Here is a 60,948-nt window from a genome sequence, read left to right as displayed (position 1 = left end):
ATTTCCGTGGAGAAAAATGGCAATTGCTTCTGAAAATCATTTTCCCTCATACCAAACACACCTCTAAAATCTCTAAACTGAAAACTGCTTTCGCAGATGCCCTCTTTCCTGATTCTATTGTTTACTACATTTTTGCTCTATTGAGGCATTTTAACTCTTTTAAGTTTCCCAACTTCAACGAACCAAAAAGAAGGATAAATTAAAGGGAGAACTTCCACATAAAGTTCAACCAACCATATAATTGTTCACTGTACAAACCTGGAAAAAAGAAACAGTACACACTATAGTCACTAGTCATCACTTCCTAGTAGGAACAAGTAGCAGAGTTTTTTGTCTCTGCAATGGCACAGCATATTTTTGAGTCATGTCAAGCATCAATGGATCACCAATATTTGGAAGAGACCACTCAAAGTGATAAACCAAACAAAGCCAAAATCAAATGCACTTGTTTTGTAGCAAAGGGCAATCCAGGGCACATTCTCCTTCTAGCACCAAATGGCAAGAATTCAAAATCTTGGCCTTTAAAGTCAACATTTGAGTTTAAAAATCTCTCTGGCTTGAATGAAAATGGATCCTCCCGAAGCTTTAGGTCATGTCCAATTGCCCAAAGATTCACAAAAACTAGAGAGTTTTATGGAATTGTGTAGTTCATGAATTGGCATGTTTCACTTGCATAGTGAGGTAAAAATGCTATTGGTGGATGCAGCCTTAAGACTTCTTTAATGCAAGCATTTAGATAAGGGAGTTGAAAGATCGTCGATTCTTTAATGGGGTTTGAGTTTATCCCATTTTGAAGTTCAGAAAAGAGTTTCTTCATGACATCTTTGTTCCTCAGAAGCTCAGCCAATGCCCACTCAATTGTGGATGTCAAAGTCCCTGTCCCTGCTGGAAATATTTCCTACAAAACATTGGAAACATTTTAAAGAAAGAGTCAACTATGCCAATCACGTAACTTAGTTCAAAAACTGATAATATCCCCCTTATGCTGTCAACAAACTGATCATATTAATAAAAGGAGTAGTAGGGTTGCATATCAGACGGTACACAACTTGGTTTTGGAGGATATGCCACTTTAGGTCAAAAAAATTTGCATGACAGAGAGTATACCACTGTAGTGAGATAGAAGTTCTCTTAATCAACTACTCATTATGATAATGAACATTCCACTTAAAAACTAAAAAATGACTCTTCAGGCAGTTATAGTAATTGACCGTACACTCATGCTCTTATGAGAAAAAGGAACTGGAAGTCTGTTGTTACTGGTCTGATCTTTTATTTCCTGGGTGTGTCAAGAATGGTAATATCGGACCTATTGGTACGATAGGCAATATATGCTCGGTGTAAAAACAATACTACTGCAACTTAGTTGTTTCCAGGTTAGTACTATATCGATGTGCTTTGAAGAGTTACAATTATTATTAAGTCAACTTAATAATGGTCTCAAAAGATTATAAACTATTTGTGAACGAAACTTAAACTCTTTATTCTTCCATAATTTCTACTAAGGCACTTTGGTCTGAACATGTGAGTTGAATAAGGATGGATTGCAGACTAAGCGGTCAATAATCTCCTCCAAACTTCAAAGGGACTAATTGCTACTCCTTCCGTCCCGTAATAAGTGTCACCTTAGCCAAAAACACGCATATTAAGAAACTAATAATGCGATGTGAAGTTTACTAAATTGCCCCTATATAATAAAGACATATTGCTTTTTTCTTTTAATTAGAGCATTCACAAGTAGTAATCCTTTTGTCATTGAAAATCTAACAATACCAAGTTACTATGTGGGTCACATTAACTTGTCATTTTTGCTTAAGGGTTGAGTTGGGAAAAACTAGTCAATTTATGTCTTGATTTCCTAAGGTGACACTTATTATGGAACAAATTTTTTTGACTAAGGTGACACTTATTATGAGACGGAGGGAGTATATATGTGCATACAATTTTGACACTTGTCACTTGATAGTAAACTGGAACGTACAATCTGTTTCAATAACAAGTTTCCAGTAACATACATAATGAGTTCAATTTCTCCACTATAAGTATATAAAGTTTTCATACTTTCAGATTAAATTGAACTACAATAATAGACTAATAGTAACGCTTCAGGATTTTTTTATTTTATTTTTTAAACAAAAAAAGAAATCTGCCGTATGGTGGGGTTACCTTAGCATATCACCAAAATTATAGTTAGAGGGGGCATTAAATGACCCAACCTCACTTACAAAGCCTTGGGATCTTAAAGTCCCTAATAAAACTATACAGGAAGTCCAGCGAGACTAATGCAAAACTGGAATTCATCCTCTTACGCAAAAATTGTTCTTCCTTTGTTTATGCCTTAGAGAGACCATTTGAATCTGATCCAAACGATAAGGTCCAGCAGCTGCGGAGGGTAATCTCAAACTACATACGGTCATCAAGTCACCATTGGTAATACTCCATTTAGCAAGTGCATCCGCGACTTGATTAGCTTCACGATAGCAATGTTGAACCTCGCATTGTATGTTCCTTGTCATATCCTGAATGTGATTTATAATATCTTTCATCTTCCAAGGAATGTTAATATTATCTTTGATCATTTCCACCACAATTTGAGAATCACATTCTAGAATAATGTTGTTATAACCATGCCTCTTAGCCCAATCCATTCCGTATAGTGTTGCTTTTGCTTCAGCGATATTGCTAGAATTGTAACCAAAAGAAACAGCAAAGGCCATAATCATTTTGCCCCGGTAATCTCTGCATATACCTCCAGTTCCAGCTTCACCAGAAGAGTTTCTACTGCCATCTGTATTAATCTTTATCCAGTTATCAGGAGGTTTAATCCATTTAACCATAATGCACTCAATCCTTGGAGTAAGTAACGTAATTTGATGACACATTTCATGCCATTTAGTCCTCCATTGCAGGTTGCACTTTGCCTTTGTAATCACCCAATTCAAATGGTACCTTATCTGGTAATGTATCCTTTTCACAGAACTTTTCTTTTCTTCATATATCACTGAACACCTAGCTTTCCAAATCTCCCAACAAATAACCACAGTTGTGATCTGCATTATAGTTTGGTGAATGAAATTGTCATTGCTATTCTGGTTCCCAATACTAATGGTGTTGATATGTTCAGTAAGAAACTCAGGTAATTGTAAGTGATCGATATCCCACATACCATCAAGGATACCATCTTTAACAAGAAGAGAGTCGTTGGGATCCTGTCTATGAACAATTTGAGCAACAACTCCCATTTCACTCCAATTATCCCACCAGAGATTACTATTCCCCTTATTAATCTTCCAAAGAAGTTGATCCTCAACAACATCTCTAATTTTAATAAGATGTTTCCAGGCTAAAGATTGGGAGGCATGATAAGGAGTATCCACAAGATGAGAAACACAATAGCCATTAAAAAAGAGGACCATAAAGAATTACAAGTTCTAAACCTCCACCATCTCTTCATAGTCAAACTTTTGCTAACATCAATAATTCTTCTAAAGCCCAGACCACCCTCCTCCTTAGGATAAAACATATTATCCCAAGAACTCCAGTGATATTTATTACTACCATCCTTAGTCTCCCAAAAAAAATTACACATATAACTTTCTAATTGTAACAGAACATCTTTGGGAGGTTCTAGAGCAGATAACAAATAAATAGGTTGAGATTGTAACACATGCTTAATCAAAGTAGCCCTACTCCCTACAGAAAGAAGTTTACCTTGCCAACCAGTAGTTCTCTTAACTAGTTTAGAAACCATATCACTGAAAAGGGAAATTGTTTGCCTACCAATATACAAAGGGCAACCAAGATAAGTAATGGGGAAGCTAGAGTGCCTGTAACCTGTTACCTGTTTGATCCTCTGGATGACTAAAGTGGAAGCTTTGGAGTCCACCAGAAAGCAACTTTTGTTAATGTTAATCTTTTGACCTGAGCATTTCTGGTAGTTTTGAAGTTGATGCATAACAAGCTTCAATAATTTCTTGCCTCCAGTTGAAAATATAATCACGTCATCTGAATAAGTTAAGTGAGTAATTTGTGGACCATTATGAGGCATACTAAATCCCCTGTATTGGTTAATGTGAGGTAGTTGGTTAAGCATAATAGATAATACCTCAACTCCAAGAATAAAAAGAGAAGTAGATAATGGATCTCCTTGTTTGAGACCCCTAGTAGAATGGAAAAACCTTTTCTAACGCCATTAATAAGAACAAAATACCAAACATTGGAAATAGATCTTTTAACCAAATCAATCCATTTTCCAGAAAAAACAAACCTTTTCAAAACATTAATTAAAATTTCAATTATCCCTATCATAAGCTTTAGCCATATCTAGCTTGATGATAGTGTTACCACCAGAATTCTTCTTTTTAATACCATGAATAATTTCCTATGCTAAGAGTACATTTTCAGTGATAGGTCTTCCCTTGAGAAAACCAGATTGATTTTCAGAAAAAATTTAGGAAGCAAAGTATTTAATCTTGAACTCATAATTTTGGAAATAATTTTATTGGAACGATTACTAAGGCTAATAGGCCTCATATCATTGAAAGAACTAGGATTTTCAACCTTGGGCAGGAGAATAAGACAAGAACTAGTGTAAAATCTAGTCAAACCTGTACCACCAAAGAATTGCTGAATGAACTCAATCAGATCTGATTTGATGATATTCCAGCAACTTTGGTAAAAGGCCCCTCCAAAACTATCAGGTCTAGGAGAACTATCAGGGTTAAGATAAAAAACTGCTGTCTTTATTTCTTCTTCATCCAGTATAGCATCAAGCATAATATTGTCTTCCTGGGTAACCCTCTGGTTAATGCAATCTAAGTGTTGTAGTTCAAGATCATGGTCCTCTTTGAATATATCAGAGAAATATTTCACTGCTTCATTAGCAATGTCTTCTTCACCAGAAAATCCAAAGACCACTTTCAAGTTGAATTCTTTGTATATAAGCTCTTTTTCTCTTTTCATTAATAACGGCATAAAAATATTTGGTATTTGAGTCTCCGTCATCAAGCCATCTAATATTAGCCTTTTGTTTGGGAATAGATTGTTCACATTTAAGCCATCTAGTATGCTCAGCCTGAGCTTTGTGAAATTGAGGTCTCAAATCTTCATCATCATTGCCAATATAGTCAGATTCCAGATCTTGCATCTTGTGCTCCCATTCTTTGACCTTTTCAAAAGCATTACCTATTTGTTCTCTAGACCACTGACTGAGTCTGCCATTTACATTTTTCATTCTGAGTTGGAGCCTTCTCATACAGTTTCCATCTACTTCAATATTCCACGTATCTTGAACACATCTTTAAAACCTGGTTGGTCAATCCAAAAATTTAAAAATTTGAAATACCTGATTTTATGATATTGAGCATTAGCACACTTTACAAGCATATGTGTATGATATGATCCTGTGCTTGCTAAATGTTCTATAACAATGAGAGGAAATTTGTCTGTCCAATGATGATTGACGAGTATCCTATCCAGCCTCTTCCAGATTCTGGAGTTTTTTTCCCTTGTGTTGCACCATGTGAATCTCAAGTCTTTGTAACCAGCATCCACCATCCAACATTCCTCCATACAAGAGATAAAGTCCCAACTTTTTTTCATTCTATGAGGATTACCTCCTTTCTTTTCATCAGGGCTCATTATAGGACTAAAGTCCCCACCTATACACCAAGGCTCGCCTATGGAATTACTACATTGTTTGATATTTTCCCAAAGAGGAATTCGTAGATGTTGTTTAGATTTAGCATACACAGCAGAGAACCATAGTACTTCACCATCAGATTTATTTGTAAGCTTCATAGTGACATGTTGTTCATTATCTTCAGCGATATCAACATTAAAATCAGAACACCAAAAAATCCAAATCTTCCCATTACAATTGGCATAACCACCCTCAAAACCAGGACCTCTTCTATAATTGTCAATTTGATTGGCATTAAAAAAAGGTTCTTGGATGGTAATAATCTGGATATTATGAATTCTAGATAGAAATTTCAATCTTTCAAACGCCCCTCTGGACTTAACTCCCCTAATATTCCAATGTATGGGCAGATTATGCATCATTTCTTAACATAGTAGAGAATATATTGGCAAAATAGCTAGATCCTGATGGAATAGGTAACATATTGCAGAAACTTAAAGTCCTTAGAGGGGAATTGAGAAAACTTAATGATCAAGAGTTTAAATTTATCTCTCAGAAGATCACCCATACCAGAATGGAATTGTTATGCACTCAAGACCAAATCAATAGACAATGCAATGATACCCTGCTGGCTAAAGAGAAACAGTATCTACAAGATCTTGAAAGGTGGTCTCTCATTGAAAAGAGTGTGCTACAATAGAAAGCAAGAGCACATTGGATAAGGTTGTGGGATGGTAACAACAAGTACTTTTTAGCTATGATCAAAGATAGGACACTTAAAAAATAGCTGCTAGAGTTAACCTCTCTGTCTGGCACCAAATTGACTACACCAGCATCCACTAAGAAGGAGGTTACAAATTTTTATAAGTCTCTTATGGGTACTGCTACTCATTCCTTATCTGCAGTAAATTTAACTATAATGAGGAAGGGCCCAGTCTTGTCACATGCTAAGGGGATTGATTTGTGTAACAAAGTTACTAAAGAAGAAATATTTGAGGCTCTACAGTCCATAAATGATGACAAAGCTCCAGGAGTAGATGGATACAATGTTGTCTTCTTCAAAAAATCTTGAAATATAATTAAGATTGAATGTTGTTGCTGCCATCAAAGATTTTTTTTATACTGGTCATATGCATAGAGCTATTAATTTCACCCTCATCACTCTTGTCCAAAAAACTCCCAACCCACCAAACATCAAGGAATATAGGCCCACTGCCTGTTGTTCTATTCTTTATAAAATCATTACTAAGATTCTGATAGCAAGATTGCAGAGGTTCATTGCCGTCATTATAAATGAAGCACAATCAGGTTTTATCCCTGGAAGAAAGATAGCTGACAATATCATCTTGGCCAATGAATTGGTGTTATATCCCGCATTTTTCGCATTCGGATAATTTAAGGTAATTGCGGAAGGTTAAGAGCAAGACTGTAATTTTGATCTTGTTTAGCGCATAAGTTGCTTATGAAAATTTTGAAGTGGGAATATTAAGAAAGGTCAAGGGCATAAAGGGAAATTCGCAATATGACTCGTGGAAATATGAAGGAAGACGAAGGGTAAAGTTTGGAATTTGGAAAGAGATTGATTTTTCATGAAGTGTAAAATAAAACAAACAAACAAAAAGTGGGCTTGAGTCATTTGGGCCATGTTGGCCGTCCAAATGATAGTGGGCTTATGCCCACATGAAAGTTCAATGAACAAGATTTAAAGATGACTAAGTCATCTTATTTCTCACATTATCTCCTAGAAATTTCAAGAACCTTGAAGAACAAAAGAGAGGGAGAAACCTAAGGGCCATTCGACCAAGCTCAACACCAAGAAAAAAAATTTCTTCAAAAATCATTTTCTACTAATTGAAGGGTCCTTAGCAAGGTAGGGTGGTCATTGGAGCAAGAAAAACACAAATTCTTGAAAGTTACAATCTTGGCCAAGAAGGAGGGAAAGAAGAAAAGGTAAGAATTTATCATCCTTTATATGTTTTGGATGTTTGTGTATGATGTGGTGTATGAAAATGGATGGAATTTATGAAAATATGGATGATTAATTGTAGCCATGCCAAAGTAGTAGTTGGCCGTGTAGTGTGTGGTGTATGTGAGGCCGTGTGTATATGTTGTATTGTGAAAGGATAGTGAGCAAATTTTATCTTGTATGTTGGTTGTTGTTGTAGTGAAATCTATGGTGAGAAATGGAAGTTTAATAATTTTAGTTTAGGTTGTAATTGTTGGAAACTTGTTTTAGAAGTTATATGAATTGAATATAATGTTTGTGAATGTATGGAAGATAAGGTTGTTAGTCTGATGTTGTTAGTGTGTAAATTGTTAGGTTGTTGTGATTAAATTTTAAAGAAGGTATTAGATTGATATTGTTCTTGTTGAATTGGAAGGCGTTGGGTGAAGTAGTATGTCGGTTAGGTCATTTGAATGTTATGCAAATTGAATTGAATGTAAATGAAATGTCATTGAATTGTAAGACAAGGTTGCTAATGTTAGAATGAGTCTTGGATTGATTGTTGACGTTGTTGGCAAGATTGTTGGTATTATTGTTGATAGTTTGGCCGGGTTGCATTCCCGGATTGTTGTTGGTTAAGAATTGGCCAAGATAGATTCTTGGGGGCGATGTATTTACAGGGGAAATGCTGCCGAAATTTCGGTGGACAAAGTGTTAGTTTAGGATAAGAATCCTAGATATCTATAACTAATGTTTGAATTCATTAACATTGTTATAGATTTTGGAAGCCCAAGAGTTAAGTTGGATTGACCAAGGAAGCGTGCAAGGTATGTAAGGCTCGCCTCTTTTCTACCAAAGGCATGATCCCCACGTCATAATGTCTTAAATTTTTTTATATCTTCCTTACTTGCAAAAGCTAGAAGTCTATGACTCCAAGTTATAAGTCTTTTTCCTAATAGTTCATAATTGGTTTTCTTTCAAAATGTCCATATTCTCCAAAAATCAAGTTTTAAGAGATTGAAAGCTTTTATGACTTAAATGATGAATATGATTTCATAATGACAACGATGGCATCAAATATGAGAAAATGTGTATGACAGATATGTTGACGATATGTTCCTACCATGAATATGACAATATGAAAATGTTAAGTTATTTCTTGATTTCTCAACTCTATTGTGGACAAAGACTATTTTAAAGATTTCAAGTATATGAAACGATGCCTTATGATCCTGTCCTATGTTTTCTCATGATGCCACTCTTCATTGATAGTCTCGCCTTATGATATTAGTTCCTTCAAGGTGAGACACGACGTCCATGGCTATTCCATAATAAAATCAGAGGCTACCGACTTACGTCACTCCGATACGGACATGACTTTCTTTGGGCTCTCATGCATGCTGTTTATATGTTATAAGTATATATATATGTATATGGGGAATATGGGAAAAAGGCAGAGCGCTATAGACGCTATCCACCTGGTCAGTTGGCACTGTATGACATGATATCGTCCCGGACGCGGGCCATATGTGGGGGAGCCGACGTATTTCGGCGCTATGATATGATATGATATGATATAATGATACGTTTACTTTCTATATATGGACATGAGATGTTTTTCAAAGGAAAGATAAGCATGCATGGCATCCGGCCTAAAAGGGCTTTCATATGTACAGGTTACTCCCTTATCTCACTATATGTTCTATGATCCCATGAAATTGTTATTCATTCTTTATGTTTCTTATTATGATGTATTCTATGCCTTACATACTCAGTACATTGCTCGTACTGACCCCTCTTCTTCGGGGGTTGCGTTTCATGCCGCGCAGGTACACCCAGATGAGCTGAAGCTAGCATAGAAGATGTTGCAGCGGAGTTGGTAGGCTCCACTTGTCCTGGAGTGCTGTCGAGTAAGAGTATATGTGCTATGACGTTTTGTTCGATGTTAGAGACTTTGCAGACAGAGTCGTGGGTATAGAGTGTCGGTTCTGTCAGCGGCTCCGTCCGCCGATGTGTCAGTTTGTATTGAGATATAAGTTTTACACAGTTACAGATTTTATTTGATTTGAAAGCAACAAAAAGAATATTTCAGTAAGCTTCATTATGTATTTTTGATTTAGAGGTTCAACAAAAAATATTTATGTATGTAATAGGAGTCGGAGGGTTCGCTCGGCCCTAAGTAAGGGTCGGGTGCCCATCACACCCTAGTAAGATCGGGGTGTGACAAAGTGGTACCGGAGCAGGTCGGTCTAAGGGTTGTCTGCAATGTCATGTCCAGTAGAGTCCTGTTTATGGGTGTGAAGCCGGCCACATTTATAAACAGGAGGCTGTGGGGCATCTAGGGAATTGTTGACCTTCTTTCTGTCTTAGATCGTGCGATAGAGCCAAGTCATAGGAAATAAGATTTCTTAAACTAAACGTCGATTTCCGCAGGCGCCTAGTAGCGACGGAAGAAGGCGAGTGACGATATGGCAAGTCACAGAGGTAAGTCTGGATATTTATTTTGTTATTTGGAACTGGAAGTTCTGGATGGCTGGAATATGTCATATAGCCGTGTGTTCTGTGAGATATTGTAGATATTTGCTACACACAGATCTTTAATGGTAGAAATGGCAAAGCAGATTCTGCTAGAATGGATACGCTTAACAGGAAGAAGCGTGGAAAGGGAATACTGTAAATAGACAATAAGTGAGATGCGTTGTTTCAGAAAGGTTATGGATTTGGCACGGCGACGAAGGTGCGATCATTACCATCGAGAATCTGGAAGCCCAGGACGGACAGTAGTCATACACACAGGTGGAAGGCGGATATTGGGAATTGGAAAGGGTAAAATGGTAATTGCAAAAGAAAGGACGTATTACGAAAATGTTTCAGAATCTGTAAGACCTTGACTGGCTCCAGAACATGTAATAAAGGTCATGTGAGGAAGCGGACGCGAAAATATCGGCATTAAGGCACCGAATTCTAGTGAAGCTTTTGGGTTAAGCGTGCTCAGGTGGGAGCAATTCTATGATGGGTGACCCCCTAGGAAGTTGGCAAGAAATTCTATAGACTGAGACATAAGAGATAAATGGAAAGCTAGGGTAGTCTAAGGAAAACTAGCATATACGGGATGGTTGGAGACCATAGGAAGATGCGTAGGACGAGGCAAACTAGATCGGTGAAGAGACAGAAAGTGCATCACAGCCCTAGAATTAGGATAGGCTTGAACAGCGTTTGGGAGTACTTTGTGGGCTAGTTGATAATATATATATATATATATATATATATATATATATATATGTACGCGTAGGGTATTCCACGCATGATTGTATCGGAGGATATGTGAGTCCCAACAACCGAAGCTACGGTATGAAAGGGCATCAACCGAGTAAGGGTACCGAAGTTCGAAGGATGGCAAAAATAAACGGTGCAAGTGTTGCCAGGTAAACTGCTATTATTTTTAATATAGGTAAAGATTGGAAATTCTAGTATAACAACATTTGGAAAATAAAGAGTGAGTAGATGGAAAACAAAGAGATCATAGTATCATAGGGAGGATAAAAATTGTAAGGACTCTGTGCTTAGAACAAAAGTAGCAGGACGCTTGAGAGAAATGGACGCACAGCTACAACACAAACACGTAGTTAAGAAGGACTTACGAGCAAGTGAGCTAAGCAAGTGAAAGAACGAATAGTGGATGGAAAGGTATGGAAATATGGACAACAAGGTGACATAGCAGAAAGTAAAAGAAAAACCTAGGATAAGAAGTTCCCGATATGTGAGGTATAGGGTTGGAAGGAAGATGAGAAATAAGGTATGGACGAAGACTTCATAAAAGGACTGTTGGCATATAAGGAACTCCTTAAAGGGGGGGGGGGGGGGGGGGAGAACATATTATAGGCTTCAAGTCCAAAGGAAGGAAACTTGTTAGCCTGGGGCCAGAAGTTAAGGCATATCGGCCTATCAAGAGAATACATAAAAGAAGTAAAAATGAGTTGGTGCAGTGGATTAGGAAACTTGCGACATGGAATGAAGACTCGTGTAAAGGCCCAGAAGAATAAGGTAAAGAATAAAGGAAGGGGGATGAAGAAAAGGACAACTATAGAAGGGACCCTCCCGAAGTGTTATGATACCCCATAAGGACAGTTGAACATTCGAGGACGAATATTCTAAAAGGGGGGAGGATGTTATATCCCGCATTTTTCGCATTCGGATAATTTAAGGTAATTGCGGAAGGTTAAGAGCAAGACTGTAATTTTGATCTTGTTTAGCGCATAAGTTGCTTATGAAAATTTTGAAGTGGGAATATTAAGAAAGGTCAAGGGCATAAAGGGAAATTCGCAATATGACTCGTGGAAATATGAAGGAAGATGAAGGGTAAAGTTTGGAATTTGGAAAGAGATCGATTTTTCATGAAGTGTAAAATAAAACAAACAAAACAAAAGTGGGCTTGAGTCATTTGGGCCATGTTGGCCGTCCAAATGATAGTGGGCTTAGGCCCACATGAAAGTTCAATGAACAATATTTAAAGATGACTAAGTCATCTTATTTCTCACATTATCTCCTAGAAATTTCAAGAACCTTGAAGAACAAAAGAGAGGGACAAACCTAAGGGCCATTCGGCCAAGCTCAACAACAAGAAAAACATTTCTTCAAAAATCATTTTCTACTAATTGAAGGGTCCTTAGCAAGGTAGGGTGGTCATTGGAGCAAGAAAAACACAAATTCTTGAAAGTTACAATCTTGGCCAAGAAGGAGGGAAAGAAGAAAAGGCAAGAATTTATCATCCTTTATATGTTTTGGATGTTTGTGTATGATGTGGTGTGTGAAAATGGATGGAATTTATGAAAATATGGATGATTAATTGTAGCCATGCAAAAGTAGTAGTTGGCCGTGTAGTGTGTGGTGTATGTGAGGCCGTGTGTATATGTTGTATTGTGAAAGGATAGTGAGCAAATTTTATCTTGTATGTTGGTTGTTGTTGTAGTGAAATCTATGGTGAGAAATGGAAGTTTAATAATTTTAGTTTAGGTTGTAATTGTTGGAAACTTGTTTTAGAAGTTATATGAATTGAATATAATGTTTGTGAATGTATGGAAGATAAGGTTGTTAGTATGATGTTGTTAGTGTGTAAATTGTTAGGTTGTTGTGATTAAATTTGAAAGAAGGTATTAGATTGATATTGTTCTTGTTGAATTGGAAGGCATTGGGTGAAGTAGTATGTCGGTTAGGTCATTTGAATGTTATGCAAATTGAATTGAATGTAAATGAAATGTCATTGAATTGTAAGACAAGGTTGCTAATGTTAGAATGAGTCTTGGATTAATTGTTGACGTTGTTGGCAAGATTGTTGGTATTATTGTTGATAGTTTGGCCGGGTTGCATTCCCGGATTGTTGTTGGTTAAGAATTGGCCAAGATAGATTCTTGGGGGCGATGTATTTACAGGGGAAATGCTGCCGAAATTTCGGTAGACAAAGTGTTAGTTTAGGATAAGAATCCTAAATATCTATAACTAATGTTTGAATTCATTAACATTGTTATAGATTTTGGAAGCCCAAGAGTTAAGTTGGATTGACCAAGGAAGCGTGCAAGGTATGTAAGGCTCGCCTCTTTTCTTCCAAAGGCATGATCCCCACGTCATAATGTCTTAAATGTTTTTATATCTTCCTTACTTGCAAAAGCTAGAAGTCTATGACTCTAAGTTATAAGTCTTTTTCCTAATAGTTCATAATTGGTTTTCTTTAAAAATGTCCATATTCTCCAAAAACCAAGTTTTAAGAGATTAAAAGCTTTTATGACTTAAATGATGAATATGATTTCATAATGACAACGATGGCATCAAATATGAGAAAATGTGTATGACAGATATGTTGACGATATGTTCCTACCATGAATATGACAATATGAAAATGTTAAGTTATTTCTTTATTTCTCAACTCTATTGTGGACAATGACTATTTTAAAGATTTCAAGTATATGAAACGATGGGAAAAAGGCAGAGCGCTATAGACGCTATCCACCTGGTCAGTGGGCACTGTATGACATGATATCGTCCCGGACGCGGGCCATATGTGGGGGAGCCGACATATTTAGGCGCGATGATATGATATGATATGATATGATATGATATGATGATACGTTTACTTTCTATATATGGACATGAGATGTTTTTCAAAGGAAAAATAAGCATGCATGGCATCCGGCCTAAAAGGGCTTTCATATGTACAGGTTACTCCCTTATCTCACTATATGTTCTATGATCCCATGAAATTGTTATTCATTCTTTATGTTTCTTATTATGATGTATTCTATGCCTTACATACTCAGTACATTGCTCGTACTGACCCCTCTTCTTCGGGGGCTGCGTTTCATGCCGCGCAGGTACACCCAGATGAGCTGAAGCTAGCATAGAAGATGTTCCAGCGGAGTTGGTAGGCTCCACTTGTCCTGGAGTGCTGCCGAGTCAGAGTATATGTGCTATGACGTTTTGTTAGATGTTAGAGACTTTGCAGACAGAGTCGTGGGTATAGAGTGTCGGTTCTGTCAGTGGCTCCGTCCGCCGATGTGTCAATTTGTATTGAGATATAAGTTTTACACAGTTACAGATTTTATTTGATTTGAAAGCAACAAAAAGAATATTTCAGTAAGCTTCATTATGTATACTTGATTTAGAGGTTCAACAAAAAAATATTTATGTATGTAATAGGAGTCGGAGGGTTCGCTCGGCCCTACGTAAGGGTCGGGTGCCCATCATACCCTAGTAAGATCGGGGTGTGACAATTGGTCAGAGCTTATAGTAGAAAACACATCTCAGTAAGGTGCATGATTAAAATTGACTTACACAAGGCGTATGACTCAATGGAATTGGGGTACTTGAAACAGGTACTAGAAGCTTTATATTTCCTTATCAAATTTATTTAATGGATCATGGAATGTATTTACACTGTTCGCTACTCTATCATGATAAATGGGGAACCAACTGAGCCATTTGATGCTACTAAAGGACTGAGATAGGGGGATCCTATCTCCCTCTTTTTATTAGAAATTGCCATGAAGTATCTGAGTAGGTGCTTGGGGGGAATTGAAGGAATGCAGGGACTTCATATTTCATCCTAAGTGTGCAAGAAATGCATTTACGCACTTATGTTTTGCTGATGATCTCTTGTTGTTTGCAAGAGGGGATCTAGATTCTGTTTCTGCTATTCTTGACAGATTCCAAAACTTTTCACAAGCATCAGTGTTGCAGGCAAATAAAGGCAAAAGCAGTATGTATTTTGGCGGTGTAATTGATACAGTGAAAACTGCAATCACTCAACAGTTTGGCTTTAGTATTGGGGAATTACCATTTAAATATCTAGGTATCTCCTTCAAGAAACTAACTACAAGCTAGTGGACCCTCCTTATTGATAAGATCGTAGCTAGAATCTCATCATGGACATAAAAAAAACTCTCTTATGTTGGACGAGTTCAATTAGTCCAGTCTGTATTGTTTGGTATTCAATCCTATTGATCTCAACTATTTGTGATTCCCTTAAAGGTCCTAAAATTTATTGATGCTTATTGTCGGAGTTACATATGGTCAGGCACTAATACTATCACAAAGAGAGCTCTAATATCCTGGGACAACATGTGCTTACGTATTTATGCTGATGGTCTCAATCTTATCAATGTAAAACTATGGAACAAAGCAGCAATTACAAAACTTATTGGGATTTGGCTCACAAGACAGACAAGTTATGAATCCGATGGATTCATAGTTATTACCTCAAGGCTGAACTACTATCCACTGCTCCTATCCCTAAACAAGCATCGTAGATCGTACAAAAGATAATAACCACAAGGAACATATTGGAGCAGTATCAATTGATGGGAGAATAGAACTTGACTATCAGGAGATTGTATTTGGCTCTTGTAGGAGACAAACCAAAAATGGAAGGGAAAACCTTATGTGTGTTAATGGTGCAAGACCTAAAGCAAAGTTCACTCTCTGGCTGCAAATACAAGACAAGCTGCTCACTACTGATAGGTGCCAAAAATGGGGACTAGATGTGGATATTAAGTGCAAAATTTGTTGTGTTAACTTAGAGGCTCGAGATCATATACTTGTACATTGTGATTACTCAATATGCCTATGGATAAAACTGCTTTCCTTGATTTAAGAAGATTATTGTGCTGCTCCTAATTAGAGAATCACTTGAAATGGATCCTCAACAAGATAAAGGGCGAGTCACAAGCCACTACAAAAAAAAGGGGTAATTTGCGGAGGCTGAAAGTTGCAATTTGCGGAGGTTTTAGTCTCCTCTAGCAACTAGCGGAGGCTAAAACCACCGCGAAATGCAACTTTCAACCTCCACAAATTACCCATTTTTTTGTAGTGAGCTGCTCAAACTCTCAAATTAGTCTACACTTAATATGTGCACGCTGTATGGAAGGAACAAAACCAGAGAACCTTTGAAGATAAGAGTAGGACGTGGAATGTAGTAGCAAAAGAGATAGCGTATGTATGTTGTGTGAGAGATCCTGTGGGAATTAGAACTAGACTACTGTAGATGATTTCCTAGACTACCTATAAATCTGCTGTAATCTTTAAGTTGTCCTTTGAGATAGAAACCTATGTTAGGGGTGTTATGGTTTCATAATTATTCGCGTTGGTGATTAATAAAAAAGGTAGTTACCCAAAAAAAAAAAAAAAACAAACTTGCCATACATATTTTTTAGGCTGAGTATCATGTGAATATACACATTTTGGTCGGGCAATATTGTTGTTTCCTCTTGCAGCTGTAGATGGAAATTAGAAATTACAGATTGGCTGGATTTAGTTCCATGTACACTATGAATCCTGTATTTATTAGGGAAAAAGCTTGAATATGCCTTCGAACAATCAGAAAAGGTCCATTCATGCCACTCATTACCATTTTGGGTCATATATGCCATTACTCACTAATATAACTCTACTACTATCAGATTTTGCCACGTGGCATTATCTAAACCCTTCATTTTACGAGTGATATGTGTGTGTGTGTGTGTGTGTGTGTGTGTGTGTGTGTGTGTGACATAATTGAGCCTTTTCCCATTCCTATATATATATCTCTATCTTTTCTAATTTTATGTAACAAGTTTACAAGGTGAAGTTTGTCACTTATACTAATAACATTATTATTTTACATGGAAAAACTATACTCTCTTACTTAATGGGATTATGAATCCAATTTTATTCTACACCTTCACAATTTTTACATACTTTTTGGCTCTTTAACATGATTTAAAAAACACATAGCATTTATTTAAGAAAAAATGGGATAGATAAAGATAGTACACTAACGAGGTGTAGATGGGTATGGAAAGTTACCCATCCGACCAAAAAAAATAAATGATTAGATTTTATGCAATAAAAAAAATAAAAGATTGGAGTTTTAAGGTTTGGGACTTGCTCCAAGTGTATATCGAGTTGTTCTGAAAATGATAAGTGTAAAGCATAGTGTTTGTAACATGCTAACATACGTAAGATGCGGCAATAAACTTAGTGCAAGCGATAAGGGAGCTTAAAATATTTAAAATATACAAAATAAAATGCCTCAGGACCTTAATGGTGTTTACACGAAAAATCGGTATAGTTGAATTTTTGTTCGTGATCAAAGAAATATGAATCAATGTAATCGAAATTATGAAACAACAAGTAATAATTAACAAGACAATCCAAAGTAAAGCTTAGCTAGATCTGTAGTCTGGGCCATAGAGAAGCTTTGAGCTAGAGTCTCCAGGCGATGAATCGCTATAACCTCAACGAATTAAGCAAGAAAGAGGGAATGCTAAGAATAATATGAATATTTTGTATTGTTGTGTAATGTTTCAGATACCCCATACAATGAAATGAAAAACTCTATTTATGCTTTAGCTGTGGGGTACAAGTTCCATTAATCATGCCCCCTTAATTACCAATATTAATGCTGCAATAAAAGGTAATCAAAAGGTGATAAAGGCTAATAAAGGCCGGAAGAATCTTGGGGGGTCTTCTGTATCGGTTGTGCATTGAATGATGTTTGAACGGTGAGTTGGCACCCTCCTCCAGAACTTCGTATGTTTTACCGGAGCCCCTCGCTTGCTGACTCGAATCTGACCTGTCACCGTCACCACGTGTCATCTTTTGATACGTCCAGTTAGTGTCTATGGATTTTGCCTTATACAAACAAAAGCCATTCGTCAAATAGCCCTTGTGTGGGATAAGACAAAATATTATCAATATTGCGATAGTATAGTTATGCGTTGCACAACACCTGGGGAAGTCTAGCTTATTCTGGCTCTATGGTTGTGCTCCGCACAACAGTTGAGAGAAATTACAGGTTTGTCTAGTGATGCTTGTGCGATATATGAGGTGCTTCTAGGACCCAAAAAGTTGCAGAATATAAGAACACATTATTCTAGAAAGATAAAATACATTGGTTCTTCAATGTTTTTGAGAGCTTCGAAAGAGAAAAAACACCTAGACTATCGCCATAACCCAATAATATTGGTGTGAACTCAACTCAATTAACATGAAATTTACAAGGATTAACATGATAAAATCACATATTTTCATCCAATCTTCAATAACTTAAGGAGGGAAGGAAACCTAAGGTTTCTTCAAGGAGGTAAACATCAACTCCCTCCTTTCCAGTTTCCATACGATAAGTGTCGGCTCAATGGGGAGGCAACTAAGGCAATCCCCAAAATTGAGGGCCCCAAAATTATTGTCTTATATAATATTATATATCATAAAAATGTTATTAATAAAAGATATTAATTTTTTTAAAACGTGATATAGGTTTTCAGATAAATAACTCAAATTTCATAAAAAACATGTATATATAAAAATGACTAATTGCGATATTGATATAAAAGTTTTAAAAAAAGTCTTCTGTAGTATTTTTTTATTTTTAGAATTGATTATTTTAATTTGAAGTACACAATCGTTAACGAAAAAAATTATTTTATTAATAAACTTAAGGCCTCTTCTCATGGTTTGGCTTTAGGCCACAAATTACGTTGAGCCGCCCCTGCATATGATCCAAGAACAAGTATAGAGCGTGTTAAACAGTTGCATTAGTTAATTAATATACGCACTGGACAAATCTTAAGAAGTTGAAAAGCTGGATTATCTTTATATTGAGATTGAAAAATGGCTATTTTCTCTCTTCTCTCTCTTCAACATAACGGCTTTCTAAACACCTGCGTTTGAGTCTCACGCTCCCGACCATGGAGCCATCGATGGGCGTCCCGCCGGCGCGTGGAGATGATATTATTGATGCCCCAACTGTGGCGACTTCGAACCCTCAAGCAATTGAAAAAGTAGGTATCTCTTATACCACTTCAGTAACCGATCCCTCCAACTCCTCTGTTAATCAAACCCACTGTGAACAACCTGCAATAGCAAGGAGAACAAACCATAATGGGATGCATACGGTGATCTTCAAATCTAGGGAATTTTATGGCAAGATGGCGTATCAATGTAGGAGAACACTAGTGGGCAGATTCATCAACACTTGACCCCAAATTGATGTTTTCCGCTCTAGATTCTCTGAAAAATTTTCTCTAAAAGGAAATGTCAAGATAGGTGTATTCGACAATTTCAATATGTTATTGAACTTCACTTGTGAGGAAGACTTCAGTACGATGCTATATAAGAGGATGATCGAGATTGATGATCTTCAAATGTGGCTCCAAAAATGGACTCCGAATTTTAAACCCGATGAAGATTTACCAACTGTCCTAGTCTGGGCTCTACTTCCAGGTTTATCGTTTCACTTGCATAACTGGCATTATATTAAACAAATTATAAGTGATGCTGGTATTCCTCTTGAACTGGACTTAGCTACTAAAAATCTTAATAGACCTAGCATGGCAAAGGTTAGAATTGAATTCGATATCCTAAAGCCTTTGATTCATAATGTTTGGATTGGGGATGAAGATGAGGACTCTCCTCTCAAAGGATTTGTCCAGAGAATTAAATATGAAAATGTTCCCAAATATTGCAAACATTGTCGGAGGTTGGGACACAATTTAGCAAATTGTAGGGTGCTTGAAAAGAGGATGCAGGAAGAAAAAAAGGAAGCTGAGAGGGAAAATGAACACAACAACAGACAAATGGACGCTGAACCTATGAAAAATGAACCCAAAAAACAAGTCTCCATTCCACAAAAGAATGAAAGAGGTAGAGATGCTAAGAAAAACCAGAATGTTCCCAAAACTAACACAAGGGGACAAAGTGAACCGCCAAATTTTTTTTACAAACCTACAAGATCTTTGTTTGGTAAAGACAAACCTATGCCTACTAATGAAAAAGTAGTCTCTAAGGAGAGGGATGTCAATGAAACCAATAATTTTGACAAAGAAGATCATGTTATCAGCATTGATGATACCAAGGAAAAAGAAAACAACGATATTGAGTATACCATGATCAACAATAATCTCAAAGATATGGATGATTTAAATGATCAGGGGATTACCGTGGAACATGTTGAGATTGTCCAGGACAGTAATATCAAGTCCAAATGTGTTAACCAAAATGAGACACCGAATGATGATGATAATGCTCAGATAATAGCTAATGAAGTTAATGACAATGAGCCTAAATCTCAGATGCAGGTATTTCTTATCAAAGATCATAATGAACTGCAGGTTGACATATTTGGTGATGATTGGCAAGAAGTCAAAGGAAGGAAAGGTAGCAAAAGCAAGAATACTCAAGCAAAATCCCATGAGAACAAACAAGAAAGCAAAACAAAAAACACATAAACCTTCAGAGCCTGTCATTCCTATGATTCAGAACAACTTTGAAGAATTGAGTAAGGAGAAAGAAACTGACAATCAGGACTTGGGAAAGGTGAAAGATCAAAATGATAAGGTTTAAGATCATGATAAGGAATCCAGTGATGAATGGGCAGATGGTAGCTCCTTAGAAGGAGAAGAGTCATAAGATTCATCAGATTAGGAAGTGGAAAATCGTATATTGACAGTAGTGGGATCCAGTGCCAAAAATCCCAATCTTCAAAAAAATCCCAAAGATATCAAGCAAGGAAACCAGTCTCATAAGAAAAGCTAATCAATCAGAGAAGCTCCTATCACAAGAGGCCAGAAGCTAAATTTACAAAAATCATCCTCTTCTGGTCTTAATGATTAATATTCTCAATTGGAACATTAGAGGAATGAAATCTCAAGCCTCCACTGAAAGGGTAAAACACATGATTTTACAACATAGAATTTCTTTGGTAGTTATTCAGGAACCTTTTATAAAAGAAATCAACATTGATAGATATAAAGTCATCCTTGGTATGCAGGGTTGTCATGTAAATTGTAGCAACAAGATCTGGGTGTTTTGGGATTCTTCTCTGAAATGTTCAGTTTGGACTAGCTATGATCAAATGGTCACCTGTAAGTTTATGGACAATGACATATAATGTTTTATTTCTATAGTTTATGCTAAATCCAAAACTGCTGGAAGAGAAGATTCATAGGCCTATATGAGGAATACTGCTCATATCATTAATGCTCCTTGGGCTGTTTGTGGAGATTTCAATAGCATTCTGTCTACTGAGGAAAAAATGGGAGGAATACCTCATGGACTCAACAAAAGCATTCCATTCATGGAATGCCTACAAGACTGTGGTCTTAATGATATTGGCTTCTCTGGAAGCAGGTTTACTTGGTGCAATGAAAGAAAAGAAGAAAATGTTATCTGGAAAAGATTAGACAGGATGGTGGTAAATGACAATTGGAATGACGTTTTCCCTATTTCTAATGTCATTCACATGCCTAGGATCAGCTCTGATCAGTGTCCTCTTCTAATTAATTGTGATACCAACCAAAATGAAATGATCAGATATTTCAGGTTCCTTAATTTTTGGACTGACCTTGATGACTTTCTAGATATTGTTAAAGAGAATTGGTGTACTCAAACTGATGGTAATATCTTCTGGGAAGTTCAACAAAAAATGAAAAACACTAGTAAAGCTCTGAGCATATGGTCCAGGAATACCATAAGTGATATATTTGTTCACTTGAAACATCTGGAAGAAAAGGTTATTCAGGAAGAAGAAAATTATCAGAGTATGGCTCCTGAGAATAATAGAATACGTCTTCATAAAACCAAAGTTGATATTATCCTATACCATAAACAAGTTGACTCCTTTTGGAGACAAAAGGCTGATTTGAAATGGCAAGTTGAAGGTGATGAAAACACTAGCTTCTTTCACTTAGTGGTTAGAGGAAAAAGAAGCATTCTTAATATGCATAGAATTCTGCATAATGGGGACTGGATTCAGGGTGATAATGAGATCGGCTTAGCTGTTGTTGATTTTTACCAGAATCTATTCTCTCAAGGAATTGATACTATTGATAGAAATATCTTAGATCACATTCCTAATTTGATCACTGAATCTGACAATGATTACTTGAATGCTATCCCAATTATTCAAGAAGTCAAAGAGGTAGTCTTTGACATCAATAGTTCCCCAGGCCCTGATGGTTTCAGTGGGCTTTTATTTCAAAAATCTTGGCAAATTGTTGGGGATGATAGGTTTAACATGGTTAAAGCAGTTATTGGAGGCAAACCGATGCCAAAATTCTTCACTAGTACCTGCCTCATTCTGTTGCCTAAAGTGGAATCTCCTTAGGAATTTGCTGAATTCAGACCTATATGTCTGAGCAATGTTACACAAAAAATTGTTTCTAAGGTGCTCAACAACAAACTGTCCAAGATTATCTCTAAACTTATATCCCCTAACCAGAGTGGATTTGTTAAAGGGAGAGCTATTGGGGAGAATGTCATGTTGGCTCAAGAAATCATTCATGACATGAAGAAGAATAACAAGGGAGGCAATGTAATATTCAAGATTGATATGACCAAGGCTTATGACAGGATGTCATGGAACTTTATTTGTTCTGTGATGAGAAAGATGGGTTTCAATGAAGCTTGGGTGCATGCTATTTGGAATCTATTGTCCAACATGTGGTACAGTGTGGTTATAAATGGGAGGAGACATGGCTTCTTCAAATCACAAAGAGGAGTAAAATAGGGAGATCCTTTGTCCCTCTCTTTATTTATTATTGCTGCTGAAGCTTTATCTAGACTGCTTAATAACCTTTATAACAATCCTAGATTCATTGGTTTCTATATGCAACCTAATGGGCCTAAGATTAATCATCTTTCTTATGCGGATGATCTTATCATTTTTTGTGCAGGAAAATCACAAACACTTAAGTTGGTGATAGAGTGCTTAACAAAATATGAAAAGAACTCTGGACAGCTTATTAATAGGGAGAAAAGTTGTTTTATTATGAATGATAACATCTCCACTAATAGAATTATTATTGCCTCTAATCTCTTGCAGGTTCAAAAGAAAGAATTCTCAATAAAATATCTAGGATGTCCTTTATTCCAGGGGAGGAAGAAGATTGAATATTTCACAGATGATCCTACCAAAATTCTCAAAAAACTTGGAACCTGGCATTGCAAAATGCTCTCTTCTGGAGGAAAATTCATATTGATCAAGCATGTTTTATCAGCCATGCCAGATCACCTTTTATCCATCTGTCAACCCCCAAAAGGCATCCTTAAGATCATGGAGAAAATATTTGCCAATTTCTTTTGGGGAAGAAATGAAGGAAAGACTAAACACTACTGGGTTTCATGGCATAAAATGTGCAAGACCACTGCTGAAGGTGGCATTGGTATCAGATCTCTTTATGAAATTAATGAGAATTTTGGAGCTAAACTTTGGTGGCAGTTCAGGACGAAGGATTCTTTTTGGGCTGATTTCCTTAAAGCCAAATATGCAAGAAGAGTGCATCCCAGTGCTACAAAATGGAGTTATACTCAGTCGCATTGTTGGAAAAGAATGATGAAAATCAGAGATAAAATAGATCACCTGATTCAATGGAATGCCAACAAAGGCAATTCTAATTTTTGATAGGATGACTGGACAGGAAAAGGGAGATTAGCTAACTATGGGAATGCTTCTACATCTGTCAAAGGTATTGTCTCTGATTATATGACCTTAGATGGATGGAATATCCCCAAACTCGAAAAAGTTCTCCCTGACAACATTATCAACCACATCCAAGGAATTACTAAAAAATCTTTTATTCTAAAGGACCACCCTGTGTGGACTCCTAGTCTAGATGGAAAATTTTCCTGTAAATCTGTTTGGAACATTATTAGAGAACATCATCCCTCCTCCCATTTCAACAAAATCATTTGGCATAAAAAAATTCCCTTCAAAATCTGTTTCTTCCTTTGGAAACTTCTGAAGAATAGAATTGTTGTTGATCAGAATATGGCCAAGTTTGGGATCCAAATCCCTTCTATGTGTTCATGTTGCACAATTCATCAACAAGAACATGTGGATCACTTATTCCTAAGAATTATGATTAGTCAAAGAGTCTGGAATTTTTTCAATCATTTGTTTGGCATCAGGTTTGGCAACTCAGGAAGCAGGCACCATATTATCAACTAGTGGATTGCTAAAACCTCTAATCTTTTGCAAGAACTGATCATGCAAGTGCTTCCTAGCATTATCATCTGGCAGATCTGGAAGGCCAGATGCAATAGCAGATTTGACAACAAACACTTGCATCAGAATAATATCATTCACTACATTCAACAACAGCTGATCATGATCACTCATAAACAATTCAATGATATCCCTCCTTTCCTTGGCTGGAAGAGTTTTCTGAATATGGTTGATCATGCCAAGACTCACATCTCCTTTGCGATAGTGAAATGGAAAACACTTATCAATAATTTCTTCAAGCTCAACTCGGATGGTTGTACCAAAGGCAATCCTAGTATTAGTGGTGGAGGAGGAATCATTAGGGATCATCTTGGTCAGTTGGTGAATGCTTATGCAGAACCTTTGGGAATCATGACAAATAATATGGCTGAAGCAGTGGCACTTAGAACTGGGATTGAGTGGTGCATCAGTACAAGCATTAAAAATTTAGAGATGGAATGTGATTCTAAGATGCTCACTGAATGGATTCTGGACAACAGTGAACCTCCCCGGAGTTTAAAGAGCATCACTCAAGATATCCAAAAGAAGATGGAAAATTTTAACAACTGGAGCATCAAACATGCTTTAGAGAAGGCAATAAAGTAGCCGATATTCTGGCCATCTGGGGATTGAAATGCTCTGAACCTGTTCACATGAATAACTTTCATCTTTTCACCAAAGGAAGCTAAAGGAGAATTCAATATGGACAAATTACAGATGCCTTCTTTCAGGAAGAAAATTCACAAGAACTCCTTCTATCTGGACAGGAACATATATAGAATGTACAATTTCAATGTTCCGTGATAGGCTATAGGAGGAACTGACTGGAAAGGATTTATCTCCTTTCAGTATAATCTTCTTTTGTGAGCATACTTGAAAGCCTACTAGTCTCATAGAATGGAATATGTCCCATTCTTAGTAGGTACAGGGAGTTATTACTCCACTGTTCTGTATATTCTCTCCCTTTTATCTATAAAGTGCTTCCATCTAAGATGGAGGAGATTGATTAAAAAAAAATCCTTATATTGAGACTTAATTCTAGTGAATTGTTGAGTGTATTTTGATTGTTGCGCTCCACTGTCACTTTTTTTTATGAGGGCAGGGAGTTTGGGTTGGTGTGAAGTGTACCGCACTTTGGGTAAAAGATCGGAAATTTCATTCTCTTTTTTACCATCTGAAATCGAAGAAAAGAAAGAAGGGCGAGATAAACAAATAAAGAGCTAACTTTCTTTAAACTTTCTTTATTATTATGAACTGTAAATCTTGAATTGTTGAACACGCGTGGATACTGGAAGGTGAAATTTGTGTCATAACTAAGGTAAGTTAAGGGTTACTTACTAGGAGGAGATATTTAGTTAAACCTCCATATGTGCTTGATGAAATGCATAAAATAAGACTTTTATGACTAAGTGCTTGTGGGAGTAGACGAGTGCATAGTTTATCACATTACTCGATATAGACTTAAAACAAGGAACTGAAATAACAGAAATACATGTGTTACATGTTGCTTTATGTGACTTGTGCATTACTTGGATCAATTTTTCGAATTTTATATATGCTCACATGCATCACTACCTGTTATATGCAATTTGATTGCAATTCTATTCTCAGTACATGCTTAGTGATTATTTGTGTGATCTCATCCAGACTCAAATGAGAGAGCTAGATGACCTCTCCTTATGTGAGTCTCGACAAGATTAGAGTTAGCTACTCAACACTCGTAGAAGTTAGTGTTGGATGAGGAGATAGGACACTCCCCGTGTGTGTTGCTAGATCTCACGTACACAGAATCACTATGTGTAACTCTTTTCGTAAAAGGTATATTTTTTAAGATAACTCAGTTTTCAGTTACAACTTACGGTCTCTGTTTTTCAGCTTATATCCGTTTTTGAACTTTAAATGATTTACTACATGCTTACTTGTGAATCCTACTTTCTTGTCTATTAGTGTGTGAGATCTACTTGGTATTCTATCAGTGATACTTAGTCGGTGGGGCCTATTTCCATTCTTTTGGATGCAGATATAACCGACTATATTCCGAGCACAACTACCTAGATTTGGACCTCAACTCAACTTATTTCCTCTGTTTTTTTCCGGCGGAGATCATTTTTATTGTTTTATTCTAGATTTTAAAGTATTTTGGCAATGCCCCAAAAGATATTTATGTATTTCATATTCTTAGATGATCATGACTTAGCCTAGTTGGTATTATGGAGTGCAGTCTCGGTTTTTTTCTTTGTATTCTGCTTCAGAGTTGATTGATTGATTATTATTAATGACGTTAGCCTTTTAAGTTAGATCAGACAGTTCAGTCAAATATATCTTACAGTCAGTTAGACACAAAAATTCACTCGATGATCAGATCGAGACAAATGTCAAGCACGTTCTACTCCAGTTTTGGGGTGTGACAACAAGTGAGTTCTTCTCCAAAGAATGATCAACGAGTTTATGTTTCTATATATGTTGTTCAATTTGATGGCTCAGATTTTAATGGAAGTTGCATGCCATTTGTCTACTTACATTATAATATAGGATGGTGTTAAGAATTTGGTGCTACTAAAAAGGCAGTAATGATAACTTAGGAGATAACTTTTAACAAATCTAATGACAATCATCAGACTTTTGGCTACTTTGATTGGATATACATCACCTAATTTGCATAATTGATCAATCATTTTTAATAACTATATATAGATTAGAAACTTATCTTGACGCATTCATCCATAGTTATTTATTTATTTATTTAACATTTCATTCTTGTCGTCGTAGTAAAAGCCGAAATTTTAATTAACTATATATAGATTAGAAACTTATCTTGACGCATTCATCCATAGTTATTTATTTAATTATTTATTTAATATTTCATTCTTGTTGTCGTAGTAAAAGCCGAAATTTGTGCATTTTTTTTTTAAATATAATTTGCGCTTTGCGCTTGCTTTTATTAATCAAAGAAGAAATACACAAAAGGGTAGAAATGGGCAAAAGCCAAAACACCTTCTACCAAAAACGGTGTCCTACAACAAGCAGACTACAGGGGAATACACAGCCCTATGGACAGATTATATACAACAAAAAAATCAGCTCTCAAAAAAATTATTGCGCTTGTGTCGAAATGAAGCCATCTGAGCCTTATCAAGAATGTAGGGGCCTTTGACTTTTCTCGGCAGATCTTTGGACTCAAAAATAAGAAGCTCCCTATTATCTAGACTGTATTTTGCCATAGCATCCGTGACTTGATTTGCCTCCCGATAGCAGTGTTGGATCACTATATTGGAGTGTTCAATAAGATCTCTGATATCCATCACCGTGTCTTGAAGATTCCATGCCAAAGTAGCTCTTCCTTTTATCATGTTAGTAATAGGAGGGAATCACTTTCAAGAACAATATTATGAAGTCCATTTGATATGCACCAGTTAAATCCAAAAAATGCAGCTTTAGCTTCGGCAAGATTACTAGAACCTCTTCCAACATTATTAGCAAAAGCCATGATCAAAAGGCCATTCGAATCCCTCACTATTCCACCTGTTCCTATCTCGTCATGGTTGGGATCGAAATAATCAGGGCGTCATGCGGAAGCTTATAGTTGCAAACCTTGAACGACAATAAATCAGACGACAAAGAAGATATACTAAAAAGACATAATAGTATAGTATGATGTGGTCAAGTGACCTACATATATATCTTTTGTTTCATGGTAGCCTGCTCCAGCCCCCTTATGAAACCTTCGTTATTGGGTTAGAGTAAAAACTAATATATAAAGTATAAAAACCTATTGAGAGAATAATTTCCCCCTAAACAAGACTCTTTAATGACTACACTATGGATGCTGTTGTGTTTTTTAGTTGTGGGAAGAAAGTCTTCAATTTATATATGTCCAAATTTTTTCCTCCAAGAAAAGAGTTACTCAAATATGGAAGATTTATATTTTCCTTTTGGAAAAAGTAAAATCAATTATGGTAAACTCTTTGCCCTTCCTTCAAGAAAAGGTAAAATCCAAATATAGTAAGAAAATCAGGGCAAAACACTGACAATCTCCTCTTTTGGCCTGAATTTTCTTGACAAAAGTTGATTCGTCTTATTCACATAATCTTCATCACTGCTGCTTGCTATGGTTAAAAGTAGGCATGGGTTAAAAATTTGAGCCTTGTGCGTTAAAAGTGAGCACAGGTTAAAGTGGAGCCCATGCGTTAAAAGTGAACATGGGTTAAAATTGGCTCAAGCGTTTAAAGTAAGCAAGAGTTGAAAATTTGAGCTCATACGTTAAAAGTAAGCATGAGTTGAAAATTGGAGCTCATGCGTTACATTAAGCATGAGTTAAAAGTTATTTTTTTAAAAAAAATATGCAGCAACAAGGATGCTGAAAATATGGTTGAAATTCATCTCCACATGTAGTACTTCGGATAAAATCTTCATTATCGCGAAATCGATTACAGCTTGATAAGAACTGGCCGCCTTGAACCTGTCTTCAACCAGTTGAACCATTGGTTAAACCATCGGCTCTGATACCACTTGTTGGGATCGAAATAATCAGGGCGTCATGCGGAAGCTTATAATTGCAAACCTTAAACGACAATAAATCAGACGACAAAGAAGATATACTAAAAAGACATAAAAGTATAGTATGATTTGGTCAAGTGACCTACATATATATCTTTTGTTTCATGGTACCCTACTCCAGTCCCCTTATGAAACCATCGTTATTGGGTTAGCGTAAAAACTAATATATAAAGCATAAAAACCTATTGAGAGAATAATTTCCCCTTAAACGAGACTCTTTAATAACTACATTGTGGATGCTATTGTGTTTTTTAGTCGTGGGAAGGAAGTCTTCAATTTATAGATGTCCAAAAAATTTCCTCCAAGAAAAGGGTTACTCAAATATGGAAGATTTATATTTTCCTTTTGGACAAAGTAAAATCAATTATGGTAAACTCTTTGCACTTCCTTTAAGAAAAGGTAAAATCCAAATATGATGAGCAAATCAGGGCAAAATCCTAACAGTCATCACCATTGCGACTCCCATCAGTGATCACCTTGATCCAGCCCTGAGGAGGTTGAGTCCATTTCACAACAATGATCTCAATAGTAGGAGTAAGTGAAAGAATTTGGTCACATATACTATACCATTGCCAGTGAAAGAATTTGGTCACATATACTATTCCATTGCCAGTGACAGTCAAAGTTCTCATAGTTTTTAGAGATGGCCAATCTCACATGGTGCATAACCTGATGTTTAGCTCGAGCAAAAGAGATACTAGTGTTCCCATAACAAGCAGAACATCTTGCTTTCCAAATTACCCAAAAAATAACAATAGGAGTAATCTTTAAAATAATCTGATGAATGCTATTCTTAGGTTTTATTGACCACCATCTAGAAAGCATAAGCATGGTAGAGATGGGACTTCAAATAATTCCCAGGGGAGCACTGAAAATTTTCCAAAGGCCACTTGCAAGTTCTCCAATCATGAATGTATCGTGTATGGTTTCAACTTTTGGAATTCTACAACAGTGGCATATTGAATCAGGATCTATTCCAAGTTTGCTCAGGGCCTCATCAAAAGGTAGTTTCTTCTTTAAAAGTTTCCAGACCAGGAATGACCTCTTAAAGGGAAGATATTTTATGATTTGATGGAACTTTCTTGGTTTTTATGGTTAAATCTTTTTTTTTCCCACTGTTTCAGTCAATTCTAACAAATATAGCTTCGTAAATATTTGATGGAGATTAAAAGTTTTATTTTTTATTTTTTGACAAACTTAAAGGACCAAAACAGTTTAATGCATACTTAAGGAACTATTTTGAACCTATTCTCAAACATACGGGACCATTTTTATCATTTTCTCAAAACTTTACAACACCCGATTTCACCATGAGAAGTATGTTTAGGAATTGTTATTGAAGTGAAAAGGAATGAAAATATGAGGTGGATCCACAATGGAGCACTTGCCAAAGAGAAGAGTGTCTCAAGATAAAACTTTCCAAAAAGTTGGATTATCGTAATTTCATAACACCTTTGACTGTTTACATGATTATGAGCTGGCTTGGATTGGCTTATAAGTTGCTTATAAGCTGTTTTCAGCTTTTTTGAATGTTTGGCTGGCCAGCTTAAAGTTATTTTGTGCTTAAAATAAGCTCAAAAAAATAATTGGGTCCGTTTGACTTAGCTTATCTAAAGCAGCTTATAAGCCAAAAAAAAAAAATTGAACTACCCAACTTTTTTTTTTTTTTTAGCTTATAAGTTATTTGCTGCTTATAAGCTGCTTAAAATAAGCCCATCCAAACAGTCTCTATATAACCTGCTTGTTAGATGATGCTCAAGGTACCAAGAAAAGCTTAACACTAGAAAAGTTTATCTGAAATGTCAACTTTTGGATTTTTTTTTATTTTGCTTTTTTTGGTAGGGGCATCCCCTGTGGTGGGAGAATTAGTGACAGTTCTTAGTATTGATGGAGGTGGCATGAAAGGAATTATCCCGGCTACTGTTCTTGCTTTTCTTGAAGGTCAACTCCAGGTATATATGTAATGTATATATATATATGTAAATTTTTAGGTATGTGAGGCATCACTATTTTTCTACACTTGAATCGTATTATTTCAGTGCTTATTGTGTTGGATTCGAACTAATAAAGTGGCAATTGATAGTAGCAAATCTTGATCAATGATAAATCAGACAAAAAAAAAAAAAAAACTAAAAGAGGCATAATCTTTAATATCGTTTGATCGATTGACCTACATATGATAAAACTAATACAAAAGATAACATAAAATTATGGAGAAAATAATATCTTCTCTAAACAAAACTCTTTTAATACATTCTGGATACTATTGTTGTTGTGTGAGAAGGAAGGATCTTCAATTTATAGGAATCAAATATTTCCTCCAAAAAAGTGGTTATCCAAATATAAATCAAGATTTATATAAAAATTAAATCAATTAGATAAACTCTTTGCCGTTCCTTCTAGAAAAGAAAAAATCCAAATATAATAAGAAAAAATTAGGGCAAACCTTAACTTATTGCAAGTCAATAATTTTACTTTGATCATTGGTACTTTGGCAGGTCATCGAGTGATTCAATTAAGTTATCCTTTTCGTAATGCTCTATTTTTTTATTTTTTTTATTTTAGTTTTTGAGTTAACCTTAAGTCTCGAATGTTTCATGTGAACATAAAAGGTACAAAACGAAACCCCAACCTACCTAGGAGAAAAAAATAATAAATTCAGTTGGTAACTTAAATCGATCTTGTGGGAACGGTAGAGATTTGTTTGGTAAATTTTACACTCTCATTGTTTATAACTTAGTTAAAATAAAAATTACAAACTGCATTCTTCTTCCAGGCACTTTAAGGTTAACAGTTCTACTCAAAATTTTGTGTTGGAGCAGCACGTATAAATAGAGCAAATAACTCTTTTTTTCCCCTGGTCCTTCCGATCTGTCCTTGTAAATCTGAAAAAAGACTTTATTGAGTAAGATATGACTTAATTAAACAATTCATAAAAAGAAATATTATATGAAATTAATTACATGTATTATGCATTTTTTTTAACAAGTTGATTCTAAAGACAACAACTCTTTAGGTTGGCTTTCGGCCCAGCCTACTATAAGGGTCTCGTGCCTGAACTATATATAAAAATAGTTCAAAATAACAGAGATCTATTGTGTACTTGAAAATAAAACAATTTGTGAAATACAAGAAATTAAAGCTTAAATGGAATTGAACAAAAAAAGTTCTTTTGTATAAACGTATCTGATTAATGAAGGATTATTTCTGAGTCAGGAATTGGACGGTGTAGATGCAAGGCTTGCAGATTACTTTGACGTGATCGCATGAACAAGTACAGGTGGCTTATTGGCCACTATGATAACTGCTCCAAATGAGAAGAATCGCCCCTTCTATGCTGCCAAAGATATTGTACCATTTTACTTCGAGCATGGCCCAAAGATTTTCCCACCTGGGTATAGTTTTATATATTTAACAATTTTATTCTAAGTTTAACTTTTATACTAAGATCACTTAGAATAAAATTGTTATAAGTCAAGTAACCTACCATGACAAGCAAAATATTGTATCGATAATACAAAAAATTACATTCATAGTATAAATATTATACTTATATTTTCAATTGCAGTGCCTATCCTCCAATTCTAGCCCCTAAATATGATAGAAAATATTTTCACAAAGTTCTGCAAGATAAGTTGGGAGAGACTCGTTTGCATCAGGCTTTAACAGATGTTGTTCTTACAACCTTTGACATCAAGAAAAATCAGCCCATTATATTCAGTAAATCGAAGGTAAGTCTTCCATATATTATATCAGCTAGATATGCAAGTGTAGATAACGTGTTATTCGTTAGTAAAGTCATAGTTAACTTAATTTTGTCTCAATAAAGTCACTCAATTATGTCTAAGTATTTAGTAAAGTGACTTGACTTAATTTTGTAATCAATAAAGTCACTCAACTATGTGTAATTATTTGGTAAAGTCACTTAGTTTTATATCAATAAAGTCACTCAACTTTTATGTTTTCTCTTATAAAGTCACTCTAGTTGGATTTGTCACTTCCAGTTATTAAAATAAATCTGACTTGGCAAAATAAACTATTTTTTTATGGTAGCTCTAGACCTGAACGCTACACTAAGAGCTTGTTTGGCCTAGAGGCTAAAAATTACTTATTTTGAGAATTGTTATTCAAAAAAGTACTTTTTATGAGAAGTAATTTGTGGTTAGCTAATTCATTTGAAAAGTGCTTTTAACTATTTTTAATAAGCAGATTGTGTTTGGCTTGTCTTCTTAAGAAAGTGTTTTTGAGTATCAAATTATGAAAAATGATAAGTATCAATAAGCGTTTACTATCAAGATTTTACATAGAAAAATTAATTTACATAGCTATTATGAAAGACTTTAATTAAGTTTTGACTTTTAACTAATTAAAATTTAAAAATACATATTAAAATTTTCAATTAATAGAATACATAAATGAATAAAAAATATTAAATATTGATGAAACATCATTACGATGATTTAAATATACTAATAAACTACAACCAAAATAAAATTCAAAATCATTCCGCAAATTAAAAATCAACACAAAAATAAGTAGAATCCTTCAAGCATCATGAAGATTCTCAATGATTTCATCCCTAATGGATTAATGAGAGATATACTTAGTAAATATGTATTTATGCAGGGATATTTTTGTCTCAAAGAAAATTAATTTCTGCTTCTGCTTCTGCTTTTGCTTTTGCTTTTTCAAGAAGCAGAAATTTTCAGCTTCTTTCCAACGGCAGAAAAATTGCTTCTGCTTCTATTTAAAAACAGTTTTATTAATTGGCCAAACACCTCAAGTATAAAAAAAAAATGCTTTTTTCTAAAAAATAAATAAATGTTTTTAGCCTCAGAACCGCTAGGCCAAACAGACTCTAAATAATACAATATCATTTAGATCTGGACCTTCAAAACTAAGTTAAGTGACTTTATTATTATTAAATGAATATACATAGTTGCGTGACTTTATTGATACAAATTAAATTAAGTGACTTTAATGAATAATTGAGTGACAATTAAAGAAATTGACTCCTAATAGCTATTCTGTATTTTGAAACAAATATACAGATAGCAAATTCTCCTTATTTGGATGCTAAGATGTCTGACATAGGCTACGGCACGGCAGCAGCTCCAACTTATTTGCCTCCACATTACTTTGTGACTAATGATGGTCAAGGAAATAAATATGAGTTAAATATTGTTGACGGTGGTATCGCTGCTGGTAATCCGGTACATTCATTAATTCCCTCATATTTATTTAATAATAACTATATTTTTAATAATCACAATGGGTCTTTGATTATCATACCAACAAATATTATTTTGACATCGTTTATTTTGATACTTATATTTTTGCTACTATAACAAAATGTTATTTTAGAGAACATATAATACAACATAAAACATTCATGTAGATATACCAATTAGATGCATAGATCCCTGTATAGCTAACTACATTGATCTTCATCACAAATGTAAAGGGATGAGCATGTTCGTTCCCCATTTAGTTCAAAAGATAGGTTTGTATTTTATGTCCCCCTCTCTTATGTACTACTTTACTGGTGATTAATAAACAGGTAGAAGTCTTGCCAAACACCCCCTCCCCCCCTCCCCCCGAACCTCAAGGAGGATTAAGGGGGAAAAAACATGAATAATTGGTTCCACATAAAATATGATTATTATAGTGAAATGTTATTATAAAGGACAACTGTTATTGAGAGTTTTGACTGTATATATATGATTTGACAGGCCTTAGTTGCCCTTAGCATAGCAACCAACCGTGCGGCGGAAGCGGATCCAGCATTCGCCTCTATCAAGTCAATGAACTACACACAAATGTTGCTGCTCTCATTAGGCACGGGCACTACTGCAGATTTTTATCATACATACACAGCACAAGAAGCAGCTAAATGGGGTGCTCTTAAATGGCTATATCATAATAATTCCAGCCCTTTACTTCAAATGGTATCTAGAGCAAGTGCTGACATGAATGATTATTACATTTCCACTGTCTTTCATGATCTTAATGCTGCAAAGAATTACCTCAGGATTCAAGTAAGGACATCTCGCTCAATAACATTCAATACTCCTAATAATTCGTCGCTTTCAATTTATGTGACATACTTTCTTTTTTCAATTTATCTAAATAATTAATTGTTCATAATATGTAATACCAGGAAAATGCGCTAATAGGTTTAACTACCGTAATCGATAATGCTACAGAGGCTAATATGAACTTACTAGTACAAGTTGGTCAAAACTTGTTGAAGAAACCAGTTTCCAAAGAGGATCCTGAAACCAATGAGGAAGCTCTGAAGAGGTAAAATACATAAAATCTTTTTAATTGTAATCAATTAAATCGTAGTTAGATATTAACCTTAAAATGCGTATATTTTATAGGCTCAAAGGGCTCTTGGTATGTTATACACACATGTAGTTTAAAACGACAAGATTCAAAATACAGTAATTCTTTACGTTCTGAAACTTTGTAATTTTTCAAATTAAGACATATAATAAATTTGACTGCCAAAATCAAAGTGAATTGCTAAACATTGGGAAGATGTAGAATTTAGGTTTTAAAGTTTTTTCGTAAATCTATTTTATTTCTAATTATAATAATTTATTCTTTGTAGGTTTGCAAAATTGCTCTCAGAAAGGAAGAAACACCGAGCAAACAAAGCCTCTTCATAAATCAAGCTCTCGGGTTTATTAATACTAACTGTGCTAAAGAATAAGGGTATGCGTTAGCCCCTCAAGTGTTGTGTTATTTTAGAATTATTTAACTTTAATTTTTCAACCTCAAAAATAAAGAGGAGAGGGATAAATTTCCATAGAAATATTCTTCTATGTAATATGGTTGGACTATGTAACCCTTTGGTTGTGTTAAATAAATAAATTATCCTCCTAAGGAAGAGAAGAAATATTCGTGATTCTGTGCGACGGAATTTGAATCTTCTTTTCTAAGCAAATGGTCAAATCCCTCCCTCCCCCGACATATACGTATGACCAGATTACCAACTACACACCTTTTCTACATGAGGTCTTATTTTTTTTTTTTATTTTTAAACAAGGTCATTGGGTGTTACCCCACTGACTATTTTAATTAATAAAACAATATGTAAAAAAACATAGGGTCCTGTTACCCCTCCCCGAACCTTTTTAAAATGGAATATATTGCTACATAAAATGTCAATCTCAGCTAGGTGTCTTCACGGTTCGGTGTGGATTGATTTTTGGTTAAAATCAAAACCCAATTAATCAGTTTTGTCATTATTAAAATCAAACCAAACCAAATAAAATAAATATTTGTCGGTTTGATTATTCTCGGTTTGGTTCATTTTTTTATTTTTAACTACACATAAATGGGTATCATTTTCAAACATATCACAAAAAGTCGCATACCAAAATTAACGTGTTTCTAAGATGAAGCAAAAGAAATTTAGGTAAATATTTGAGTAATTGATCCAAGTTCCATCATTAGGTACATTCATCAAATACATTAGCATATTAGGAGTGTATTCCCTATCAAATGCAACATCAGATCAGTAAGAAGATTTAAGGCATTAAAGGAGTTGTGCCTCAGATTTGATAATCTCATCTTTTATCATAAGGTACTGTAATATTCGTTTGCCTAAAAAAATTAGGCTGTTCATTGATTGTTTCAAAATGCTAGTAAAAGAATTCTAAGACTCTTGCAGAAAACGTGCAGCAGATGAGTTCAGATCAGCAGAAGTCAAGCTAACTATTTTTTTTTTTTTTTTTAAATAGTTTTGTTGCAGGGGTATCGCAAAAAAAGATACAAATCCTCGAAGAATTGGCGGACAGCTGTCTCTCTCTCCCTCTTCTTTATTTTTCGTTCGCTGCCGCCGCTGATCAACCGGAATCCGGAGACATCAGATCTCGCTGGAATTTCAGCAACACCGTCTTCGTCTCAGTGTCTCTCGTCACTCTCCTGGGGAAATAAGCCCAATTAAATAAGGTTAGGATCTGACCTTATGAAACTCTTATGAGAAAAAGGGAGCCCAAATAGATCTGCAAAAGAGGAAAAATGATAAGTAGTAGGAAAGGCATAAAATGGTGGTAATTTTATGATGGTAGGAAAGTTATAACGATAATTAACGTGAAGCACCCAATTAAAAAATGACACATATAAGTGAATTAGATTTTAATATTTTTCACCTCTCACATGTCTCCAAGAGAGTGAGCACACTCTCTGTGCCACCTCAGCACCTAAGGGCATGTTTATTCCATTTTTAAAAGTTTCGGGGGGCAATATAGGACCTCTTTATAGATAAAGTGTATAGTTAGTAATCTAGTCATACGTTGGGGTATTTGTCCATTTTCTCTAATAAGAAATGGAGAGGGGCTCCATCCGAGATTGTTACCATTCAAAACCATGACATTTAAGGAGTTTCACAACCTCCAAACTCATAAGACATAGAAGGAGTTCATGTTCCCATCACACAAACAATGAGGGACTCAACACTTCCCGCACGTTCAATACTGACATCTGAAGCGTGAACAGTGTTATAAGATTGGGGGGAGGGGGGTCACACAATCTATATGGGATTCAACAGTATGGCATTTTTTTTTCGGATTCTTTCCATTTGTTCATGCTTATTTCAGAACTTTATCTTAGGTTCATTACCTCATCAATAACGTTGTTCTCATCCTTGTGGGGCCTGTATGGATTATGTTAATTAGGTTTCCATATTAGCAAGGATATCTCTTCTATATATAGTAGTGCCCATATATAAGGGTGTCAAATGAGCGAGTTGGGCTGAATTTGAGAAGGTTAAAATGGACTGAGTTAATAATTAGGCGGGTTCATAATCCGCTCAAACATTACCTGGGCTGAAATGGGCTAACAACTAGGTCATAATCTAACCCGCCCAACTCTTACTAAGTTTTAAGTCTTTGTTTATTTTCTTATAATTTGTTTAAGTACTTAATTAAACCTTATTTTCTTCATATTATGGCTATATATAACATATCAAATAAAATAAAAATTCGCATTGATCTATTGGGTTGCATATTAGCCTAGTTTTTAAATGAGCCGAATTAAACGGATCAAAACAGAATGAGCTAACAAAATAAGCGGGTAGTGAACCCGCTCAAACCTAGGCGGGTTGGGTGGCCAGGTGGGTCATAATTTTATGGGTTGATTCCACCCCTACTCATATATAGATGAAAGACATCTCTTAGGAATAGTTTGGCTGAGATCTGGTCCTATTCATTCATTTCTTTTAGTGAACTTTAGCTTGACTGTAATGTTTTATCTTTAGTGAAATTTTCCTATATATATATGCTGTTGGAAAATGTATACCAAGAACATGAAAAATATATGACAAAGAATACAAAGATGAAGGCTTGAAAATATGATCAACGAACACAGGATTGGAGGCCTGAAACACGTGCGAAACACTTTCCTAAAAAAGATATTTCTATGTCATAGGCCTAAGAATTTCTGCACTAAGCAAATAGTGAAGAAATTCTATTGGAAAGCAAGAACTTAGAACTTGATCTTTTCTAAATTGGAGAAGAAAGAGTATCTTCCAGATAGGAAAATTCTGCAGGATTAAAAAGTTGCGTTGAAATGTTAAGAAGTTGACTTTAAATAGAATTGGTGGTAACTAAAACAATGAAAGGACACACCCCTTCTTTAAAAGACAACTTTTTATTTAAATAAAATTCCAATAATCCCCACTTGTTTAAATATAAACTAGAACAAAAGATCAAGTTATATTCACGCATAGAGTAATGTATCTTTCGATTTGAACATTACCTTAGTACAATGTCACAAGGCGAATTCAAAATCTCATGTAGCATAATAGCTTTGAACAAGTTATTCCTTGTGATGACATCAGTGACATTATACGCATAAACATTTCATTCCTGTTTTTCACTCAAACATGCTTAATCAGCACTTTTATGGCCATCTGCTATCCAAAATTCATGAATATTTATGAGAGCAACTCCATCTCTCAATTGAAACATCGTCACTTCTATGTTCACATAGGTGAAGTTATTTCCGTGTCTTTGTCATATTTGAGACACTTGTTCCTTGAGCTGAACCTCATAAAAAGTATAAGAATAGTTCCACACATGCGAGGGCATGTTGAGAATATAAATGCAAGTAAATAAAAGTGTGCGTTTTCTAACAATTTAAACTTTTAGGTAAGATAATCACACAAATCAACTTGAGAATATAATTGTAATTAGTTGTAAACAAAACTGTGCTCTCTCTAAAAATTTAACAAGTTCGAGCCTTAGGAATTAATCAACTTCAAATAATCATAAATTTAGGCTTACCTGAATCCTGAGGTAATTCTTTTTAGCACCAAGAGCGTGAAACATAGTAGCAATGTAATAATCATTCATGTAAGAACTTGCTGCAGATGCAATTTGTAGTTAAAGGGTTGGAATTATTATGAGTTAGCCAATCAACAGCACCCCATCTAGCTGCCTCTTGTGCAGTGAATGTCTTACGAAAATCATCAGTATTGCCAGTGCCTAATGAGAGCAACAAAATATGTTTGTAGTTCATTGCCTTGATAGAGACGTATTTTGGATCCACTTCTGTTGCACGTTTGGTTGCTGTGCTAAGGGCAATTAAGGCCTGTCAATCATATAATTACATTGTTGGACCGCTCAAAAGAATAATAATCAGTAATTACATTAACTACCCACGCTTCAATTTATTCAAATTATAACTTTAAATAACCATTAAGAAGGATAATTTAGTAAAACACGCCCTTAATCAATAATTTGTTATGAGGTGTACCAAGTCAATTGAGAAATAGTAAAGGTTTATTGGCTAGCTAGAAACATTGATTACCGGAAATGTTAATTGAAAAAGTGACTTTTTAAATGATAAAATAATCAACAGGACCCTATATTTTTTGGATTATTATTTCAAATTCTTTATTACACGGGGGTAGGAGAAGGGGCAAGGAGGGAGGAAATTACAATGTGAGAATTCGAACCCTCACCGATAAAGTGAATATTTAGGTAGCTAACCACTGATGAGCTAGTAGATCCCTGCTATTTTTTGGAATATATAACTAGTAACAATTCAACACAAAATTAGTTTTCTATGTACGTAATTAATTTTTAAATATATTTTCTATGATATAATCTTTTAATTTCAAGAATACTAGATTATCACAAACAATAAGCGAATAATATTTTTTTTGTTGGTAACTGAAAATAGTCTATTCATTTATGAGATTGCAATTAAGGGTGATGTAGAATCTCTCATCAGTTACGAAGGTTCTTTATCATTTTTTTTTTACCCTATTCCTCTTTTAAAATATTAATAATAATAATAATAATAATAATAATAATAATAATAATAATAATAATAATAAATAGTTCCAATAAACAAAATTCAAACTCATGTGTCAAACGCTTCCTTTTCCTTTTTACCCTGAAACAGTCATGCCTGCTCCATCATCTTAATAAGAGATTTAGTGAAATTGTAATCCTTTTGATAATTGATATCACCAAAAGGATCTCAATCACGCTTACCCCTCCATTTAAATTGTAAATCGAAAGACTCAATAATACACACATATAATTTATTGATTAAAATGTACTAAAAGTTTCACCAAATTTATAGAAGATGGTTTCATACATATTCAAGAATGCAAACACTTTCTGAGCACAACTCTATGAGAATAAAGCGATAAAAAGAAAGAAATAAAATTATCTGAAATTGTCCCTGGAACAACATCCTCAAATTAGACTTACATATAAACTTCTATTCTTTATCACAAAAAGAACAAATAAATTTCTTTCCCGATATCCAGATATTGCTCCCAAAAGAAACTTACATTTAACATTAGAAAGCCATAATATGCTTCATTTGAACTTTCAAAGTAATCAAAGAACTGAACCTGTCACTCTCCTTTTTCACCGCACCAAATAGTTTTCTTTTTGTATATCTCTGATAGGGTATGGAATCAATTTGTCTTCATGAAACAACTTTTAGCCTTTGTAAGGCAAATAATTCATACTTCCCTATCCTGTTTTGCATCACCTGCATCGACTTGCATGAAACTCTAGAGTAAAAAGTCCAACTGAAATATTATATTTGAGTCTTCAAAGACATCTTTAAACCAAATGGCTGGAAAATATAAAAAAGGGAATAAAGATGCTGATTCAATTAAAAGAACGAAATAAAAAAGGTTGTAGATACAAACATAAAGCGCCACCATTACATATAACTTGACTATTCGAATGGGGTACGGTGGACCATTATATACCCCAATATGCATAATTCCTACGACCCATTTTATATCCAAAGATCACAAATAACCAGTGAATTAATTTTGAAATTTATTACAACAGTCAATGTTTTCTATATAACGACTACTTCTTACCCTTCAAAAAGAAGAATTCCTTTGAAGCAGAAATGAATACGACATGCTTTTATATATATATATATATATGGAGATTAAAATTGTGGAAAACCAAAAAACTAATAATGAGAAAAAACAAAAAAAGAAAGAAAGATATATCTTGTGAAAAGAGTTTCACCTGAAAAGGAAGAATGTTATGCGGCTAACATTGCTTTAGTATTTATAGTATCCAATAGAATTAGTAAAAAAAAAAAATAGAATTAGTAACATAACATGGAATGAAAACTAACGTATATTTGAGTAATAATAATGGAATGAGTATTAAGTGTATTAATTGTATTTTATTACAAACTTAATTTAGCAGTAAGGGAATGCTACGTGGGGTCGTGGGCTGGTTCAAATTTATTGGGGATGCTACGTGGGTTTGTTCAGATATAATAGGGTTTTATTGCATTTGATTTCAGTATTTAATTGGGCTTTTATTGATAATACATTAGTTGGAAGTAGAAATTAACCTTAAAAAAAATTTAAAAAAAAATAAAAAAAAGAGGAGAAAAGTGTCGAAAAAATGAGTAAAAAGATAAATGCAATTGCTGGTCATATAGAGATGTCACATCATCTTATCTATGCCTAGTTTTTTATTATATAGATTATCCTCCCAACAGTCTTACCTTTTCAATGCTCTCAACCTTTCTTTTTCAACTTCTTTTTTCCTTTTTAATCTCTCCCTCTCTCTCTCTCTCTCTCTCTCTCTCTCTCTCTCTCTCTCTCTGTGTGTGTGTGTTACTTTTTCAATTTGATTTCTAATACGCCCAAATTACACTTTTAATATTAGGACTAAGTGGTCATTGTCAAATATAGAACCAACAAGGTTGGGGTTGAATCTCACAGAGAATACAATGAAAAAATATACTTGTTAAGTTTAACGCTCAACTATTAGTCTATATTTCAAGGGAGAGGGGGATATAATAATGATTGGTTTGAAGTTTGATCATTAAGTTCTAAGAGTTATTGTTATAAAATGTAAACTATTGGTAAAAGAGACTAAGGTTGCAGTTCTAATGGAAAGTAATGTGAATGAGTATCAATCCAACTTCTTGAAATGTCTAGATGCAATTAAACATGGGCTACGTACTTTATCAAATTGATAAATATCATTACTAAGCTTTCTCAAGCCTTAGAATGTAGAAAATGCAAAACACCCATTTTCTTTCAAGTTAGCTTTCCTCTCTCTAGCTCAAGCTATTGGATGGATTTAATGACCCAAATCCTTGCTATCTAACTCTTTTCCTAGTTTTCGCTTTCTTTTCCAAGAAAAGTAAAAGTACTTAGGCACAAGTAATGTTTGCAACCATTAAGAGACATTAAAGCATGAAGAGTTGATAGAATACATCTTTAACATAAATATGAAGTATAAATATGAAATCCAATCACATAACTAACATATTTGGTCTCACAACATTAGCTAATGGGTTTAGCTACTTATTTCCATTAAATAAAAGATAAAAGTAGATAAAGTATTCATAAGTGCTTCCAAAGTTAATGGAAGAAGACAACAAAAAGTGGAAGATTCCTCTTTTAAAGCTTCAACAACCAATATCCAATGCTTTTACTACAAAGAGACAAGAATTGAATAATGAATGCCTTTTGCAAAATACTAGGAGAGTATTTATAACATCCCAAAAACGTGCACCAACTTTGGACAAAAAAACTCCCGCGTACAGCACATGCGAGCCGCACATGGTGTTGCAGGTTCAACCTGCGAACCGCAGGTTGTGCCAAATTCTCGCAGGTGGTGCATTCTTCACTGAAGGAGTGACAGCATCTGCTGCATAATATGTGTCTCGCAAGTTCTTCTCGCATGTGTTGCTTCCAATTTCCAATTTGTCCAAAATGACTGTCACCTTTTGCGTGCAATCTACGTCTCGCATGTATGACCTGCGAACTGCAGGCCATGCTTTCCTTCATCCTTGGCTTGTTTTGCTTCATTTTGCTCTGTTATATTCTCTAAACATCTTTCCTACAAAATGACAAAAACACAAGAAAATTAACACCAATAGTACTTGAAGAGTCACAAAAGTCTAAAGAATTAGCATCGAATGTGCCGTAATTTCACAGCACATCAACTTCCTTTATGCAACTTCTTCTTTCCTTTATAATATGAAAAAAATTCTCCCTCACTTTTACAGAACTCCAACACAGATTTATTACCACAGAAAAGGACACAGTTGAATTTGTTAGTGGTTTAAAAGATACGTGGATCGATTTGTGATAAAATGAATATTAACCGAGTGCAAGAGAAAACTGAATATATTGCTTAACTAAGAAACTGTAAAGAATATTGTATTGTGCCCTGGAAATTTGATGACCTTAACAAGAATAATAGGCTCTTATATATAGTACAAGAATCAACTCTTTGACTATGATTATCTAATAATTAAGACTACTTATGAGCCTTAAATGCTCAGTCAATCCTAATCATAACGTTCCAATAGGATTTGCTCCAGTTGAGTAATGACTGCGAGTTGTATCCTCCTTATTTAATGACCCGATCCAATGACATCCCGTGGCAGTACCAGCTCAACAAATTTCCTCCGATTATACTCGGAGACCCTTATCATGTTCTGACGAAATGGCTAATAATGCCTTTACCTGTGCTGCCATATGTCCTGCTGCTAATACGCCATATGTCAAGATTTACTTTTCCATATATATAGATAGTCCCTCCATTTCCCGGTGGAAAGCAATGACTATGGAGAATGGATTTGAAATGCCACCGGAACCACTACTGGCAGGAACATGAACCGTCTGATTTGGAAAACTGAAAAGACAACCATTAAAATTGAATTTAATGCACTATACATGTCGCCGGCAATTTACACTAGACATAAAGCTAATTAGCTTTGCCTTGGAAATTGTTGAACGTTTAGATTCCCAACTTCTTGAACCGAATATATATAAGGCAAGAAATCACAACATATCTTTAGTCGTCTTCTTTCCTTCTCTAGCATACCCTAAATTTGTAACTGCTACTCAAAAATTTCAACTTTTTAATCATGTCTTCTCTACCATTGATAACTCAATTCCAAAGAATTCTGCTTCTCCCAATCGTCATTCAAAAAAAGCCCCAATGAATTCTTCTAATCCAAAAGAGGAACTCAAATTTCTTATCGTCGACATTCTTCCCGTCGGCTTCAAATATCACGAGGATTGCCATATCACGTTCCATCTTGAATCTGTTACTGAAATTGAATCGTTTATAGATGAAAAAATGATTCCCATTGTACGAAAAGGCTGCAACTTTAATGATGATATTGAAGTCGTTCATGTTAACGATGGGATGAGAATAAACCATCAAGTGGAAGGTTTCTCTATGGTGTACACATACCCATTCCCCAGATAATCGAGGACTTTTGCCGATGCTACAAAATTTGCGTCGGACAAGTTGCACCAAAGGTTTGGCGACTGGTTTATTGTATTCAAATCCTGGCTAACATAGTCAGTGTTTCTTTCACTTTAGACCACATGATTCATCTATACATCCCTAGGCTTATTCGAGATGGACTGGTGTACCTATACCCTCAGGGGAAACACGGTTTGACTGGCCTAGAAAAGGATTACAATTGGGGTTGGATGCACTATTTTATCATGATCCGAACAAACCAACTTCACCGCTCTTTATCTGAACCTTTCCTGGAATAATGGAATCATGCTCGTAAGTTTCTGTTTGCAATCCTTATGTACCTTGCTGAGGTTTCATTTTGCCCTTGACTCAGCAAACTAAACTTCCTCTTTTTTTATATCGGTCTCAGTCGAACCGACTTTAGTAATCAGAATTTTTGAATGGGTAGTTGCATTGATTGATGCCTCGAAGGATCTAACCCGTTCTTGGAGGACCATGTCCTCCGAGTGGTGGAAAGCCAAGAATCACGGTAAGCCCAATTATTTCCATTATCTTTTTCTTGTTAACAGTTTTAGTATGTTTATAACAGTACCTTTCTTACAGGTCTCCTGGTGAAGAAGCCAATTTCTAAAAAGACTTCTTCCTGAAATGCTACTGCAGGAAAAGTTGAATCATCGAACCGGAAACATAAGCAAAAAGAAGCTTTTACCCCCTCCGTTGGTATCGGATCTCGACTCCATGCCCGACATCTACTTTCAGAGGCGTTGAATTAAACTCAATTGAATGCATCAACCCCAATAATCATACTTGATGAAAATGAGAAGATTAAGCAACTCCAAGTGCAATGGAATCAAATCAAGTAAATCACCACAAATTAGCAACTCCAACTGGTCGACCGAGGAAGTTTGTATCTTCAGGAAGAGAAATAGTTGTTGTTCTGCTCCAGATCAGGTCCACACTTGGCACCGAAAAGATATTTACCAAATTGGCATGTGAAGAAGATTGGCTTCTTGTCGATCTCGAAGACGAAGAAAGTCCCTGTGGAATTGTAAGGTGCTCGAGACTCGAGGCATTCACAAAAGCCTCCGGGTTCCCGGCAGTTCCAGGTTCCTCAAAATATTAATCAAGGTCATCTAGACCAGTTGGTGAGGATGGAGCATTTGGTGGAATGGCAGTTGGAGTAGCTATCGGATTAGTTGTTGGAATAGGAGCTTGCAAAGAAGAGGCTCTTACCTTCTTAAGAGGAATGTCATCATCCGTTTCCTCCTCGTTAATTTCCACAATGTCTACAGGCCCCTGTGGGGGAAGGACCTCAGCTACTTCGGCTGATTCATTGATTGCCACAATAGACTCGGACGGAGCAGTTGCTCTCGGCTTTTGTTTCCCCTTAGGAGCCGAATGAGAAGATGATAAGGTGGTCTAGCAGTCCTTTTCTTTGGGACTACAGCTTAAGAGAATAATAGAGAAGAGGATTCCGGATCTAATTCAAAGTCATCTGTGACCCTTGTAATAGAAGATCCTTTCGGAAGACCTGATAAGTGTAAGAAAATTTAAGTTAAAAAAAAAGGGAAAGAAATAAATTCTTCCAAATACCCTTCCACGCCAAACTAACTGTGATTGGTAGCCTTCCACCGGTCTTTCAAAATAATTTTTCAAGAACCATCAGCCTCACACATATAAAGGCGACCCAACTAGACACGACTTCATAGTCTCTCTAAGACACTTGAACCTAGTGCTCTGATACCAAGCTTTGTCACACTGATAATGTCCAAATTCACACCTCAAAGAGAAAGTGTACACGGTCGTATGCAATATAATTTACCTAACTATGAGTCGAGGTCGATCCCACAGGGAACAATATACTAAGCGATTTAAACAAGTAAGGAATTATCACTTTCTACGCTAAGCCAAACACTTGATAATATTTTGATTTTGAGAAAATTATAACTAATGCAAAAATGTAAACTAACCTAGAAAGCAAGCAAAATGATCAATGGCCACAAGTTTGGATACAAAGGAAATTATGCTCAAGTAACGATCCAATGTATTTCACGATTTTACAACTAAGTGCGGGTTTAATAGATAATGATTTCTAAATTCTCATTGAAAGTCTTCTAACCAAATCAATGAATTTCATTCTAAGCTTCTCCAAGCCTTAGAGTGTGATATTAGGCACAATCAATTTAACCTCAAGTAACTTGTTATATCCCGTAATTTTATACGTTGAGTTATTCGCAAAAGAATGGACTCAAGTTAAAGACGGGATCATTTTCGGGCACGAAGTAGAAATCTTTAATTTCTGGTCTCTATTAGAAAATGAATTGTTTAAAAAATTTTACTTAGTGTAAAAATATTAATGGAAAGTTGGGATTAATTTACCACGATTAGATTATTAAGTGGGGATAAAAATTTAATTATTCATTAAACAAGTCACTAGTGCACTAAGTGGGCCCCACTATGACATGTGGCCAAATTTGATTGGCTCTAGCCTTGAGTGGGACACTTGTCACTCTTATGGGATGCTTATATAAGGGAAAAATCTGCACTAAGGAACCATTTATCATCTTCAACATTACAAGAAAAGAAAAACCCTAGAGATAGAGAGAGGTGCTCACGGCTATGGTGGAAAAAAAATCAAGTTCACCAAGCTTGATTCAAATTAATTTTCCATGGTGTTCTAAATCAAATGAAGGTCTATGGTGATGTGAATTGGTCCTTGAGGGCAGAAAGGGTGGTCTTTACTTGAAGCCATTAAATTCAGAAAATTAAGGAGCCAATTTGCTAAGGTAAGAGTTGATCATTTTCTATATGTTTTAGAATGAATTTGCATGTGTTGTGGATGGTTTGAACGTGTTATGGTGTGTAGAAATGAAAGAGAATCATGAAATTATGTATCTTGATGTTGAAGCATGGTTGAAGTCACGAAATTATGTATCTTGATGTTGAAACATAGTTGTAACTTGGTAACATGAATTGTACGAATGTTGGAATGTTGTTGAAATGTTGTGGAATGCCGTAGGACTGTTTTTCTTAAAATTTAAATGAGTCGTGTGTTATAGGATTTAATGGAATCATGGTTAATCTTCTTGTACATGTATTGGAAGTGGATTGAATATGTTGTAGTATGGATAAATGGATGAAAATCATGAAGTTGTTGGAATGGTGTTGAAGCCGTGTAAGGGGACTGTTTTAGGGGGGATTATGAACTGTTTTGTGCCAAGTTTTGATTGTTGTTGTTATGGACATTGTGGTATGTGCTGTTTGGCCGTGAGTTTGGGACTGGTTTGAATAATGTGCAAGCTGTCCAAAGTCCCCTAAGTCATGTTAAACAAGTTTGGATTGATATATGAAAGAATGATTAGCAATGTTAGCTTGTAGCACTAGTTGGTTTGAATGCGAACGAAACGTCGTTTAAATGTTAGAAAGGGATTGTGAGCGTCAAAATACATATTAAATTCCTTTGTAGACTAATTGTAGCTCTTGATATCTTGATATAGGATAAGTGTTTTTGGGCAGCAAGTACAAGTTATAATACGACTAAACGTTAAAGGTATGTAAAGCGCAACCCTTCTTTCTTTTGGCATGCCTTAGTTTTCAATAGGCTATATCACGAGCCTCGAGGAAATTCTAAATTCGAAATCCGAGTACGTTTTGATCCTTATATATATTTCTTGGCATTCTTATGTATGTTGTGATGAAGTATGAACCATTATGTCTTCGAAAGCATTGATTTCCAAACTTTGTACAAAAAGTTGTTTTAAAGAATTCCGTAACTACGAAACGCCGTATCTTTCACAGAAAGGCTCGGATTGCTCCGATATCTTCGTAGGAGTTTGCATGGCGTATGATAAGTATGTTTCCCATAGGCGGGCCCGACTCGGGTCAATACCTGTCCGTGGGTCCCGCGACTTTCCTTTATGTAATTCGGACGACTTTTGAAAGAATTTGGTATGATTATTATTTCGAATTTCAAGTATGTTCATTTACTTATATTTGAGTCTATGATAATGATTTTATGCATATGGTTACTCATGACTCTGCTCGTGCGTTCTGTTATATCTTTCGCCGGTTCCCGGGCCGGTTCTGTTGTCGTGCGCACTTTGATATACTCCGGTGTTATGCTGTGTTTATGGTTCACCGAGCCACTCGCTAGAGGGCCGGGTTCTACTTATATTTGGTGTTATGCTGTGTATGGCGTTATGCTGTGTTGTGATATGTGACGGGGATACGGAGATTTGAAACCTTCTGGTGTTATGTTGTGTTATGGCGCCATTGACGGGCGGGCGACCATATTCTTCTGTACCTTATGCATGACTTATATTTTGAAAGTAAACATTTTGATATGTTGGATTTTTACTTATGTTCTGTACTACTATTTCGTTTATGCCTCAGATTTGTTTCTGTATTTTCTGCTTTGCATACTCAGTACATATTTCGTACTGACCCACTTTCTTCGGGGGGCTGAGTTTCATGCCTGCAGGTACAGACGCACAGTTTGGTGATCCACCAGTTTAGGACACCCTCTTCTGCTATTTGGAGTGCTCCTCTCATTTCGGAGCCTACATTTTGGTATATATGTTCGTTCGTCACATATGTATATATTTGTTCAGGGGTACGGCGGGGCCCTGTCCCGCCATATGATTCGTTTGGTCTGTTTAGAGGTCTGTAGACATATATGTGGGTTGTGCCTACTTCCGTACAGGTGTGTTTGTATGATCCTATTCGCCATAGCAGCCTTGTGTGCTTGCATTTGTATATGTTTTGGGCCGTTGCGCCATTTGATAGCCTTGTCGGCTTTTTATATATATATATATATATATATATATATATATATATATGGTTGCGTTTGAAATGTGTCTAAGTCAGTTTGATATGATTTGTGGCAGCGTGTGATATTTGTGCCCGTGTACGCTATCTGTATGTGATTCTGACTGAATAAGTGTGTTAGGGTGCCCAGTTCGGGCACTAGTCACGGCCTACGGGGTTGGGTCGTGACATAACTATCCTCTTCCGAGCTCAAGTTATTAGATGGGTTTAATGACCCAAATTCTTGTTAATTAATCTTTCCCAACCTAGATTTCCTCTTCCGAGCTCAATCAAAGTAAATGGGAGAGTCTTAGGGTTAGCTACTCCCTTAAGAATCATTCAAAACGAGATTAATTAAAGAAACAAAGACCGACTTCACTAGAAATAAAAATCATTCAATACATAAGCATAACAATAGATTTAATCCAACACTTGATAATCATAATATCATAAACAAGAATCAAGTGAAAGAAGAAGATACTACACACTTAAATATTCAATACAAAACAAGGAATTGAAGAAAGGTTTAAGAAATATCTCATTAAGGTGTTCCAATCTTCTCTTCCAATGGTGTAGATGAAATCCTAGCTCTCCAAGCTTGAAAATATGGCCAAAGATGAGTTTTATAAACCCTAGCATTCTATTTATAGCATTTCCAAAACGGGAACAAATTGTGGACAAAAATATCCTACGTGCACAACATGCTACTCGCATCTGGTGTCGTTTGTTCAACCTACGAGTCGCATGTTGTGCATAACTATAGCATGTTGTGCAAGCAACTGTGGTGCAGCAAGTGCTGCTCGTAGGCACAACTTGCTCCTCGCACGTGGTGTCGCAGGTGCTACACCAACTATCTTCAATTGCTTATATCTCTGTCAGCACATGCTGCAGCAAGTGATGCTCGCATGCACAACATGTTAATCCTATGTGCTGCAGGAAGTGCTGCTCGTAGGCACCACATGCTACTCGCATGTGGTGTCACAGGTGCTACACCAACCATCTTCAATTGCTTATATCTCTATCAGTACATGCTGCAGCAAGTGCTGCTCGCATGTGCTGCTAATATGTACCGCATTTAAACTATTTTTGTTCCATTTTGCTCTGTCATGCTCTCCGGGCATCTTATCCTACAAAACAACATAAATACACAAAACGTAATACCAAAAGTGCTTGAAAAGTCACAAAAGCTTAAGGAATTAGCATCGAATATCCAGTAATTTTACGGCATATCAACACCCCCAACTTAAAGTCTTTGCTTGTCCTCAGGCAAATCAAAACCAAAATCTCAATGAGGATCCATCAATACAAGCTTAGGTAGTGGTACAATCATTTTCAAGGCACATTCTTCAACTAAGCACAACCCTCGTGACTTTGGTTGGTACCAACTATTAGGCTACAAGCATGTGAAACTTCAACTAAATAACTCCCTCATTTCAAAATACGATTTCAAGAATGCAATAGAGATTCAAAACAATCAAGCAACAACACTCAAGCCTCAATAAGTGACTCAAAACCACTAGCTTACTAGATATGCCTAGTTGACTCAACTTGGAACTTTTCAACATTTTCAATCTATCTTAATTCATATGCCCTCACAAGAAAGAAAGTCTCAAAACCACTATATTCACAAAAACAACAACAACACAAGGGTCATATACACAAAGTCACTCAAACTCAACAAAGAAATTTCAGTGCTAACAAATATCACACCATAAGCTTGCCCTTATATTAATTCATCACTAACTCAAGAACATTCGATTGGAGATCACATTGGGACATTTTAGGCTTGTAATGCAAGCTTAGGGAAAGGTAGGATAAGTATTTGGGATACAAGTGACTACGCCATCCTTGAACACTACACAATACCTTTTGTCCACTTTTCTCTTCATTTCAAACCATCACTCCTTCTTTTCCTACTAGTTTCCCCAATTATTCAAACTTCTTTTTGTGCAACCATTTTCTTTATTTCTAATGTTTTTGTTCTTTTCCAATTCCTTTTTCACAAAGATACATTTTTTTTTGCACAAAAAGTTTGCAACCTTTTTGTATTTTTTTCAAATTGTCTTCCTTTCTTTTGACTTTTTCACAACATCAACCTTCACCACTTCTCAAGAAACACTAACACCCCCAACTTAGGCTTTCGGCCTCAAAATCACAATTTTATGTTCAAGGAAGGAAAGGTTCAAAAAAGAGAATTTCATCAATAAGGTTAAAGGCTTGTAATGTGACAATCAAAGAAAAGGTCATAGGCTCGAATGGGGTTACTAGTGATATTATTTATGCAATGGTAGGCTAGAAAGGCTAAAGAGGCTTTTTCAAAAATTACAAAGATAGCCTAAGGTCATCTCTCCAACCAACATAATCAAAATTAGCATTGAAAGACTAACCGGGCAAGTTCTAGATGATAAAAGTAAGCACAAGAATTATTCAACAAACACACCACACATGGCATATAAACTAGTCAAGATGGAACAATTTCACTTCCTAAGCAAGAACAACTAGAGCAATATCTCATAATCTAAAGTAAACCCAACTAGTAGGTAAAAAGTCACCAAATGAGCCAAAAACTTGTCACAAAGATCATTCTTTCCTATGCACCTTGTTTTTTAACTTTCACAAAACATTTGGAGGGGTATTCGCATTTCAACTTTTCACATGCAAGAGACTAACTCTATTAGTACCAAACAAGCCAAGATTTTTCACATTTTTCCTCAAAGGAGCACCTACATTTAAAATTTTGAAACCGACTTAAAATTTTTAAAACGATGGATTGCCTCCCACCAAGCGCTTAATTTAATGTCGCAGCACGACGGTTGCCAACTTTACCGCTTTTCTCGCCATTTGGAGCTTATGAATTGGGTACCCAACTTGGACTCAAGTTTGTGACCACGAGCGGTGGGTGGTGGTAAGTACATGAACAAGCCAAACGATAATTTCTTCATTTTGCACTTCTTGGCTTTCAAATGAGGAATGTCATTTTGCCTTCTTACTCTTTCGAATTGCAAGATGTAAGGCGCTTGTCTTTCTTCTTCACCATCCAACATGGATGTATGTGGCTCAACTCCCATATCACCATACAAATCCAATGTTGAAAAATGCTTGGAGTGAGACTTCAAACTCCTAATTTGCAAATTTGTCCGGATTTTGACATTCTCATTTTCCCCCAAACTAGAGTCAACTTCCACCATTTTTCTCAAGACAACGGTTGACTCTAATTTCTTTTCTTCTTTAGCATCTCTAATGAAAATGGATTCGGTTGGAGGATGTTCAATTCTTGATTCCTCCTTTACATGATTGGCCTCCAACATGGGCATTCTTTTCTCATATTGAGCATTTGAGAATTCTTATTGATTTTGTTCAAATGCCCATGGAGGATTTTTGTCCTCGATCATCAAGCCATTTTGGAGACTAGTTTCCAAGTACTCCTCCAAGACTTTTTGCTTTTCATTTCCTCCTTCAAGTAGACATTCCATCATGAGCTTGAACTCTCCATTTTGACCATTCTCAACTTCTTCCACCTCCCTTTCCCTATCATTGTCACAACAAAAAGTAGAATCGTCATAGTGGGGGTTCGTGGAAGGGACGGACAAATAATCACAATTAGCCCAATGGCCGTTTTGACCGCCACATCTATCACATATGCTCCACTCATCGGTTCGAGATTGTGCGCACAATCCTCCCCCGGGAGACTTTAAACAAGTTTGCCAAAAGTGGGGTCCTCCACAAAAAGGACAAGGGTCATCAAAGTATGAACAACTACCATCCGACCCATTTTCATGGAATGATGCCATTTTTTTATAGAAATAAAATAAAGCAAAGAAATAACTACACAAATACTCACAAGTTTGAAACAAAGCAAGTTAGCTTATTTTCCAAACTAGCCTAAATACGCCAAATTGTTCCCCCGCAACGGCGCCAAAATTGATAACGTCCAAATCCACTCCTGAAAGAGAAAGTGTACACGATCATATGCAATATAATTTACCCAACTATGAGTCGGGGTCGATCTCACAGGGAACAATATACTAGGTAATTTAAACAAGTAAGGAATTATCACTTTCTACGCTAAGCCAAACACTTGATAATATTTTGATTTTGAGAAAATTATAACTAATGCAAAAATGTAAACTAACCTAGAAAGCAAGTAAAATGATCAATGGCCACAAGTTTGGATACAAAGGAAATTATACTCAAGTAACGATCCATTGTATGTCACGATTTTACAACTAAGTGCGGGTTTAATAGATAATGATTTCTAAAATCTCATTGAAAATCTTCCAACCAAATCAATGAATTTCACTCTAAGCTTTTCCAAGCCTTAGAGTGTGATATTAGGTACAATCAATTTAACCTCAAGTAACTATCCTCTTCCGAGCTCAAGTTATTAGATGGGTTTAATGACCCAAATTCTTGTTAATTAATCTTTCCCAACCTAGATTTCCTCTTCCGAGCTCAATCAAAGTAAATGGGAGAGTCTTAGGGTTAGCTACTCCCTTAATAATCATTCAAAACGAGATTAATTAAAGAAACAAAGACCCACTTCATTAGAAATAAAAATCATTCAATACATAAGCATAACAAGAGATTTAATCCAACCCTTGATAATGATAATATCATAAACAAGATTCAAGTGAAAGAAGAAGATACTACACACTTAAATATTCGATACAAAACAAGGAATTGTAGAAAGGTTTAAGAAATATCTCATTAAAGTGTTCCAATCTTCTCCTCCAATGGTGTAGATGAAACCCTAGCTCTCCAAGCTTGAAAATATGGCCAAAGATAAGTTTTATAAACCCTAGCATTCTATTTATAGCATTTCCAAAACGGGAACAAATTGTCGACAAAAATACCCTGAGTGCACAATATGTTACTCGCATCTGGTGTCGCATGTTCAACCTGCCAGTCGCATGTTGTGCATAACTATAGCATGTTGTGCACGCAGCTATAGTGCAGCAAGTGCTGCTCGCAGGCACAACTTGCTACTCGCATGTGGTGTCGCAGGTGCTACATTAACTATCTTCAATTGCTTATATCTCTGTCAGCACATGCTGCAGCAAGTGTTGCTCGCATACACAACATGCTACTCACATGTGCTGCTAGCATGTGTCGCATTTCAGCTATTTGCTCTATTTTGCTCCGTTATGCTCTCCGGGTATCTTATCCTACAAAACGATATAAATACATGAAAAGTAACACCAAAAGTGCTTGAAGAGTCACAAAATCTTAAGGAACTAGCATCGAATATCCCGTAATTTTACGGCACATCACACACCCCGAACCTGGGCCTGGACGTAACACGGCACCCAATGCCTGACTATATGTGACCGAGTGAACCATCTGGCTGGCTAAATCAACATGTGATATCAAAACATGACTGAATTATAAAATAAAACAAACACATGTTGATTAACTGGAAGTCTGACTAAAATATCATAATGCGAAAATACTTAGACAATCTGAAAATGTCGGAAAGTAGCCAACCTAGCTAAACCAAATCAATTGAACTACTGAGTGTTCTGCCAACAAGGCTAACATAACAAATATCTGACTGTCTGGACTGTGTCTATGAAGCCTCTAAGAATATTGAATAATAGAGCTGCCTAAAAACTGAAATAACTGGATAGCTGACAACGCCCCGAAGGAATTTAGGGCTCACCAGTAGCTGATACGTGCACTCCTAAATAGCTGAGTCATCAACCTGTATATCACGATGCAGGCCCCCAAGCAGTAAAAAAGGGACATCAACACATTTGAATTATACTGGTATGTAAAGCAACTGAAGCAATAAAGTACTGGAACTGAAACTGAAACTGAAACTGATAACTGATAACTATAAACAGTGATAGCAAAGGAAGTAGAGATATGAATAATCCCTGCTCTGTATCTGAATCATCTGTTTTATCTGTATTTGTATATGTGGGGCCTCGGCCTAATAATAAAGGCACGTTACGGCCTCGGCCTAGTAGTGCGTCAATCAATAGCCTCGGCCAAGTATACGTATACATAAGACTGTACCCTTAGGCAAAATCACATATGTTCAATTATGGTTAATTAATAAAGATTGAGACCATAACAACAATGGACAATACTGAACTGAAATAGACATGCTGGACTGAACTAAGAACATTGATTGTTTCTGATTATACTGAATTTCTAGACTGAGACTCCTGTGGTAACAATACATAAGTCTATAAAGATTACGTGTTGAGTTCATGATATTCAAATTGACAACCATGAACGAATTTTGTAACTGCAACCCTAGAAGATAACAGTTCTACAACATATCATGAAACTAGGGCTAAATTGTATTCTGAGTCAAATTACTGACAAGCATGAAGAATGAGGCGTAGGGAGAATCATGAACATTCCCTAACGTAGATAGTTAGCCTCATATACCTTAATTCCAGCCTTTGAGCATAATACAATGTTCGTCAACCCTTTCAACTTTAATCTATATCAATACAAGTCAATGGGATTCTATATTAGCAATAATATTCATGCTTTGGTCATCTAAGCATTTTATCAAACAGTTGGTGGGCATAAAGCTCCACAATCTCCATTAATGGTGTTTCTTCACCCAATTCCCATTCTATTACTTCTAGGTGGTTCTACAATCTCAATTTGATAAAAGTAACATCATTCTTCATCACCCATATGACTACAACAATCCTAAGTTAATAATCCAAAACCCTAGCATAGTTCATATGATACTCTCTATCAAACTCGTTAATGATTCTCCCAAGAACTCATCAATTCACAACTATAAATGATTAGAGAGTAGAAGTATTACCTTTTTGAATTTCAATCCTCTTGAATTCGAAATCTAGGGTTCTTTTGTCCAAGATGAAGATTCAATCGATAATCTATGGAATGGATTGAGATTCTAGCATTAATCTTTGTTAGATTGATGTAATAATAAATGGGGTTTGAGTCGAAACTCACCTTGGATGATTTGTGGAAGCCCTAGAGTGTTTTCTCTCCAAAAAGACGGTTTATAATGAAGTGGGAAAAGTTTTTCGGAGTTGGGTACATATAAAATTTGAAAAAAGATGTTTCATGCATAATTTGGCCTGGTGCATCGCCCCGAGCGTCGCCCAGGGCGGCGTACTAGGCCTATACTAATAGGACCTGATGATAATTACATTTTTATGCGATTTTGCCTTGGGGCGGCGCCCGAGGCCATTCTGACAGCATTTGGTATAATGGGCATAACTCCTAGCACAAAACTCCGTTTTGGCTCCACAATATACAGTTGGAAAGATATTTCAAAGAGCTACAACTTTTATGTTTAAGTTTCTCAGATTCACAACGTATTTTCACGAAATTGAAGGCAGACATATGGAAAACTAAGCCGATTCTATCGAATCTTAAGCGTCTTACTATTAGCCATCTTGAGACGATAATATCTCCTTGCTATGATCTCTGATAGGCCTGTTTCTTATATGGTTGGAAAGTTATTTTTACGTACTACAGTTTTCATTAGGGTACTTTCCCAAATTCCCAAATAATAAAGGGGTTATGATTTTCCAAAGTAGGCCTGTCAACCATTTTCGGAAAACGTTCAAACCTTCAGTTTTTCCACTAAAACTCTAACGATACGGGTCTAATCTTAGTTCTAAGATACGGGGTGTTACAATTATAATGTTTAAATAGTAGTATATCCTTTTTATTTTATTTTATTTCATTTATTTATGGCTTTTTAGATAAGTATTGGTCTTTTAAGTACCATTACTTGTCCTAAAACTCATTTGATCATGTGTCCAATGGATGAGGACTCTCATACGGTGTATTAAAGTGTTATTATAATGTTTAAATAGTGGCATGTCATTTGTTTTATTTCATTTATGGCTTTTTAGACAAATATTGTCCTTAGTCTATATATAACATGTGAAAAATTATTGACCATGCGTGAAGTCGAGCCCAAATGATAACTGTTAGATATTGATGACGGTCGTTTATGGTATACTTATCCACGATCCCTTAGATTTGTGCAATTTGGGGTTTGGGGGTTTATTTTTTTATTTTTTACTATTTTATCTGTTACACTCTTCGTCGTCACTATCAAGGTCATCCTATCACCTTGCTCACTCCAATTCCAACATTTTGAGGCATCCTCTCATTCACACATGTAATCACCACCTAATATAATATATTATGAAATAGACGCCATAACAAATCTATAATAGACTATGACTATAGTTTATGACTGCAACCGACGCCATACTAAGTCGCTGGGAACTGATTTTTCGATGAAAAGCCGAAATTTTTGCCGGAAACAGGATCTGAAAAGTGGAGAAATAGGAGCTTTTGGAGGGAAATATTTATTTTTTTATTTCTATTTCTGGTAAATAAAATGTTGTGACTGTGGGTACCAAAGTATAGTTTTCAAAACTTTAGAGCTAGAGTTTGACAAAAATGTGTCTGACATGATGACGTCATAAATGGTGACTGTTCCACCAATATTTTAAGAATTATGGCTTTTGGGCAAAATAAATTTTTCAATATGGTCTTTTGACCAACTACCGCGAATTTGAAAAAAAAATAACTTTTAAACTTGTGGTGTTAAATGAGTCACATATATTTTAGGTGACTAGAAAGCATTGTAAAGATAATTTTTTTCTTCCTTTGTTTATGCCTTAGAGAGGCCATTTGAATCTGATCCAAACGATAAGGTCCAGCAGCTGCGGAGGGTAATCTCGAACTAGATACGGTCATCAAGTCACCATTGGTAATACTCCATTTAGCAAGTGCATCCGCGACTTGATTAGCTTCACGATAGCAATGTTGAACCTCGCATTGTATGTTCCTTGTCATATCCTGAATGTGATTTATAATATCTTTCATCTTCCAAGGAATGTTAATATTATCTTTGATCATTTCCACCACAATTTGAGAATCACATTCTAGAATAATGTTGTTATAACCATGCCTCTTAGCCCAATCCATTCCGTATAGTGTTGCTTTTGCTTCAGCGATATTGCTAGAATTGTAACCAAAAGAAACAGCAAAGGCCATAATCATTTTGCCCCGGTAATCTCTGCATATACCTCCAGTGCCAGCTTCACCAGAAGAGTTTCTACTGCCATCTGTATTAATCTTTATCCAGTTATCAGGAGGTTTAATCCATTTAACCATAATGCACTCAATCCTTGGAGTAAGTACCGTAATTTGATGACACATTTCATGCCATTTAGATTGCAGGTTACACTTTGCCTTTGTAATCACCCAATTCAAACGGTACCTTATCTGGTAATGTATCCTTTTCACAGAACTTTTCTTTTCTTCATATATCACTGAACACCTAGCTTTCCAAATCTCCCAACAAATAACCACAGCTGTGATCTGCATTATAGTTTGGTGAATGGAATTTTTAGGCTTCGTATTCCACCACTTCAGGATCATAGATCTAATAGGAATATCTTCCCAGACTATTCCCAGAGGGTTACCAAATTGCTTTCAAATCTGCTCTGCAAACTCAACACTGATGAAGGTGTGATGCAAGTTATCTTTTTGAGGATCAGCACAGCAAATACAACTAGATATAACAGCTTTTTTGAATTTAGTCAAAATGATCTCATTAAAGGGTAATTTCCTTTTCAAAATTTTCCACACCAAAAAAGACATTTTAAAAGGTAAATATTTATGCCAAATATTCTTTAAAACATTAGAAGTCTTTCTTTTCTGTCTAACATTTTCCCAAGCAGAAGAAGTTGAAAACATACCTGAATTAGTTAGCATCCAAGTAGGACTGTCATTGCTATTCTGGTTCCCAATACTAATGGTGTTGATATGTTCAGTAAGAAACTCAGGTAATTGTAAGTGATCGATATCCCACATACCATCAAGGATACCATCTTTAACAAGAAGAGAGTCGTTGGGATCCTGTCTATGAACCATTTGAGCAACAACTCCCATTTCACTCCAATTATCCCACCAGAGATTACTATTCCCCTTATTAATCTTCCAAAGAAGTTGATCCTCAACAACATCTCTAATTTTAATAAGATGTTTCCAGGCTAAAGATTGGGAGGCATGATAAGGAGTATCCACAAGATGAGAAACACAATAGCCATTAAAAAAGAGGACCATAAAGAATTACAAGTTCTAAACCTCCACCATCTCTTCATAGTCAAACTTTTGCTAACATCAATAATTCTTCTAAAGCCCAGACCACCTCCTCCTTAGGATAACACATATTATCCCAAGAACTCCAGTGATATTTATTACTACCATCCTTAGTCTCCCAAAAACAATTACACATATAACTTTCTAATTGTAACAGAACATCTTTGGGAGGTTCTAGAGCAGATAACAAATAAATAGGTTGAGATTGTAACACATGCTTAATCAAAGTAGCCCTACTCCCTACAGAAAGAAGTTTACCTTGCCAACCAGTAGTTCTCTTAACTAGTTTAGAAACCATATCACTGAAAAGGGAAATTGTTTGCCTACCAATATACAAAGGGCAACCAAGATAAGTAATGGGGAAGCTAGAGTGCCTGTAACCTGTTACCTGTTTGATCCTATGGATGACTAAAGTGGAAGCTTTGGAGTCCACCAGAAAGCAACTTTTGTTAATGTTAATCTTTTGACCTGAGCATTTCTGGTAGTTTTGAAGTTGATGCATAACAAGCATCAATGATTTCTTGCCTCCAGTTGAAAATATAATCACATCATCTGAATAAGTTAAGTGAGTAATTTGTGGACCATTATGAGGCATACTAAATCCCCTGTATTGGTTAATGTGAGGTAGTTGGTTAAGCATAATAGATAATACCTCAGCTCCAAGAATAAAAAAAGAAGGAGATAATGGATCTCCTTGTTTGAGACCCCTAGTAGAATGGAAAAAAACGTTTTTAACGCCATTAATAAGAACAGAATACCAAACATTGGAAATAGATCTTTTAACCAAATCAATCCATTTTCCAGAAAAAACAAACCTTTTCAAAACATTAATTAAAATTCCAATTAACCCTATCATAAGCTTTAGCCATATCTAGCTTGATGATAGTGTTACCACCAGAATTCTTCTTTTTAATACCATGAATAATTTCCTATGCTAAGAGTACATTTTCAGTGATAGGTCTTCCCTTGAGAAAACCAGATTGATTTTCAGAAAAAATTTAGGAAGCAAAGTATTTAATCTTGAACTCATAATTTTGGAAATAATTTTATTGGAACGATTACTAAGGCTAATAGGCCTCATATCATTGAAAGAACTAGGACTTTCAACCTTGGGCAGGAGAATAAGACAAGAACTAGTGTAAAATCTAGTCAAACCTGTACCACCAAAGAATTGCTGAATGAACTCAATCAGATCTGATTTGATGATATTCCAGCAACTTTGGTAAAAGGCCCCTCCAAAACCATCAGGTCCAGGAGAACTATCAGGGTTAAGATAAAAAACTGCTGTCTTTATTTCCTCTTCATCCGGTATAGCATCAAGCATAATATTGTCTTCCTGGGTAACCCTCTGGTTAATGCAATCTAAGTGTTGTAGTTCAAGATCATGGTCCTCCTTGAATATATCAGAGAAATATTTCACTGCTTCATTAGCAATGTCTTCTTCACCAGAAATCCAAAGACCACTTTCAAGTTGAATTCTTTGTATATAAGCTCTTTTTCTCTTTTCATTAATAACGGCATAAAAATATTTGGTATTTGAGTCTCCGTCATCAAGCCATCTAATATTAGCCTTTTGTTTGGGAATAGATTGTTCACATTTAAGCCATCTAGT

The 60,948-nt window shown here is 35.7% G+C and overlaps 2 protein-coding genes and 1 pseudogene across 2 annotated transcripts in view; 2 read left to right on the top strand and 1 right to left on the bottom strand.

Annotated features, from left to right (window-relative positions):
* Positions 1-21,066: 21,066 nt before the first annotated feature.
* LOC132612164 (uncharacterized) lies at positions 21,067-23,514 on the top strand. Its single transcript, XM_060326487.1, has 3 exons — positions 21,067-22,131; positions 22,219-22,566; positions 22,936-23,514. Exons 1-3 carry the CDS (start codon positions 21,067-21,069, stop codon positions 23,512-23,514), a joined length of 1,992 nt encoding a protein of 663 aa, XP_060182470.1.
* Positions 23,515-30,452: 6,938 nt separating this feature from the next.
* On the top strand, positions 30,453-35,327 carry LOC132609407 (probable inactive patatin-3-Kuras 1; annotated as a pseudogene).
* A 24,013-nt stretch (positions 35,328-59,340) lies between these two features.
* The window catches only part of LOC132612163 (uncharacterized), a 1,725-nt gene continuing 117 nt past the window's right edge, over positions 59,341-60,948 (bottom strand). Inside the window, exons 1-2 of the mRNA XM_060326486.1 lie at positions 60,281-60,948; positions 59,341-60,043 (exon numbers count right to left, since the gene is read on the bottom strand). The exon at positions 60,281-60,948 is cut by the window's right edge and continues 117 nt beyond it. Of these exons, the coding sequence (XP_060182469.1) occupies positions 59,341-60,043; positions 60,281-60,948 (1,371 nt within the window). The remainder of the gene's footprint in view (positions 60,044-60,280) is intronic.

The sequence above is a fragment of the Lycium barbarum genome, chromosome 9 (assembly GCF_019175385.1).
Source record: "Lycium barbarum isolate Lr01 chromosome 9, ASM1917538v2, whole genome shotgun sequence".
Lineage (NCBI taxonomy): Eukaryota > Viridiplantae > Streptophyta > Magnoliopsida > Solanales > Solanaceae > Lycium > Lycium barbarum.
This window is presented reverse-complemented; position numbering and strand designations above follow the sequence as displayed.

Bases quoted from the DNA above. Each gene is read 5' to 3' on its own strand.
- LOC132612164 (XM_060326487.1), top strand. From the start codon at position 21,067: ATGAGGAATACTGCTCATATCATTAATGCTCCTTGGGCTGTTTGTGGA. The intron at 22,132-22,218 runs GTTAAAGCAGTT...GAATCTCCTTAG, and splicing joins GGGATGATAGGTTTAACATG to GAATTTGCTGAATTCAGACC. The intron at 22,567-22,935 runs GTTATAAATGGG...AATCTCTTGCAG, and splicing joins CCAACATGTGGTACAGTGTG to GTTCAAAAGAAAGAATTCTC.